Source organism: Echiichthys vipera, assembly GCF_963691815.1.
Source record: "Echiichthys vipera genome assembly, chromosome: 13".
Classification (NCBI taxonomy): Eukaryota; Metazoa; Chordata; class Actinopteri; order Perciformes; family Trachinidae; genus Echiichthys; species Echiichthys vipera.
In genome coordinates this window covers 16843933-16898954 of record NC_139838.1, presented here as the reverse complement: position 1 = coordinate 16898954, position 55022 = coordinate 16843933, and the positions used below count along the sequence as shown (strand labels likewise).

The window sequence follows — 55022 nt, the reverse complement described above, 5'->3', positions numbered from 1 at the left end:
AAAAAAACAGAAAAAACAAAGATTTAAGAAGAGATAAATAAGATCTTTGTTAAATAGACTTACTTTTAATTTATTTCCAACTGATTGGAGGAGAAGGGAAACTAATACATGGGGTTACATATATGATGCAATGTCTTTTTAGCCAACAATTACAGTTATCTGTCAGTATAATAAGATAAAAGTCCCCATATAATGTTGCAACGTATAATGGCTACGTAGTGATATTGCGTTTGTCTCTGCATCACCTCACGCATCTTTGACCGACTAGATGGAAAACGAAAGTTATGTTAAGTTTCGTTTTCCAGAGTACCAGCTGCTGGCGCACAATAAATACAGAGACTCTGCAAACACGAGTCAGACGTTTCATCGCATCTTACGGAAGCTTTCCGATCAACAAACAACAACATGAGCAGATCTACAGGTAATATGTGTGTAATATGTTAATGTGCTGTTTAATTCTTTGTTATGCAATATTTGTCATCTGTTTGTTTTCATACATTTGACGTCATTGATGCAGAGTCAATATTTAGTTTTACTAATAGGCCGTTTAAGGCATGTTTACACTTTCGTGTTGTGTAAATTCTTTTTTAATCAATACAGACGATTAATACAGGAAGAAGGGTGTGACCCGATGTTTTTCTTTTATTGTCTTCTACCTCGTACAGCCCGTAGCCTTCTGCATGCTATGGTCATGCAGGCCTACCCCTGAAGTGCTTTTTAAAAATATTTTATATTGTAAAAAAAAAAAACTTTTCTCCTCTTTTGTGAAGACTGGGTCCCTTCCTTGTGGAGGGACACCTTTGCGGAACTGCTGGACGAAGACAGTGAGCTGGACTATGGAGACCAGTGGAATCTCAACTTCAGCTACAACCAGACGGACAAAGTCACCAAGGAGGAGAGAAAGAGAGGCTGGAAGATCTACAGCCACTGTGCCTATGGACAGTATGTAGACTTTTACATTCACGAGTGTCCAGAGATATAACTCTTAACCATATAACTATTTCCACCAATAGACATTCAGGTCAAGGAAGATAAAACATTTGAAAACTGTTGACAGAGTTTCTATTGTTCTAACAATAGCAGAAAAACAGGCTTGGTTCAGACTGCTTTGTTGCTACCATGCCAGGTCATATGATGATGGGGTTATAAGGAGCTCATGTGCAGTAAGAACAGTGTCATTCTGTGGAAAAACCTGGTACTGCACACTGGGTAAAGACTGCAGAAGTTATCTGTAGACTGTGTAGGAAGTTATCCTGCTTTATGGTGACGCAAAAGAACACAGGATATGATTTAACCAACGCAGTTATGGGAAGATTGATCCTTTTCCATTTAAATGTTAGTTTAACAATAAAAATCATTCATAACATACAAAACATATGTTGCTGATTCTGAGAATACCTCAGGTAGAATCTCAGTATCCCTAAGACTCATTTATCCTCTTATTTCCGCACAGTTTCAAGTGTGCATCCTGCAACAAGATCTGGCCTTCAGCACGGGTGGTGGTGTTATTCCGTTACCGGCTGCGGGGGGACCGGGGGACGGTGACCATGAGGCCCTTTGGACAGGCCTGTCGCAGTTGCCAAAACGATGAGTTTATGCTCCCTGGTTTTTCCAGTGAAGAGGTGGAGGCAGCCTTGCTCCGACTGTGTTCCAAAATCCGCAAGAATTGCTACGGAGATGAGGACGACAGCGATGGGGGCTCACCATCGGCCAAGGTGTGGACCAAACCACACGAGGCGAGCCTGTGTCAGGCCTGCATTATGGGCATCTGCTGTCAGGATGATGGATAGAAGTGTGTGTGTGTGTGTGTGTGTGTGTGTGTGTGTGTGTGTGTGTGTGTGTGTGTGTGTGTGTGTGTGTGTGTGTGTGTGTGTGTGTGTGTGTGTGTGTGTGTGTGTGTGTGTGTGTGTATGTGTGTGTGTGTGCTGGTCCTTTTCCCTAAGAGTTGCACAGTTTTGTTAGTTTTAATGCTTTGTTATGCCATTTACTATCAGGACCAATCATTTGTTTGTATTTTTGTCAATACTAATAAAGTCTCAAGTCTGACCACATTTTGTTTTCAGGGTACTGATTATTTCATGGATTTATAATGTATATGAGTATTGAAGAATATAATTTAGTGCATTTACTCAACTACTGTACTTCCATTTTGCACTACTTATAATTTCTCGACAATTGAAGTACAAATGTTTTACTTTTTACTCCGCAACATTTTATTGATAGCTGTGGTGACTAGTTACTTTGCGGATTAAGAATTTTACATGGAAAACATGATCATCTTATTAATTATGTGGGTGTATTATGTTATATAATACATGCAGAGAGGGTAAGAAAACAAAATAATATTAAATATAATAATTGTATGCACAATAACACTTTTACTTTGAATACATTTTGATGAAATAAAGTGGAATTGTGTCTTTTGCTTAAAGTGAAATGTGAAATCAGGACTTTTAGGCCTACTTGTATTTATGTATTTTTGAAATTGTGGAATAATAGCATCCTACCACCGGGGATGACACAAATTAACTACTTTTGTTTTAACGGAAGTAGCTTTATGGTTATTTCAGTTACCGTAACCCACATTGTCTGACAGTAGTTTTTGACAACTCAGTGTCTGGCTGCTGCTGCTTGTTAAGAGTTAAAAGTCATAAACAAATGTATACGTTTTCTGTTTTACCTTGCTAGTTATTAATTCCCCGATAATTTAGTTTATTTTAATATATAGACTGTATAAATATTAAATCACCTGTAATAGCAGCTATATAATTCAATTTTACAAAAATTAATCGAAATATGTCAATGTGAATGGAGGACTAAACATGACTTATGGTAAGTCTCAATAAATAAATAAATGCATAACTAAATTTATAAATAAATACGTACAGAAATAAATAAATAAATGCATCAATAATTAATGAATAAATAAATGCATGAATAATTAAATGATTTACATTTATTTCTACATTTGTTCATTTACATTTCTTTCTTTCTGTATATCTGTGTTCGTATGTTGATGAGGTGAGAGGTCCCATTTATTTATTATTTATTAATTTAAATATTTATTTATTTGATCCTGTATTTCTTAATTTATACATTAATTTATGCATTTATTTATTTTGTATGTATTTATGCATTTATTTATTTATTCCTGTATTTCTATATTAATACATTAATTTATGCATTTATTTATTTTGTATGTATTTATGCATTTATTTATTTATTCCTGTATTTCTATATTAATACATTAATTTATGCATTTGTTTATTCATTCATTTATTTATTTCTGCATTTATTTATTTATTCCTGGATTTTTTTATTTAAACATTAATCTACGCATTTATATATTTATTCTTTAAATTTCTTTATTTAAACATTAATTTACGCATTTATTTATTAATTTATTTACGTATTTATGTATTTATTTCTGCATTTATTTATTGAGTCCTGGATTTCTTTATTTATACATTAATTCATGCATTTATTTATTCATTCATTCATTTATTTCTGCATTTATTTATTTGTTCATGTATTTCTTTATTTCCGTATTTATTTCTGCATTTATTTATTTATTCACTAATTTATTTAATCCTGTATGTATTTATTTATTTATACATTTATATATGTATTCATTAATTTAATTTATATTTTTTCTGTATTTATTTCTGCATTTATTTATTTATTCACTAATTTATTTAATCCTGTATGTATTTATTTATTTATACATTTATATATGTATTCATTAATTTAATTTATATTTTTTCTGTATTTATTTCTGCATTTATTTATTTATTCCTGTATTTATACTTTCATTTATTTATGTATTTCTTTTTTGGAGACTTACGTCATGTTTAGTCCTCCGTAAATGTGCACGCGCCTTTTAATTTTTACAAAAGGTTACAATAAAGAAACACAGTACAGTCAAACGAGCCGAGGCAACCGACCAATCAGGAGAGAGCTCCCCGGATGACAGTTGGTCCCGAGCATGCGCAGTACGCTTTTCTCTTTGGCAGCCACAACAACATACTGAAGCAGATACAGTCAGTTCGCCCCTCCGCTCCCAGCAGCATCATCGTCCCCGCCGGGTCCGGTGGCAGCACAGAGAGGAGGATGGTTCAGCGGAGAAGCTGCCGGGGATGCGAATGACAGTGATCGGATAATGGCCCTCGATTTACGCAAGTTCCCGAATGTGCGACTAGCGACCAAGTGAAACGACCGTGTAAGTAAAAAACGACGGAGATTTGATGTTGTCCTGGTAACGTTAGTTGAGAGGCTAACGAGAGCTAGCTTCGGTAACGGCAGGAAGGTAAAGGCTGCTTTTGGGTGTTAACGTTTTTTTCCCACGGCTGTGAAGGCGCAGTGGGGAAGACGTTAACACCCAACGTTTGTCTTTTTTATCGGCAGTATTTCGGACAACACACACGTATATTACTCGCCTTTCTGTTGTGTTGGTAATTCACACACAGAGACTGTCAGTGTGTTAAACAAAGGAGCTTTAACCAGAGGGGCCGCGTGGACAGAAAACATGCAGAGAGAAGTCGGCTGCTGTTTGTTTTGTGCTCCATTTCATGCTGACACACTTCTTCAGGGATAACCACACGAGGTCTGACCTGGATATGTAGCTGATTGACGGTGACCTAGCTAATTTTTGGTGAAGTGTTATTAAAGTAACTTGCACTGCATCTCACTGTGCAGTTCTTGATCCTCCATACAAGTTTGATTTCTCCTTTGACAACCTGGTTTCGGCTGTTTATACAGAAACATGATCCACCCATACTTTAACTGAGGTGTCAGACTTCATCATGTGAGACAGCACGTTTTAATAAAGGCACTACAGTGGGTGGTATTTTTTTAAAGGCATGTAGTGACAGTAGCACAGTAGTAACTGTAGATGTGACAGTTGAGGTACTGGCAGGCAGTGGTGGAAAGTACATTCACTCAAATGCTGTACTTAAGTACAGTTTTGAGCTACTTTACTTGAGTTATTCCATTTTATGCTACGTTTCAGAGGACATATTGTGTGTTTTACTCCGGTACATTTATCCCGTAACTTCAGTTATTAGTTACTTCATAGATGCAGATTATATATGATAAAAAATCAACTAATTAAATAACATATATTTGTGAAGATTAAGCTACACCGGAGTATATACAGTAAATAGTTAGCCACACATTTTATCAGCTGTAACATTAAAGTGATATTTACATTAATCTATCAATAATTATAATCTCTTATTCTGAAATGGGCCATTCTGCATAATAAGTACGTTTACTTTTTCTACATTAAGTACATTTTGATGCTAATACTTTTGTATTTTTACTTGAGTATCATTTTGAATGTAGGACACATACTTGTTTTTTCTACAGTGTGGTATTACTACTTTTACTCAAGTCAAAGTTCTGAGTACTTCTTCAACCACTGCTGGTAGTTATGGCTGAAATGCACCATGTACTCCAATAACGTCTCAGTCATAGCTGCTTATCGGGACTGTTAAAACATATCATAGATACATATCAGTGTCATTTATTAATGTCTTGATATTTAGCAGACAGCACCCCTGGTAGGACTGCAACAAATCATTTTCTTCGTTAGATGTGAAAGTTGGAAGAAAGTTCACTGGCAACAATTTTTTTGTAATGAATCAATCATTTAAGTAATTTAGCAAGCAAATCTGCCAAACAATTGCTTTTTTATCTAGTCTGTTAAATATCAAGAACAATAATAAATTCTTGGAGAACAAGGTGAAATATTAAAATGTCTCGTTTTATACAACTAGCAGTCCAAAACATAAATATAATCAATTTAAAATTATAAAAATAAAAGGCAATCTTCACACTTTAAGGTTGTCAACGATAATTATCGGTGGTTTTGCTTGGGAAGTTATTTAATAGTTGCAGATTGATTTACCGTATTTACTAACCATTTAAACTTGAACAACTTGTGTGTGAAAAGTACCCAGACAGTCACACCCAGTGATGTTTCATTGTGTCTGAATGTGGCTGAGTTTTCCAGAAACCAACAGTGTCATGGCTTGAGTTCTTGTCAGATTTCCAGACAGCATACATGTGTTTGGGAATCTTTTGCTCATGAGTCATTAAGTCTTGATTATCACGGTTCCTAAAATGGGAATACCATATCTACGACAGGCCCATTCAGTGTAGATACAAGTGTAACTTAAATTTTGAAATAATCCATAAGCATACCTTTTGTTCCTGGCTGGATATACGGCTAAAAGGACTAAAAATGTCTAGTCAACAAGGAGGGAAACACTTCCTCAGCCTCACTCCCGTCGACCACAGACTGACTGAATGCTCAAAGAGCTTTCGTAATAGAAAACAAATCCACTGTCGCTGCCAAGTGCAAACCTTGCGTTCCCTGGAATTCCAAAGTTCCATCATGTCCAGACTTCCTGTCCTTATTTAGTATGAGACACAGAGAGAGACTGTCGGAGATACACACAGGAGGGAAGTGAACTGGAAGTAAACCAGTGTGCACAAAACAGAGAACCAAGCAGACAGACTGACCTATTAACGACAGCAGCCCCCCTGACAATCACCACCACACACATGGTCCGGTCTCCAGCATGCATCACAGGAGCAGAACTCAAAAGATGTTGGCTATTATTCACCAGTGATTGCAGCTTCTGCTTAGCCTGTATGCCTCCGTCTGTCACTGTGCGTTTTCCCTGTCTGTCACTGCATAGAAATGGGAGGCAGAGGAGGGGAGGCAGCCAGCCACGTTATTCAAAGGTTCCAGAGCCCGGCCAGCCAGCGGCCAACTGTAGCCGGGCTAAAAGAGGCTCTTTGTGAGGGCCAGACAGATGGCCATAGAATGAAGACTGTAATGATACCCTCAACGGCCCAATACACACACACAGCCACATGCACTCACATACAGACTCCAATCATGGCGATGCAATGGTGTGTTTGTGTGTTTGTTTGTGTGTGTCCGTGTGTGTGTGTGGGTCTTATTTCACCACACTGTAATTACTCTTGTTTTTTTTTGTGATGGTAAAAATTCTTGTCACGCCAGTAAAGTAAATTTAGAACCGATAAAGGACAATAATGAATAGATCCTGATGACCCACGGATGTACAGGAGGATTATTAGCTGTTGCTGGGAGAGTAAACTCAGCTGTAGCAGCCATATCTGTGATTCTTTGATTTTTGTGCCCGAGAGTCAAAATTGAACTGGTTTTGGCCCAAGGCATTAGTGCTGCACGATTTAACACACTCAGACTCTAATATCTCCTGTAGCAGACAAGCATGTAAACAGCCTGTTGTATGCAAACTCTTCACACACACAAGCTAACTGGACTCACAGTGACCAGCTGTGGTAATATTGACCATGCCTTTCATCAACCGACTTACAAATCGATAGCTTGGATATCATTAACCTTCCCCTCCTGCATGTCCTCTTTATAATTATCTATCTGTCTTTCTAGCTTCTTTCTTCTGTCCCTCCGCTCTTACCTCTATTTCCGGTAAGATAACATCCTCGCCGCGGCACATGAGTTAATCGATAGATGGACTGATTGATTGAAACAGCTTTCACTCCCTTTCCACCTGTCTCCTCAATTCACATTCTGACTTCTGTCTTGTTTTCCCTCTCCTTTTTCTTCCCTTCACCAGACTTTTTCCCCCCATTCATTCTATTTCTTTCCTCTCCTTATGTTCCTCTTTCCACCATCCCTTTCCTTTTAATCGATCTTCCCCTTTCTCTCTTTTACTTACAGGGCAGGGAAGCACTGAACCATGTTGCTCTAAGGTGTGACCTGTGGTGAACGGGGGAGGAGGAAGAGGAGGAGGAGGGAGGCGCAGACGGGCATCTGCCGCAGCTCCCTTTGTGAGGCCTTTCGCAAGCTTGAAGCCATGGGCAACACAGCCACCAAGTTCCGCAAGGCCCTGGTGGGTGGTGATGAGGCCCTGGCCTGGCAGCTGTATGAGGGCAACCCTCAGTTCAGAGATGGCCTGGACCCGAATGCATCATACGGAGAACCGTACCAGCACAACACGCCCCTTCACTACGTCTGCCGCCACGCCATGACACGCCTGCTCAGGTAAAAGTTTTTTTTTGCTTTGGATTTGCTTCAGAATGTCAGACGTATTGATTGAACTCAACAGTAATTTTCGAGGCTGGGGCTTATAATGCTGTTAAGCAGTTATCCAATACAGTTACAGAGGCAGTTATGCAAGTGAGTTATATTAAACTGAATTACAATTAGCGGGATGTCGGCTTCATTTCTGGGAGTCACCATTTCCATAATTGTGTTTTTAAGGGAAGAAGTAAGACTTTTTGTTCAGAAGGGAGCAGTCACATCACATATACTTGTTGACATATGCCAGACACAGCCATAGGGTTTTAGCTTTAAGCACACAGGCAATCAGACACAATTAGACCCACACAGATACTGATTAATAAAACTGCAAACTACAGTCTCGAAAAGAAGCAATTACTAGAATGTCCAATAGTGAGAGTCTCAACCAAAAGCAAACAGGAATGGGCCACTTCTGTAGGAAGTTTTCTAAAGTCCTAATGATGTCTTCAGGGTTATCGCTTAATTTAGACTTATATGAGAAAACATGGCTGTGTAAACTCTAGGCACTAAAGGTCAGGATGTCTCTGCCACTGCTGTGTAGATTTTGAGCACCTCTTTCTTTCAACTTAATGAAAATGCAATTGTAAATCGCTGCACTGCCACTTTAAGAGTGTTAAATTTACTGCATTTTTATTGTTGCTGTAAGGAGTTTCTTTCATTGCATGCACGCATGCTTGAACCCGGTGTACACACACACACACACACACACACACAGATGGTATCAAAGGGAGGGGGCCTTTGATACCATCTTCTGTCTTAAGAGAAACTATAAAAGGGAGTTACTGAGGCTAACGCGACCCAAAAGAAAGGGGTCAAACTAAAAAACATACAGAGAGCAAGACACAAGTGTTTCTTTTTACCCCCTGCAGGGATAATCACGCTGGCCGTGACCGAGGCAGCTGATTCAGTGACTCAATAGCTGTCCTCTCCTTCTCCTCCTCTCTTGCCCTTTCTTTCCATGATTACAGGGGGGTCAGAGGAAGCTGTTTAAAAAGGCCTGTCAATTATCTGTGCATCTGCATGTGTGCGTGTGTGTTTTTGAGGAGGAGAAACCGTGACTCCACAACTGCTTAATGGGTCCAAGTCTGCGAATATAACACAGTGAACCAATCGGCGTGCTATTTGTGTCCCTTCCTACTAACCTATAATGGGCCAGAGAGACGTGCTGAATACAGCGCTCTTCTGCTCCTGATAAGTATCAGACGGAAATGCTTCTTTGTTCCAACAGCTCGATTGGACAGAGGCAAGCAGATAGATGACCGAGAAACCTCAGTCAAAATAAAGACTCAGAGGACAAGTGGGGGCCGGTAGATGCAGTCCGTTTTTCAGATTATTTTTAACATATATCTACTTCCCGGATATTCGCGCTCTTCTAGTTCTTAACTCCGTCGGTCGGATTGGACAGTAATCCCATGAGATGTGCAAACTGGGAACTCAAAAGTAAACTATTACTGGAAAAATGGGCGTAGTTCAGGAAGCGTAACCCTTCCTCCACAACAACTAAGAACCCACAGTCTCAGAAATATGTAAATAATAACAGTGACGTGGTTGCTCATTGTGAACAATTGATTTCCTGTTTCCTGAAGGCTGAGACATAGAGCAGATGTATTTGTTAACATACAGCAACTTCCCTTCTTATTTTCAGCGTGTCTTCAAACTATAGGACAGGTTTGGATCCTTTTTGGTCACGCACTGCAAACACATTCAGGATTCTCCCTTGAGGTTATCCACCCTCGTTAAATGAAGTACTCCCTGAACAGCCTTGGTGCTCGACAATTACTGCAAAGCATGTAACGTCCCCCAGCTTGTTGTTTCTAGTAGACTGATATTAGGAGCATCCATCCTGAACATGGGGCTTTGTGCGTGTATGTGTGTGTACAGGTGGAGGGGGCGATGGGTTGTAGTTGAGAGGGGAATAATTAGTGATTATTGCTGTGCGGTTGCATTGGCAGTGCTGTGTCATTAGGGGGAGGATTCAGGGGCTTGTAGCTGACAGGATTAGAAGGTCAAAAGTGGAATAAAAGGCTGAAAGGCTGCACAATAAGGAAACGTTCAAACACTAATTCAATAGTGGCTACTGCAGAGGGAGCACAGAAGGAGAGGTTTTACAACAATCCTTTGATGTATTCAACCAGTGGAAATCCAATGACATCCTATTATTTTCTTCTTTTTTTGGGTGAACATGCATTAGTGAGAAGATATATCCATGTTATACCAATGATGGAAAAAGAAGCAGGGTTTTGCCTACAGTTTAATATGTACTGGGATACTGCAGAAAAAGATTGCCAGTGGAAGAAAGGTACAAGACTAGGAAAGTAAATTTTAGAGGTGGATAAAAAAAAAGCAGAATAGAAAAGGAAAGATGGAAATGGAAATGTAGAAAGAACCTTGAAAAGGAAAGAACAGAATAAAGGTGGAGACAAATAAAAAAAATGGAAAGCTAATCAGTAAATGGAGGTTTTGACAGACAAAGAGCAGAGAAAAGTATTTACTAAACAGAACTGCAACCACGGCCTGACTTTCACATTCATCACTGTGTGTGAGTGTGTACCCGCCAGCCAGCATGTCCATTATCTCAGAGATGTAATACAGAAATCGTCAATATTCTGCCAATTTTCTTCTCCTCCCTCTTTCTCCTGTTCTTCTTACCCACCAACAATCACCTCACATCTCACTACCATACTTCATCAACATGCCACATCTGCCGATCTCTCCACATACCCCTTTCCTCCAGCCTGTCTTTCGTAATTATGCTTCACTTTTTCCTTCCACCTTCCCTTTCACCCTCTGAACTCGCTTCTGAACTCTTCTGTTTTGTCCTTATTCTGTTCTCTTTTATTTCTTCTTGCTTACCTGCATCAAATAGGTCCTTCCTGTTCAGTAAAGAGGGTAACCCCAACAAGCGTAACGTGCACAACGAGACGTGCCTCCACGTGCTGTGCCAAGGCCCGCAGATCCTGCTGCTGCCAGAGGGAGCGCTGTCGCCAAGACTGGCCCGGCCCCAGAGGGACGAGCAGCGTCGCGCCGACTGCCTGCAGGTCTGAGCACTCAAAAACACACACGGGCAAACTTACTTGTTGGTGGGAAAAAGGTTTATTGATAAAGTTGACATACAAATAATGTGCGTATTTGTGGGTTCCCCCTGCTGCCAGATGATCCTGAGCTGGACCGGGGCCAGGCTGGAGGGAGGCCAGTATGAGAAGGCCAATGTCAACGCCACCGACAATCACCACAGCACCTGTCTGCACTATGCTGCCGCTGCAGGCATGAAGAGCTGTGTGGAGGTGAGAGAAAGTGTGCGGAGCGCTCTGGAAGCTCAGACTGTCATTGGGAGGAGCTTTGTTTCTCCATGGCAGATCTGTCTCTGCTCTGTGTGATTGGATTGGATTTTTTTCAGCCAGTTATCTGTAGACAGTATCAGGAGCATCTGCTCTGTGTTTCATTGCTGTCAGGTCCTACTAGTGCTTCTCCCTTTGGTTTTTGAGATTTTATAGCATTTGTAGCAGGAAGAAAATCCACGCCCTGGATTGAAAGAAAATTGAGCTCAGTGTAACCCAGATATTATCCTTTTAAGATAAAAAGTGTGAACATATTTCCCTCCTTTCCCTCTCCTCTTTTACTCACCTCTTTCATAAACTGTCTTCCCACACCTCAATCTCTCTTCATTGCGCTAAACTTCCTTTTGACTCTTGCCGTTCTCATTTCCTTTTCTTTACATGTCACTGTCTACTTCCCTTTCTGCCGTCACCTCTTTCTGTCTTTTCCTCTTTCCCCCTGATTTTTCTTTGTTTTCTCCACCTTCTCTCGCCGCTCGCTTCCTTCGTTCTCTTTTGCTGCAATTCCTTCAATTTCTTGTTCCTCCGTTTTCCATTTATCTGGGTTTTTTTTCTCCCATTCCTTTTGTTCTCTTCCCCCCGCCCTTCCCTCACTGTAGCTGCTAATCCAGAGCGAGGCGGACCTTTTTGTGGAGGATGAGGACAAGTTGACGCCATGTGACCATGCCGAGCGGCATCACCACACCGAGCTGGCCCTCAGCCTGGAGTCACAGATGGTTTTTTCATCCTCTTCAGCTCAGCAGTCAAACACAGACGCACATGGTGAAACCAACCTGCTGCAATACAAGGAGGTGAGACCACTGTTACCAGATCCGGGGGTTTCCTGCTGGCTGGACTTTTAAAATATATGTGTTATTTTTATGCCTTTTTACAATTGTGGATCATAGTAAGTCAGTGTTGCCATTTTTAAACATTCGCCTCACAGGGAATGTCTTTACACTCAGTCCTGTGTTTTCCTGTTAATGTGATTTTAATAGTTTTTTTGCAGTTTGATGTGGAAGGATTTTTCTATGATAATTTAGATCTTTATCATACTGATTTGCTGGTTATATAATACGTAATCTCCATTTCAGAGAAGTAAAGTTGGCTATCGACCAAATAAAACATCTCTGAAAAAACTTGTGTCAAGCCCCGACGTGTACCATGCATCAGCTTGCACTTACAGGAGGAAATATGATATAGGCACAGCAAAGTATCTTCTTTTCTCTCTTCAGGTCACAACTTGGATAGTTTTTTGTATAGTGGTACCACAGTAGTAACACAGATATACATATGCACATGCATGCATGTAATCTCATGCTTTTCAGGATCCTAGTTCAACAGAGGGCACCAGCACAGTCTTCCAATAGTGGCTGCTGCAGTTTGATCTTCCTTCCTGCAGCCAAATCTATGCTAATACTTAATCTCTCTTTCCCACCACCACCAAACCCCACTCCTGCTGCCCCACATCCATGTCCTTTTCATTTTTCTTGCATTATTTTTTTAATGTAAATAAATTTCTCCATTTTCTGCCTTAATATTTCTTGCCCTCACCTTCTCTTTCTCCCCCATCGCTCCCTCTCTCTCTCTCTCTTACATTTCCCCCTCCTCCTTTATTATGTCCCTTAACATTTCAGCCTTATGAGGGACTGAAGCTCCAGGACCTGCGCCGGCTGAAGGACATGCTGATCGTAGAGACCGCAGACATGCTGCAAGCCCCCCTCTTCACTGCTGAGGCCCTGCTCCGAGCACACGGTGTGTGGAAGTTGATTTGAGACCTTCACAAACACACGTCACAACAAAGAATCACATACATATTCCCTGCCTCTAAGAGTGTGTGTGTGTGTGTGTGTGTGTATATAACCTCTCCTCTTCAGATTGGGACAGAGAAAAGCTTCTGGAAGCCTGGATGTCAGACGCTGAGGCCTGCTGCCAGCGCTCAGGTGTGACCATGCCCACCCCACCACCCAGCGGGTACAATGCCTGGGACACCCTACCCTCACCCCGCACCCCCAGGACCCCGCGCTCACCCGTCACACTAACCCTCACCTCCCCGACCGACAGCTGCCTCACACCCGGAGAGGAGGGCCTGTCTTCGGTGAGACTCCCTGTGATGACTTTAAACGTTGAAAGCCTTAAAGATGCAGCCAATGTGTGGATTTTTAAAATATAAAACCTGCCATGAGTGAGTGAATGTTTGCTGTGGTAAGATTGAAACATTATCCTTCAAAGGAGGTCATAGGCCATTCTTCTTTCTACTGTTTGTAGTTGCACAGAAGCATCAGCCTCTTGTCCACTGTTGCTGTTGAGACGGGTGTAATTATACATCCAATACTTGTCTGCTTACAAATCTTTAAATTGCAGACTATCACAGTGTTGAGACCTGAAGTTGTTAGGGTACAGTTCAGGCATGGGATTTAATTTTCTTTGTAAAGCATGATCGAGCTGTGTGGGCTTTTGGAAAAATGTGGATATCACATCTGATGGCTATAGTATCACAACCTGTCGGCCGCAATAAAATCGAATACAATCTTAACAAAGGTTAAAGGTTTATTGCACATCAGTTGTATTGCTTTGTTTTGCATCATATTTTATAGAAGGTGCTGTTATTTCGACCATTTCCTTTTGTATGAAGACAACAGAGTAAAAAGTATTCAATCTCAAGTTAATGGAATATATAGTCATTTGTGAGCTATCGCTGTGATAGTGTGTGTGAAGTATCAGACAACATCATGTTTTTATTTTCTGTGCCCCTGCAGTGTGGAATCTGTCTTTGCTCTATCTCAGTGTTTGAGGATCCAGTGGACATGTCCTGTGGCCACGAGTTCTGCAGAGCATGCTGGGAAGGGTAGGACCGTGTGTGTGTGTGTGTGTGTGTGTGTGTGTGTGTGTTTGTGCTTCAATGTGTTTGAGCATTTATGCATTAATCTTTCTATGTGTGTATTTGCGTGGTGTCTCTCAGGTTCCTCAATGTAAAGATCCAGGAGGGTGACGCACACAATATCTTCTGCCCGGCTTATGAGTGCTACCAGTTGGTGCCGGTGCATGTGATAGAAAGTGTAGTTTCCAGAGAGATGGACCAGCGATACCTACAGTTTGACATCAAGGTAAACAAAAAACAGACAGATATTGATGGTTATTGTTCTTATTAAGGCTAACCACAGCTAAAGGAATGCTTTTTCATCCGCCTGTACATTTATTGTGTGTGTCTTTTTCCCTTGTGTTTTTTCTTGCAGCATATTCATATGAAATTGTTGTTTCTGTTCGTTTCTTCCTTTTTTTTAAGCATTTCCCACTTACTTCTGTTTACAATCCCTCCTGTCTGTCTGTGTCATGTTCTTCTTCTGTCTGTCTATCTCACCACCCCCTCCCTCTTTTCCTTTTGCAGGCATTTGTGGAGAACAATCCTGCCATCCGATGGTGTCCTGCGGCACGTTGTGAGCGGGCAGTGCGGCTCACTCGTCCAGGCCCCGGGGACAGTGACCCGCACAGTTTCCCCCTGCTGCCCTCCCCAGCTGTCGATTGTGGCAAGGGTCACCTCTTCTGCTGGTACACCTTGTGAATTATTGGCTGTATAAACATACTTGCATACTCAACACAGCTGGAAAAAGAGGCCACTGTGTTGTTGATCTAAAAACTGTTTTTTAGTTTTTTTTTTGACAGGCCATTTTATAAGAAACCTCTTTTGCAGGTTTTTCCTTATCTTATCTTTTGGGATATATTAGTGACAAGTTGTCATGCTGCTTTTGTCTCACTTTATTACACCTGTCTGCAGGGAGTGCCTTGGCGAGGCCCATGAGCCATGTGACTGTCACATGTGGAGGAACTGGCTCCAGAAAGTCACAGAGATGAAGCCTGAGGAGCGTAAGTCTGTTCCTGTGTTGATGTTTTTTGTTTTTTTTTACTGTTGAGTTACAGGGGATCATTTTTAGATGCACCACAGAAAGATGGCACCACAACGAGGCAGTAAACGGCAGCTGTCAGGACAGCTGACCCGGATGTGTCTAATATATTTTTATAACAACATAGTGGCAGGTGTTGAGGTCATTGATATTTGTGTGTGTTCTGCAGGGCTGGACTATTGAGATGTTGCTAGAATATATATATATATGTGTGTGTGTGTGATTGCTTGCTTTACACAGTGGCAGGTGTGGGTGAGGCCTATGAGGATGCTGCTAACTGCCTGTGGCTGTTGACCAACTCCAAACCGTGTGCCAACTGCAAGTCGCCCATTCAGAAGAATGAGGGCTGCAATCATATGCAGTGTGCCAAGGTATAAATAATAATCTGTCTGTCAGCTGTGTCAACATTCATATAGATGCTGAGTTCTGGTCACAGACTGTTAATTATTTACTATATTTACGTAGGTTATAATTATGAAATTGTCTCTCTCTGTAGTGTAAGTATGACTTCTGTTGGATATGTCTGGAGGAGTGGAAGAAGCACAGCTCATCGACAGGTGGCTACTATCGCTGTACTCGCTACGAGGTCATCCAACAGCTAGAGGAGCAGTCCAAGGAGATGACCGTGGAGGTATCAACACGCACATTCTCACTGATATAAACATGCACACGAAATATATTCACACAAACACAAATTTACCTGCTCACATTTCCACCCCCAAGAGCTACCCTCGTCACCCATCAGACGATACCTTATTGAAGCTTGTGTTCATTTGCCCTACAGCATTAAGCGTACTCGCATACACCAAACACACACCAAACACACACACACACACACACACACACACACACACACACACACACACACACACACAAACAGGATGGCATGTGATTGAAATGGAGTTGCTTTTTGTTACAGGCAGAAAAGAAGCACAAAAGTTTTCAAGAGCTGGATCGTTTCATGCACTATTATACTCGCTTCAAGAACCATGAACACAGTTATAAGGTAATACTTTCTCCACACATACACACACATTTAGAACAGAAGATCTTCATTGTCATTGTACAACAAGATTAAGATTGTAACCTCCATATCAGTGCTATACAAATAAAATAAAAAACAAATAATATACATTTTTATTTGTATTGCACGTTACATTCAACATTACATTCTTATCATTCAACAAAAAAAAACAGTATTGGACAGTATTCTATTAAAGTACAGAAAATAGAAATAAAGTCTGTAAATGGAAAAGTGGCAGTAACCATATAACATTTATAGTAACGAACAGTAACCAGCAGTATTGTAATAGTGCAAATAGCTGAATAACAGCACATTATCACAATCTGATTATCACGTATTGGATCTGTATTCTCTCCTCTTGGCTGTTAGTTGGAGCAGAAACTACTAAAAACAGCTAAAGAGAAGATGGAGCAGCTGTGCAGAGCCTTCATTTGTCGTAAGTCTCTCTTATATGATATAAACTGTGTAGAGCATTTTGTTTTAACCATGACACATGAATCAATCTGCATTGTAACACTGGCTCGTTTTCATGCAGGTGAAGGCACTCCTCCAGACACGCGGTTCATTGAGGACGGCGTGTGTGAGCTGCTGAAGACGCGACGAGTCCTCAAGTGCTCTTACCCATATGGCTTCTTCCTGCAGCAAGGCAGCACCCAGAAAGAGATATTTGAGCTCATGCAGGTAATCTAATGCATATCTGTGACATGAACGATACTCACTTGACTCGTTAAAGCCGCTCCGCTGACCATCAGGTTTTGTTTTTCTAATGCACGGATTTGTATTGGCCCGATGGTGAATCTAAACAAAATCACATCATCCGATGACTATGAATATCCACACAAATACTCACAGAAATTCTCACTATTGTTCTGAGTTTACGTATTCATTTACTGTATATGATCCATATTCTTCAGACATTTTTCACAAAGCTCTCCTCCTCAACATATCACATTTAATATTGTTGGGCCGCTTATGATCTACTGACTGTCTTGCAGAAACTGTGAGATTGTGTTTCTGTTAGTCCTACAGAATTTTGAGATTGCAATCTTGATGTTAAGCAGAGCAAAGGGCCTTTTCAAAAATAATTTCAAACACTTACAGGCTTAAAAGAAAAGAAATCTCCTGTGAGATAAAGAATACTGAAACTTAATGCATCTCCTCTATAGTAGAGGTTAAATAGGAATGGCAAATCCTTTTCTTAAAATTAGAATTTCCAGTCTCTGAGCCCACGTAGGTGAACATGTTGTCTTTGTCTCTTCTCAGACGGACCTGGAGATGGTTGTGGAGGATTTGGCCCAGAAGGTTAATCGGCCGTACCTGAGGACTCCCTGCCACAAGATAATCAGCGCTGCACGTCTGGTGCAGCAGAAGAGGCAGGAATTCCTGGCATCAGTGGCCCGAGGCGTTGCTCCAAACGATTCTCCTGATCCTCCCCGCAGGAAGTAATGACAAACACACTCACACACACACACATACTCAAACAGTGCATGGTTTTGTTTGCTTCTTCATCTTTTCACTGGCAGGCATAAAGAAGACAAAGTAAAAGTTTAAATATTTGATCACAAACTACAAGTCTGACCTGTATGGGAATTGTGAGACCGATACCGTTTTTAGACCTTTCCTATGTGGATTGTGCACCAATTTTGCACTGATATGACTCTGCAAAGGTAAAGATAACTTTTAACACTATCATACATTATATTTATTTGTTTTATTTTGGGCATGTCAGTTAGATCAATCATCATCACACATTGTCTTAGCTAAATCATACAATTCATATGTCCGAAAGGGAAAGCCAGCGACGCAAAAGCTTATCTAGTCCCGCCCCCGTTACCCACAGAATACATCATCTTCATCATGCTATTTTCTTATGACATTGACATAACATGTTTCAACAGCAGGTAGTAATCAGAGCTGCAGTCTAGCTTTAGACAGTCAAACAGACTACGAGTGGGTCTGCACAAGTGTCCATATTAGTCCATCATGAGTGAACCACAGTCTCGTCTGGTTGCCTGTGGTCCAATCAACAGAGATCATTTCAGTGATTTGATTATTAGCTTGTGTGGTATTGAATAAATGGCTCATTAACATCATGTTCAGTATCAGTCAATTGCTGACAATTCAAATACAGATTAAATAAAAAATAAAAAAATGACACAATTTCTAAATCATCCCAAGCATCATTTTCTGCACTGTATTCTCTTTGAAAAAGGTTTTAATATATTCGCGCATATTGAAAAACATATACCCCAATACCAATACATTTGTTTGTGATGCATTGTTTTGGCTCTACAGACTGCACCAAAACTGAAATGAGTCACTGTGAGCAAACACTCTTGTGTGTGTTTCAGTTACCCTGGAGGATCATGGGACTGGGAATACCTTGGCTTTGCCTCTCCTGAGGTAAACTGTCACACCATACACTTAAACTAACTCTTGTTCTGCTAAATATTTGGTTCATGCCCAGCTAATGCTATTTCCTACACCTGCGCTTAGTGACCTACTTCAGTATGAGGTCATTAAATGCATGACCACGGCTGCAGCTGACTTAATTTGCTTATGTGTGTTAAGATGGGGAGTCGCCACTCTGTACTGGGAGCAGGAGATCAAAGAGAGAGACAGTCACAGGTAATGCACCATAGCACATGGCGTTTTGTGCATATGCATGGGCAGAATTGTGTTTCCTGTGCTGAAGATTGTGAACCTGCTTGATGCTAAACCTACAACCCAGCAGTTTGTTTTGTAGTAACCCAGCTTGAATCACTCTTTGCAGGATTATGCTGACATCCAGTACCGTCGCAGACACAGACCACGGCGCAGAGGAGACATGCTGAGTCTGCACAACCTTAGAAGCAGCAGCAACACACCAGAGACCAGCAGGAGGAGTGACAGCACAGGTTTGGCAAGATTTTTACTATATACTGGCCTCATAAAGCACTTTATAACAAAAAGGAGTTTAAGATAAGATAAGATATTCCCACAAAGGGAAAATTTCCTTATTACAGCAGCAAAGTGGATAGCAAACATAGAAGAAGCATCAATACATTGTAGAACAATTTAAACAATATAAACACAGGGAAATTTAGCTAAAAAGGTGTATATACATTTTGTTGCATTTTGTAAACGAAGACAGTGTTGCACTGTAAAGGTACCATTGTCATTTATGCACTGAGCACAGACTCTGAATCCTAATGCAGCTCCATCCTTTGCCTCCATCTATACATTTTGACTTGTCACCACACCGCACAACCAGCTAATGGGATTTTAAGTTATTGCTCCATGAATCTGGCATTCATCACTGGGATCAATTTGTTATCAAGCTTCACAAAGCAGTCCCTGCTTTAATGTGATGTTTTGTTCAGACTCAGACCTGACCTTTCAGCCACACAAACAAAAAAGTTTTTCAGTCCTGCTTCCTCCAAATTAGAACAATCTCTAGAATCAAACCAATGCTTTCACACACTGGAAAAAGTAATTTGTGCCTTTTATTTTCTCCAGATTTTCAGTGATCACTTTCAAAGCACGTTTGTGTCTTTCTTCAAGCTACATAGCGGAGATGTTAACCCAAAATGAGCCGCATTTCTTTTATCTCTTCTGAAAAACCCATTTTTATAGACTTGCTTTTATGTCGTCTCTCTTTTTATCCTTCTTTCTTTCTTTTCTTGCTTTTATTTATTTATTTTATTTCATTCATTGATGTTGTTTGTTGTTTTTATTGCATTTATTTATGTTACTCTTACTTTACTATTATTCTACTATATTTGCATCTTTTATCTTTTTGTTTTTATTTCCCAAATGCTGCTTTTGTTTGGTCCTACTGTTTAGTTCTCTGTTATATTGATGTCTGGGTACCTGTCAAAGCGCTTTGTAAACTCTGTTTTTAAAGGTGCTGTATTAATTAAGTTAATGTTTTATTATTTTATTATTCTTTTGAATTTCAGAAGGTCCAGAGAGAAGTGAGGGCCGCAGAAGAGCGCTGGGCTCGCTTGATGAAGATGATCCAAACATCCTGCTGGCCATACAACTGTCTCTTCAGGACTCCCGCAGAGAACGGGGCCTGGAGGGAGGGATGGAGGGGAGAGTGGAGCTGGATCGTGGACAGGGCAGAGGACAGGAGAGGAGGTCGGGTCCCCCAGGAGACCTGGGCGATGTTGCTTTGCACTCTCTCAACACAGATGGTCGTCCAGGGGCCAGAGGCTCCTCCTTCCCCACTTCTCTCCTGGATCCTCCTCGCCCCCCTAACAGGACAGACTCCACCACCCAGCCTCCCGCATCAAACTCCCTCCCCCTCCCTCCCCCGCCTCCCTCTCTCAGTGCAGAGCTACTGGAGCTGGGAGACAGCCTTATGAAACTGGGGAACATAACCACTCCTTATGACCTGGACGCACACACACAGGAGCAGCTCTGCTCTCACCACACATACAGCCACAGCACACTCGCTGCTCCGTACACCCTTGAACCTGCTTACAGCGACTGCAGCCATAGACCAGACCAGAATGCAATGACCACTCCATATGTGCTTGACCATATCACCATCACAGATCCCAGTTTCTGCCACTCCAGTGGTTATTTGGCCGAGGCTGAGCGCACTGCCTCCTGCGCTCTTGAACGCGCCCAGAACCCTGCCCATCCTAGTTCATGTAACCGGGAACACGCAGCCACGTATGACAGCACCCCAAAACCAGACAGCTATTACAACCCCTGCCCCGAACACAGTAGCGCTTACACTCAGGAGCGTCCTGCCACCTACGCTCTCGAACGCCCACCAAAATCAGACCCCCAGCCCCCTGCCCAGTTGTGCCTCCCGTCTCCAGAGCTTGAGCCGGAGCTGCTTTCACCTGTGATCCCGCCGGGGGGCCCTTTCACCCCCAGCGACCCTCAGAGTCTGGAGCCCCTGGACCCCACAGCCAGTGCCCAGCTGCTGGACAACATCATGGCCTGGTTTAACAACAACATCAACCCCCAGAACAACCCCCAGAGCCTGGCCCTCATCCCCTCCCCGCCCACCACAGAAACTGACTCCTCCCCCGACACACACACTGAGACTGAGTCCGAGAGCCAGACCTCCAGGGACATTACCCCTGCCCCTATCTGGCAGCCCCTGGAGGGCGAGCCAGAAGCAGACAGAGGGTCGGCCAGTCCCTGGCTAGCTTCAGAGGGTGCGGAGGGCCTGAAGACGTCGAGGCCCAGCACTCTGGAGCTGGAAAACAGAGAGGCTGGCGATGAGGGTGTGGACGCAGGGTGTGTGGCTGACCTGTCGCTGGACGAAGCACACACACACCCGTGCTCACACTCCCAACGTGGAAACAGCTCTGCACACACTGCCACGGCCACAGAGAGAGACTTAGACCTCATCCTTCAGTTAGAGGGGGAGCATTCACCTGAGGAGTGGGAGGAACAAGTACACCTGGTCTGACAGCAGCAGAACAATGTGGAGAGGGTTGAAGTACAGAGAGAGAGAGAGAGAAAGAGAAAGATATGAAAGTGAAAGAGAAAGAAAATCAAAGACTGGGAAAACTAGAGAGCAGAAAAATAAAACGGTGGCGCCTCAATGAAAGTTGTAGGTCTTCTGGAGTGTTTACTGTATGTATTATACTGTATCTAGAGAGGACATAAAACCCTGCGGACTTTGTCCAGTAAAGATGATGTCATACACAGTTTTGTTTCTTTTTTTAAGTGCTTTTTGTCTGGTCTAAAATCAGACAAGCTTTTATTTGAAACAAGTGTTTAGAGCAAAGTACATCAATGGAAAGCTACTGATATCACGACATAAAACGCTGCACATGTTTTGCGTTTTCTTATTTTATTTATTTCCTGTATTTGTCTTCTCGGTTTGTTCAGGGTGAAGTTTTGGTGCTGATCGCTGAAATCCAAACTTGCCTTGTATACTCACACTTTTATTAACACACCGACCCAACCACGAGCCTCCTGGAGCCAAATATGATGATAACCGTAACCTTGGAGCTTGTTTAGCGTACTGTACAATCAGAGGGCCTAATTCTGACTTTGGGACCTTCATGCACACAGTGCCTGCTTCGTTAGAGAGCCAACACATTACTGATGTTTCCCTTTGGTAGGCTGCAAAGAATGACGATACACTTGTCTACTCAGTAGACGTCGCGCTTGTACAACTAGCTTTTCTGGATTTTACATCAGTAAGAGATATCGTCTTGTCCCTCTGCCCTCAGTCTCAGCTAAGAGTCGAGGAATACAGAGTCTTGCCAAAGGCACTTCAGCATAATGGGTGCTTGTTGTTAGTGCAGGGGATTTGAACCCTCTGTATGTTCCCTGCTCACTGCACCACCCAGCTACCGATTCCATGATATTCTGTCTTTCAATCAAGCGTCATCCATATTCCTGTTGTTTTGTTTTTTTCACATCTGCTGCGGCTCAGTTTTCAGTGACAATGTGCGAAAACTCTTTAACACAAACTCTATAATTATAATGATAATATAATAATAAAAATTCTGGCCTCAAAAATTGACATGTACTACATTATGATAACATCTTTATCAAATTAGGTATCACAGCATCATAATATTGTGTGTATCTGAATTGTTGTATTTAAAATAAAATGACTCGTATCAGTAAAGTATTCAGTCGATTAAACTAGATTCAGCCATGTATGAGGGAATAAATCAGATGTGCTGTGTTAATGTAAATATAGATTTTAAAAAGTCTAGAGTCTAACTTTACACTTCAATAACTCTTATAATCATTCACATTTACCTTTTCATGTTATTGGTAAGATTTCCTCAAGTCATTTTGTCACTTTGTTCACTGAAACGTTTGTGAAAACTGAGCCGAAGCACCAAGAATTAATACTGTACAAGGGAACAATCATTGGGTTTGTTTTTATCATATCGACTCCACTGCTGGTGGCTAGTGCAGGGTGCTGTTGGTAGAGTGGGAGATGTTTAGTGTTTACTGTAATTTATCCTTTTAAAAAAAAAAAAAATGTATTCCTTTTTATAGAGATGCAATTGTTTTCCAGTTGAGACCAGAGTTGTTGGGTCTGTGTGCCTTTTTTGTTTCAATCATATTTGTTGGTATTTATTAGTGTCATTGCTTTTTAAACACGCTAAACAAAGTTTCTGATGAAAGATAACGGAGAACACACCACTTTGGCTGTTGCCATACACTGAGGTTATTGATGCACATTAGTATCGTTTGTCCTCAAATTTTTTTATTCTACCTTTATCCCCGGAGAAAAACCGCTTTGAATCAGAGAAATTAAGAGATCCACTATAAATAACCTTTCTTTATCTTAAAGTCTTTCAAATGTAGCTGGCCTTTGATTTTTCTTGTGATGTAGCACTCCGAGTCCTGGGCTGTCACTCAGCCTTTTATCTTTAAACTTTATTGCCCAACTGTAATGTTTACAAGAGAATTCAACACTGCCTGCTGTGGTGAGATATGATCTGGTGCTTTTGGGACTGAAATGATAATTGAGTGTTTCTAATCATACCTTCATGGTCAAACACATGTAAAGATATTCTGATTTTGTTGAAATCTCTCCCTCTGCTTTGCAAAAGGTGCCAGTTATGAAGAATTTGGTATGCAATCAAAAATGCATCTCTTATAATCGGTAGTTGCTTGTTCAAAGTGTGAGGTCTGGAGTGATTAAAAAACCCTAAATGTACACATTTTCCTCTCAATGTTGCACACGAGACTGTGAAGGTGCTGGACAGGTTGTAAGTGCTGATGAAGACATTTCCTAAAGCCTGCTGAGATGTGTGTCGCCCATAAGATTTCAGATATTGTTTCCTGGTTTGATTCACATTCATTTTAGGTTGCAACAGGAAGGAAGAGTCTGGGGTCTTTTAATTTGCACAAGCATGCTGTAAATGTGTCGCACTCATGCAGTGCTGTGAGGTAAGATGCGGAGAACTGATTGTGTGCAGTTTTTTATTATTTTTATTATTATTATTATTTACTTTTTTAATTTCTTGATTTAGAATTTGATTTATGGTGTCAAAGGAATGGTCCTGTGCCATTTTGTGCTCCATATATAATGTTTATATTATAACGATCCCTAAAAAAACACTTCAGAATTTAAAAATATTAAATTGCACTTTCATAGATTATACTTGATACATTCCCAGTTGGTCCATGAGAGAGATTTGATGTGTGGCCAAAACTGTAAATGAAAGTGTCAGTGCAAAGTTTACTCTCAATAAAAGAAACTGAAAGTGTGTCGCTATGAGAATTTTTTTTTTCTGTGGCAGTGCTTTAAAACCATCTAAACAAAAATATGTAACAAAAAGAAAACAAAAGCGATGTAAAGTAAACATTAAGGACTCCTGTGAGAGCTGTTCGGCTCCTCTACGGTCAGTTTCCACTTGTCAAACATGCCAAACACGACTGAGTAAACGAACACATGAATATTGTGCAGAAGTTTGATTTCTTTAAATATTCAACATTATTGAACAGTTGAACACAAATACTGTCTTCAAGCTAAGCTAAAACGTATACCAGTGAACAAGGTACTGTACCAATCAACACCACAGGTTAAAAACACAAACCAAATCATTCTTGCACCATCTAGTGGCAGCAGTGGAAACCACAGCAACACTGACAAACTTCTGTTGTCCTCCAACTCAAACACACCTTGTATTGTGCTTCCCCTCACACACACATTTATCTGAACTCATATTGAAGAGGTGAGAGTGCTTGGTGATGCATTTCATTCCTGAACAAACAAACTGTAAGAAAAGCACGTGTAGATACAAAACACGTGAATACAACATCATTAATGTTATTGGTATTATTATTATTTTCTTGCATGTTCCAGAGTTATACACAATAGTAGAAACAATAGTGATATAAATAAATGTGCAAAGACAGTAAATCATAAAAAAGGAATGAAGAATAACAAAAACAAACATCTGTGGTGAGCTGCTAAACTAAGGGAGTACATTTGAAATGCCTAAACAATCTAATGTTTTTTGCAAATGTATTATGTTTGGGTTTTAACTTTATTCAAAGTGGTTAAATATGATTAAAAATCTGAACCTTAAAAAAGATAAAATGAGGGTTTTTTGTTAAACCAAATCGTTTTATGGATATAGTATTTTGAAAATATAATGATCCACTTAATGATGTAAGTTTCATCTGCCGAATATACGGATTGTTAAGAATCAATAATAAAATAAATAATAAATCTTCTTTTTTATTTTTGTTTATTTTTGTTTTTTATTTATTTATTTCAATAATAAATCCTCTTTTCTTCTTATCATGTTATTATTATTATTATTTTATTTATTTATTTTAATAACAAATCTTATTTTTAATTATTATTATATTTTATTTATTTATTTTAATAACATATCTTTTTATCATTATTATTTTATTTATTTATTTAATTTTATAATACCTCTTATTATTATTTTATTATTCATTTATTTATTTTAATAACAAATCTTCTTTTTATTATTATTTTTTTATTTATTTATTTATTTTAATAATAACTCTTATCATTATTGTATTATTGATTTATTTATTTTAATAATAAATCTTTATTACTCCACCGTTAGGAGGCGATGTCGTCAAATCGATCGGTTCCTCTTTGCTGTCGCTCATTTGATGACGTCGAATCGGCGCGTCACAAACGTAAAGCGTACAACAGCGGCCTGTGTTTTCACTCGAGCCCTGTAATTTTTAGTCTTCGGTGGAGGATTTCTCTCTGCAGTCCGTCACCATCATGAAACTAGTCCGGTAAGTAGATGTGAGAAGTGACTTTGTATCGAGTGATGTGATGTGCAGTGGTGAAAACAGCGCGATGAAGAAGGATGGAGTGAGATAATAAACTGAGAGGATGAGGCGGGAACGGAATGAATGGAGGCTGTCCGGTGTTACAACGGCCCGGCTCCAGGCTTTCAAATAACCCTGCACATATGTGCTAACTTCTGACCTGTGGTTTAGCTGTATACTACCGCAGGATTAATCTTATTTAGCTGGAAATGTTTCCAAACTATCTTTCTCAAACATCCCGACATGAATGCTAACGTTAGCCTGTTAACTCTCCGGCCCTGTGTAAGTTCAGTTAACGATACGCTAAAAACTGAACGCTAGTGTGGTGCTTTCAAGGTTTAAAAGGGGCTTGAATTTTAACCAAAGTACTTGGAACAGCTTGAAAAGTATGTTTATATGAGATGGCATACGTTATATACAATATATTTTTTATACAAGGTGTGTATATATACACAATAGAGAAAGGAGTTACCATGAACTGAGCATTCAAAAGAAAATACATATAATACAGAGAAAAGATCTCCACATTTGAGACTGAAAACAGCATTTCTGACATATTTGCATGAAAAATGAATTTGGACCATTAACAGATGGTTCGAAATAGTTGATTTATATATCTGTTGGTCTATTAGTTGATTAATCGTTGCCTCACCAATGACAAATCCATTTACAAACGTTGAAACGCTGGTGTTCTGTAATTCGTCGCCCCTCTGTAGAAAGCTGTCTGGAAACATAATTTTGGTTGTTTATAGCACAATGACATCTAAATGATCAGCATTGATGATTACACCTTGAAATGCTTGGAAATTGCTTGAATGTGACTTTGGAAAAGGTGTAGGGACCCTGCATGTATCTTTCATTCCTAATCACAATTCAAACGCGCCGGGGTTTGTAATGTTGAAATGTTTTTGTATAATTGGGGAAATGTTGGAGTTCAACGACTGATATGTTCACACTGTAATCTTTCAGATTTTTGATGAAACTCAGCCATGAGACGGTCACCATTGAACTGAAGAATGGCACCCAGGTCCACGGCACCATCACAGGTAAGAGCCAGCTGGTGCTTTGTTTAAATAAGTTGAACTTAACCCCCTGTACATGTGTAAACTTCAGTGAAGTTATATTCTTCAAAGTTCACATCATGACTCCAGTTTTCGATTTCACTTGATCACCAAGTGCACCTAGGGGTGACGTTCTAAATATACACCCAGGAGACAGTTTATTAGGTTCACCTGGCTACAGCTAATGCATGTCAATACAATGCTCTCATCAAGGTTAAACTCTATAACAGTTCGAACAGTAGCCTGACGATTGATTTAAGGGTTATTTCGTGGGCAGCAGCCTGGTGCTGCTGGACGCTGTGCACGTCCCTGTCAAAATACTTTCATTCACTGATTTCAGGCAGTTGTTTCTCTCTCAGATCCATACTTTAGTGGATGTTTGCTTGTTCAAGTTTTTCCATCCCGTTTCCTTTCTTTTCCCATTTAGGTGTCGATGTGAGCATGAACACCCACCTGAAGGCGGTGAAAATGACCCTCAAAAACAGGGAGCCCACTCAGCTGGAATCGCTGAGTATCCGTGGCAACAACATTCGCTACTTTATCCTTCCTGACAGTCTCCCCCTGGACACTTTGCTGGTTGACATCGAGCCAAAGATCAAGTCCAAGAAGAGAGAAGCAGGTGAGAAATATCAAGGTGTTCAGCGCAGAGATAACAGTAACCATCTTGTGTTTGAAAGTATGTGTATATTTTTTGTGTCCGAGTGTTTTGGAAGTTTAAGACGCAGTGTATTAATGTACTGTCTTTGTACTCACGCGAGGCCCTGTAGACCGACAGTGGCGACACATTTACAAATTTAAATCTACCAACCCGACAAAGGCAGAGACTGTTGAGTCGTCGCAAAGACTGCGGCCAACTAGCACATGGAGTAATTTATATTCGTCATTCAAAAAGGGGAAACTGGAAGAAGACCCATCAGAGATGCTAGTTAGCCAATTAGCACATTAACAACACAGGGATGTTGAAAGAACAAAGGCTTTATGAAGTGCACAACAACATACAATGAACAGTTTCTGCTTAAGAGCTTGACGGGCTCTTACAGAAGAGGCGAGTGTCCTAAACCGCACACTGCTGATCTTAGGATGTTGATTAAAACTAGACCCTTTTTTAAGGCAACGGTCTTAAAATCTTCAAGGATGAATCCTGTCATTTTAGCAGCGGTGAAAGCAAAAGGTGCTGCCCTGTGACAGAAATATATACACCTCACTTTGTTGTTGCTACTAAAGGGAGAATTCAAGCCCCTATTTTTCTGGCTTTGCTCAAAATTATGTCAAACTATGGATGTTGCTACAATACATAGCAACCCCCTAAATTTGAACTTGAACCATGTTTAGAAGGTAATGGCTGGTGAATTATAATCTGACTGCAAATGATTTACAGTCATCAAATTGTGTTTCGGAAAAGTTAGTTTTTATACTGTAACTTCTTCAGCAGCTGTTTTTGTCTTGTTAATAGTGTCGGTGTCTCAGTTAGTTGTCCAGTCTCCTTCCTACAATATGACTACTTTTGGGGGGGAAATGATTAACTTGCAAATGCGGGATAGTTGTTAATCGCACGCTGAGCTGACTTTGTTAATTAGACAGGTGGTTGGTCATACAATTTAAAATGGTAAGACCAGTAACATTATTTTTGTAAGTGGCTGTTTAAATTCTCTCTACAGGACAAAAACTGCCTCTTAACCTTTTTTAAAGACCAACCCACGGCTTGTTTTTGTTTAAGAAAGTGACTTGGTATTCAGTGGTGGATGGTCTGTTCTAAATGTTGAGTAACCCACGCAATGATGCTGCAATACCCACCGTGAATGTTTGACAAGTGTCGACTGTCACTTCTGTCTTCTCAGTGGCTGGACGGGGACGAGGCAGAGGACGAGGGCGTGGCAGGGGAAGGGGACGAGGCCGCGGCGGCCCCAGGAGATGATCACCAGGCTGTCTATTTGCTGCTCACCTCCTCACTGTTTGTACAGGATTTTTTTTTCTTTTCTCAGAGGAAACATTTTGTGAATTTCCACGTGTTTTTTTGTTGAGTTATGTTTTTTCCTTTTTTTGTACATTAAAATCCTTGAGAGGATAAATGTGACTCTGTGTATTATTGCACCAGTGGTAACAGGATTGTTTTTGTTTTTCACTTTGTTTCCCTTTTTGTTTTCATTACATATCTGAATAAAATACCTTTGCGTGGAAATGAATATCCCCCAAGTGCTCATTAGAAAGAAATCCAGATCGACATAATAATGCATTTGTAGTTTTTCTTTGTGAATAAATGAGTTTTTCTAGGGACACTTGGCAAACTGAACAATTATTTCCAAATGTCTATTTGAAACCTGGTATATGGAGGTCAAATTACATCCAGCACAGTCTGGTAAACAATAAAATCTTAATACATTTCTCCAGATTACATGGAAAACATTTAGGGATGGAGTATTATTTAAGTATTTGAAATTGTGCGTTCTTACAGATAGAAAAGAAACATGGATACTTAGTTGATAAGCAGGATTCATACGGGTGCTGGAAATCCGTTAACACTTGAATTTTAATGTTTTCAAGGTTGTTGTTTTTAAGTGTGTTTATTAATTTTCATAGTAATCACTACAACAGGATAAAATACAGGTGCAGAACAAAACTATCACAACAAGGATCATCTTAAACGAGAAACTTCAAACGGCAGAAGCATGTGTTATTTTGCATGGTCCAAAATCTTAATAATCCGACACCTCCCTCCAAGTAAAAAGTAAAACAAACGCGTATAATAAATACATTGCATTTACGTTTGTTGATGGTTTACATACAGGGGCATGAGCCCCCCTCCCCAAAGACTCCTAAGAACACCATAAAAGATCTGCACATACTCTCAAAAGTGAGATGTTTTCCAGCCAGTGAATCTGATATTTCTGCAGACAGACACTAACACTTGGTCTAGTAGTGGATTTCCATGATTTGGCTATAGTGGATTTGGCTTGTAGCATGCAAAAAATAATCATAGATTTATTTGCCTTGCTAAAGTTATGGTTTATCGGAAAAATACCACGGATTCACAGTTTGGAGTCAAACCAGCGGTCGATGGTGTAGTGTGCCCTCTCCACCACACCTGCAGCACGTGTCGGGGTTATTGGGGTTGAATTTATTTAGCTGAGTTGGTGTTGCATAGATTCTCATTATCCACTTGTGTTGAAGTAGTTTCAAATGTTTTTTTTGTGATTTTAAGCATTCCTCGGTGTAAATTACTGAATTTAAATCCTCACACCATGTGAAACTTTTCCTTTGATCCTTGAAGTAGGTCCCCTCTTAGGATTTTGATTTGTTGCCATTTCTTCCACAGGCCCAAGTGCAGGTAGAGATAAAGACTTCTGTAACTTACATATAAAGCTTCTTATCTGCAGGTATTTAAAAAATGCTTTGGTTGGATGTCATATTTTTGTTTCAGATCGACAAACGACAAGAGAGTGTTGTCAAATATATCAGCAATTTTACTTTGTTTGCCCAAATTTTGAATCCCACATCTTTTTTTGCCAGGTTTAAAATCACTGTTTCACCAGATTGGTGTAAAATGAGATAACACAGGTATCTCGCCTTTATGTTTATGAACCTCATACCATACCAGAATTGTGTTTTTAACAAAGGGATTATGTGTTAACGCCTTTAATTCTTTTAATTTAGCTGAGTAAAGATGTGAATTGAGTGGTAGAGGGGGTGGACATACTTCTTTCCATACTCATCCAGGACTGTGGCGTTTCCTCTGAGCGCCAATGATCTCAAGGTTTGAAAAGTGTTTGCATTTTGCATAAAGTGCTTGAAATGTATGTTCTATTAGATGGCACATTTGATATAACACAGAGAAAAGGAGATCTCCATGTTTAAGAGACATTTTTGCAGGAAAAATTAGTTAGATGATCAAAAAAGTAGATTTTATTTCTGTCATATGTTTGTGGAGTTTAGCTGTCTAAAAAACATGTTGGTTGTTTATAGAAAAATACCATCTAATTGAATGTGATGAACAAGTGCAATAATAAATAAACTGAATACTGAGTACTGTACAGCATACAAATGTGTAGTTTACCACAGCTGTGAGGTGCTGGAAAAGCATGAAAATGCACCTTGAAATGGTTGAAAAGTGCTTAAATGAGACCGTAGGAACCCTGGATTAGATGGTGTTGACTGGGATCTGAATAATGCGATTAAAATGCTCCACCCAGAGAACATTTGAAAGGCTGTGTGGATGTAAACACACCTCCCATGGTCCTAAAGTCTGCACCACAGGAGGCTGCATCTCACCCGGAAGTAAAAAAAATAAATAACATTGCAGAGTCAGAGAATAATTTCTAGTCTTCAAGAAAGAAGTGACAACCACGTGTATTCCTCCGCCCGTGTTCATTATATTTATTATATATATATTATATTATATTATATTATGCTCTGCAGGGTAATGAACACCTCTCATTAGTGTCCGGTCGTGATGCTTTCAAACTAAAAGTCGCAGCCGCTCACTCACGAGTCATTCATTGAATGCTGTCCGGCCAGTCTGCCTCCACGGCAGCCAGACGAAGACGCGTCCTCCGGGACTTATTTGTAGAGTACACCGGCCTCAGTGCTCCACCTTCCGCTAAACACCGACGCTGTGATATTGACTGATATCAAAAGATGTCCAACGGCCGCTTCATGTATTTCGCTTTTGGCAGCAACCTGTTGAAAGAAAGACTGCAACTGGCAAATCCCTCTGCGATATTCTGCTGCACAGGCCGACTCCAGGTAAACACACACACCAGCGTGTTACTGAAGACATGTCTTTGGTTTTGTCTTCACTGTGACTGTTTACATGGCGTGCATGTACGCGGGGAATTACAAAACACTCGACGAGCTGCTGTTGTGTGTTATACCCGGAGAAATGTCGGTGTCTGTAAAGCAGGTTTGACACACGGAGAATTATTACGTCATTAGTATGTTTAATGAGGCTGCACGCGCCTGTTATAAACGCTTCCAGGTCGAGATTATAGACGATAACGTTATATGGTCGGTACTTAATGCATCAATAAATAAACACAGAAATAAATCAATCAACTAAATGCTAAAATAAATAAATACAGAAATAAATTATGCATAATGCATAAAGAAATAAAAATAAATGAATCGACTAAATGCTGAAATAAATATATAAATACAGGAACAAATTACTAAATGCAGAAATAAATTAATAAAATAATGCATGGATACATGTATAAATAAATGCAGAAATAAATAATTGAAATAAATGCTGAAATAAATAAATACTGAATTAAACAAATGAATGCATAAATAAATACATTTAGGTGAACAAAAATGTAGAAATTAATGTAAAGCATTTATTTATTGCTACATTTATTTATGTATTCACGTATTTATTCCTGTATTTATTTATTTATGCATTAATTTATTTATTCCTGTATCGCATCAGTCGACATTAATGATGAGCATCTGTAACTGCAGCTGCAACAACAGGACAGAGTTCCTGCTGTGATGACACAAACCCCTGTGTGTGTGTGTGTGTGTGTGTGTGTGTGTGTAGGATTATGAGCTGAACTTTGGCCTGTGGGAGAAACATGTGGAAAACATTTGGCACGGTGGAGTGGCCACCATTGAGTCCTGTCCAGGGGCAGAAGTGTGGGGGGTGATCTGGACTTTGAGCAATGAAAACCTCCTGAGCCTTGACGAGTGAGATTGAGACACACACACACACACACACACACACAGCTGTTTATCAGTTAATGTTTGTCACTTTTAACAAACCGCAGCATGGTTCTTCACTGTCGTGTCCTTAGCCAAGAAGGGGTGAGCCTGGGAAAGTACTCTCCACTGGAGGTTTCAGTGGAGACGGACCAAGGCCTGGTGCTCTGCAGGGCTTACCAGATGAACAACTTCCACGCCTGCCCTCCCTCTCCTCAGTACAAACAGGTGTGTGCATGTCAACACAACGCTATGCTATGCAATATACCACACATTACAATTTACTTTGTCTAAATCAACGTGCTCATTTGAATGTCTCTGTGTGTTTCATATAAGGTGGTGTGTCTGGGTGCAGAGCAGAATGGACTCCCGGTTGATTACCTGAAGAGGCTGCAGACCATTCAAACCAACAACTACAACGGCCCGTCAGTCCTTGATCAAATCAAAACAGCCCCAAAGTAGATTATTGGAAGTTCACACCCTTGGCTTTGGACAACCTCACCAAAAAGGTCCATTTAGTCAGAGAAAATAGAACAGAAAACAAAATAAAGAGTCGCTATTAAGTTCATGAATTAACTTCAGAGTTTCTGGAGCTTTCAAACGCATTTTAGTCTCCATTATTACCTTAATGACGTAATTAATATAAGTATAGTGATACTGATTAAATGCGTATAATGTAATAGTGATGAAGACTTTGAGGTTTGGTTAACAGACCGTGGAGAAGGTTAGTCACTGAACCCGGAGTGAAGTTTTTCTAAGGTCAAAAATAAGACTCTGTTATGAAGTTGGATTGGCACCGTGTGGCCAGAAATTGGTAATGCATGTATTTAATGAGACTTTGTTCGGGGCTAACACATACCTTATCTTTTATTTTTCAAGCTGCTGTGAAAAAGTGTGTTATATGTGAGAGCCATCAGTGGAAGACTGAAGTGTTTGTGCCAGGCAGAAAAGTGTTTAATTTCAGTATTTCTCAGGGGAATATTAAACACTGACAAAACACCTGCATGACTTCACTTGGCAGCATTTATTTTGACTTTAACCAACGTGTTCTATTCCTGCTGATGAAGAAATAAAAAGTTGTTGTTTTGAACGAGATTTCAGGTCATTAAGTAACACACAAACATACCTAGGGGGGCTTAAACAGTAATGTAAAATGATTGGTTTTGTTATAAAGTGAACAATTTACATAAAAGGAAACCACTTTATTTGTTACAACACAGTGGCATTGAACAGAATGATAATTTGTACCTCTCCCAACGTTTTTTTTAATCATCTAGGAATTATAGAAAATACAAGTGTAGTACAAAAACAGCTGTCAGGAGAACAGAATATATATATATGGTGAAACACCCAATACCTTTTTATATGTTGTTGAATCTCTAGGTACATTTCCACAAGTCTATGCAAATATGTAGACTTCACAATGGCACAAATTATAATTTTATCTGACAGTAAAACAAAAGGTTCATGCAACATGGTCAGAGATGGAGAAGAGCTATGAGTTAATTCACCAAGAATGAGTTTGGCTTCAAAACTTAAAGATGAACATTTACCTTCTGCAAGAGTTGATGAGCAAGATACATTTCCCCTTAATATGTTTAAAGGTAGAGGGGGGTGAGCAATCTTAAGGATTAGAAAACTGAGAAAAACAGGTCCAAACACGTAAAAAAAAAATCATTTATAAAAAGGAAAGCATAATATGATAAACCCAGCCTATGATGAAGTGTGCACTTAAGTTTTGATATTCACCGACTAGCAATGATGTAGGAATCACAATTTTTCACAAATGGATTTAAATAAAAGGATGCAAAAAAAAAAGCAGCTACCAGGGGCAGATCAGTGCTTGAGTTGAAGTCAGTAGCCATTGGTTAAAGAGAGATTACAGTTGCAGCTCAACAGTCTGACACCATTGTATCTCACAGACAAATACATCTGTATCTTTTGTGTTAGCGTGAGAAGTAGGATACAGGCCACTGACAACATACTGAAGTCAAACAAAGCATTATTAATGTGGGCCACATTAAGAGCCTGTTCTCACACGTAACTCGTCAGGTAACACATGGTATGCACTGCATGATAAACTTCTTGTGACTGTCAACATAAAAGGCCATCATTAAAGTATCTGGGTTGTATTCCATTTTTAATTAGAAACGTCTGCATTTGCATTATTTGCTTCTTGTCACAGATTTATTTAACTTATTCCATCTGCTCCACCTGTTCCCCATCTGTAACTTTCTCATTTCCACTTTCATCCATCGGTTCTGGTCCATCGTCACTGTTTTCCATCTGCTCCGTTGAGCCAATAGGTGGCTGCTCTGCGGTATCGGCAGGTAGCTGGTCTGTTATATCTGCGACCTGCTGCTCTGTGGTATCTGCGGGCTGCTCTGTGCTATCTGCGGGCTGCTCTGTGCTATCCGCGGGCTGCTCTGTGCTATCCGCGGGCTGCTGTTCGGGGATTTCGAGCATGTGCTTGACTTTGTTCAGTTCTGTCATGTTGAAGCCGAGGAGAATGGCAGTTGTGTTCCTCTTGAGACTCTTCATGCACTTGCTGCGCTTCTTGCTGAAGAGGGCTGCCAGCTCGGCTTTGGTGAGGGACAGCCTCCTGCACAGCTCTTCGGTCTCAGCTTTGGCTGCGTAAGGGTTCAGGTTGAAGTACTTGGATATGAAGTCTCTGCGCTCCTCGCTGCAGCGGCGCTCGACCGGGTTGGGCTCCAACACCAGCTTCACCTTGGGATCGATCTGAATCACAGGCTCTGGTGGGGGCAGCAACTTTTCCTGCTCCCGCTTCTTGCGCATGGCCGCCTTTTGTTCTCGCTCTCGTTTGTTGGACTCCAACACCTGCCTCCACGCGGCCTCCAGCCTCTTTTGAGACTGCCGTTCTGCTTCACTCTCTGGACGCACTGGAGTGGGTGCAGCTGGAATCACACGAGGTGGCGCTGGAGCTATAGCTTGCTTCATAGTCAGCCCTTGTGGCATTTGGAGGAAGTAGAGCTGCTGACTGAGCTGCTGAGCTGGTCTTGGTGGCTGCGGTGGTGGTGGTGCTGCTGCAGGTTTGGGTGGCGGTGGAGGTTTTGGTGAACACCGACATCGCTGAATGTGGAGCATCACCGCCTGCTGAGTGACCTTTCCAGTGTACACACCATTGCAGTAAATGCACTTGAAAGCCTCGGTCTTGAGGATAGCATGAATGGTGGGTGCCACTAAATGTTTTTCCTTCAGGTGCTGAAGGTGTTTGGATTCATTCTCAAACTTCTCGTCACAGAAGGGACAATACGCACTGTTGATTTTCGCAGGCGCCACGCAGATCTCTGGCTGGCTGCTGGGCTGCAACTTAAAGAAGATCAGGTCGAGGGAACTTGTGACCAGGGCAAGGTTGACCTCAGTGTCTCCTAGGATCTCTTTTGGTGCGGTGGTGTGGACATCAAAGTAAGGGAACAGGATTCCTCCAATACCTTTAGAGTAGACCCTGTACTTCTGCCTCAGGAAATCACAGTATGCCTTGCTTGTGGGATTGTGCTGCTTTACGTGTTCAGCGAGCTGTTTAATTGAAAAGAACATAGCTGAACAGTACAAACAATTCAGGCCGTGCAGCAGGTGTTGGAAGACGCTTTTTTCTGATAGCAGAATTTTGCATGTCAGACATTTGACAGTTTTGTCTGGCATTTTCTTCAAGAACGCTGCTCGCGCCGCCACACTTTCTGTCTTGGAGGAGTTGGATTTTGTCTGATGAGCAACCTCTGTATGCACGTCGAAGACATTGGAAGGGAAAAGTTCATTGCAGAGGGGACAGGTAATCCATTTCTTAGTTTGTGGTGTGGAATTCCTTGGTTGCTCGAGGGGCTTGAGAGGGGTGCTTGTGCTCTGAGAAACAGGCACCGTTACTTGCAGTGGAGCAAAAGTGTACGTGGGCATGCCGTTCATCTTGTTGCCGGTCGGGATCAGGTGACTCAGCAGGGACTGTGAAGTCAGCATGGTACCTTGGAGGGCGATTTGGTTCGTTGATGCATTTTGTGCACCCAAAGCTGACTTAGATACAGCTCCAGTTCCAGCTGCCATGTTGGCCTGCAGTCCTGACGGGAAAAGGATCTGCTGTGCTTGTGGAGTCCGTTGTTGTTGGGCAGAAGCAGGAGCTAGAGCCATAGGTGCCGGTTTCAGAGACATGTTTGTGGGAAGCTGGACCATAGACGATCCTTGGGGCAAAGCACTTCGGAGGGCTATCGTGGCACCAGGATGGAGCAAACCTTTAGCCTCAGCACTAGCTAACTGCACTAGCGCCGAAGCTTGGGGGGGCAGAAAAGCTTGGTTGGTTCCAGGGGCACAGATCAAAGTAGCACTGTTTGTAGTTCCTTGTATTTGCTGTAATGCCAGCACAGTCCCAGCAGGTTGGCCGTTACTTGGTAAAACCAAGGACTTACTGTTGTACATTTGAGGTTGCTGTGGTTTAGGAGCAATGTTTGGGAATGTCACAAACACACCATTCCCATTAGGGGTGGCTTTAATGGTGTAGTTCTTGTTCTCATAAATCATACTCTGCACCTGTGTGCTGACCGAATAGTGCGACGGCTCAACCAGCATGTGATGCAACATTTGGTCTAAGCTTCCGGCATTCACCTTGCACACCTTGCAGCAGTACACCCTTATCGATGTAGTCCCATGAGGGTGTAATCTGAAACCGATATACTGTTCTGCCAACCTGTTTAGGTGCTTGAGAATGATGTGCTTCTTCATCCCAAAGATAGAGGAGTTTGGAAATCCGCATTTTCGACACTGATACCGCTCATTCCCACGATGGGTGGGTTGAGGCCCGTCGGTCTGCGCATTTATCTGGTTGGCATGGAAGAACAACATGTGCTTCTTGACATACTTGGGGTGTGCGATGAAGACGCACTGCGTACAGGTCGCCAGTGCACAGAATGCCTGCATAGCTCCATGGCAGCGGGAGACGTGGCTCCTGAAGTTGTAGATGTTTCGTGAAGAGTACTTGCACAGGCTACAGCACAGAGACCGAGACCGATAAGGCCACTGAATAGGAAGAAAAATGAACAGTTAAAATTTGCACAGTGTGTACTCGGTATATAACATTCATACCAAGCTACACGTCTTAAGCTATATGGAATGACTACTCTCCTCTTTAACAAGACATTGTAACCCACAAGACAGATACAAACCAGCATATAATCATCCAAATGTGTCATTTTCACCTTTTTCTGTAGTCTGACATTGTACCCTTCTGTGATATCAACCCAATCAGTTTCCTTAAAGGCCTCTTCTTCATCCACGTTTTTCTCAGATTTTTCATTGAGGTCCTGCACAGTAAACAAACACACAAACAAACAAATCTTAAGTATACAAGTAACACTACAACAATTTAAAGCATGTCCATTTTAAAGTTGGAAGGAAAAGTAGTTTCTAAGTTAATAAGGCCATTCTACCGAGGTCATCCCAATGTTCCCCTTAGGGCTGTAGGATTTATCGATTCTGCGATATAAATCGATATTTATTATCAATATTTTGTTTCCACAGAAAGTATAGATTTTTTGGCCACAAGGACGAATATATTAAGTCCCATTCACATCCCCCTGGCACTCTGCTCGCTGCCCATTTCCCCCTGTTCGCTTTGCAGGAAAAGCTATTAAGTCCACCAGCCGTTCGGGTCGCTGTCGAGCATTTCTAGCTGCCTGTCCAGCAGAGATGGGGACTCGAGATTTGAGACGCGTGCATAATCTTTTTATTTTTGTACTTTTTGGAGCATTAAGATCAGGAGCAGAAAGTCATTCTCTCCCACAGAGATGCACAGGCGGCCACACTTCGCACATGACACGGAGAGCATGTCACCTGCTGCTGCTGCTGCTAGGGTTTCATTAGCGTTTGTTATATTGTTTGGCTTTAATAACTTCAAACACAGCCGCAACAAAAGAATCACAGAATGCAACGTCTGTTTTAAGCTCAGCTGCCTAAACTATCAACGCAAGCTTGTTACTAATGTTAGCTTTGTGAGATGTTAACTTTTAAACTTGAGTTCATTAAATTACATATCTTTGAAAAGTGTTTTCTCGCCGGTTCTGCCTCCATCTGCTGGCCAACGCCATTAAACCGGAATTATATGTTAATTATTAAGGTCAGCTAAGGGCAAGTTAACATTACAGGTTCATTGTTGACCACATATCGTTAATGTTACTGGGTTATTAGCTTTAACCATCACACTGCGTTTGAGAGGCCGGAGGATTTTTAATTTATTTCACAGAAAGAGCTTGCTGACATTAAACATCTCTTTTTTCAGAGTGTCCTGAGACAGATGGCAGCACGACTGACAACGTTTCTGACAAACATAATGAGCAGCCAATACAAAATACATGACTATAATACAATAAAAATATATCAAATAAGAAAAAACAGCAAATATACACCAAAACCGAGCATTATGTCATGCAGAATATCTACAGCCGGATGTGTCTGCCTCCAAGTTATTATCAAATGTCATAAAATGTGGTGAGTCTGTAATTAGTTGAGGTTAAGGGAGCAGCAGATTTTCTTTATTTACACTAGATTATAAAGGTGACATTAGTTGGGACTTTGTGTAATCATACAATACGGTTGCACTTCAACTCTATTTTATTATTAATTAAAACCATAAGAGACTTGATTAGGACTTGCTGCTTCCCTCGGAGACTCGAGACTTCACTTAGACTTGCAAAAAGTGACTTGTTACCATCTCTGCTGTCCAGTCAGAGCCATATATTGGGTAATTGATTTCTTTCAGTTGTTATTAATTTAATCCGAGTCAATGGAACATTCACAAGATGTCACCAAAATCACACTGTCCCTTTAAAATCTTTCAGAAAATATGTATTTTATCAAAATCGTATCGTTGGCTGTATATCTTGATATATATCGTATCGTGAGCTGAATATCGTGTATCGTATCGTGAGACTAGTTTATCACTACAGTCCTAGTTCCCCGGTCACATACAAAGCAGGGAACATAAGACCCGCAGAACATAGGCACGCTCCCATTCTACTCGTTTAAACACCATACAGCATAAATTCATCATATATAGAATTGCCAGTTTATAATGTGCACCTAGCTAAAACTGATGCAGTAGAATTAAAGTCTTTATGAAGGTTATAATTAGTTTGATGTAATTTGTTGTTATTTGTTCAGTTTTCATCAATACAAGTACAGAAAAATTAATAGCACTTCTGTAACGCAGCACCAGAGACTACTGTCCAGCATCCAAAATGACATTTAAGTTGAATCAACACCTCTTTAAAACAGCTTCAACAAAATCTTCATGAAGGTAGAATTTGTTTCATTAGACTGTGAAATACGCCATTTTCAGTTTGTTAGGTAGATTCACCTAAAACTAACATGTATAATTTTAATATGAAAAGTTACTGGCAGTCATCCAATAAATATGGTGAGAGTGAAAACTAAAGTGTGTCCGTCTGAGATGTAAAAGTAAAAATCACAGAAAATGGGGAACAAAAACGAGTACCAGCAGCTCAACACAGTACGTCGTAAGTGGTCATAGATGCAGTGTAATTGAGAAAAGTTATGTATGTATATCCGCCGTGTCATCCTTCAATATTTGAGCTTTGATGCCATGAGCTACCAGAGCCAAGTGTAAAATCCTGTGAAATTCAACATTTCCATAAAGCTGTCGAGCACATTATCTCAATACCACCGACAATCTGACACTAGACACAACATGTCGCCAAACTCCACTTGTTTCCATAACAACGAAAGACCAAAAACCATCTGAATGGCGCGGCATTAATGAAACCATCATCATCAAATTTAGATCTGATTTTATTAGGTTTAAAAATCGGTTTGAAATGTTTATACCACAACTTTAAAAAACAATATTCACCATAAACTAGTCTGACTAACAGGATACAAAGCTGTGCTTATAAAGCCTGTCATTGGACGCATACTTATACATACACGTTATTCTCGTCCCCTTACAACATCTGTAAATCCTGGGCTTAGCGCAGCCCAAGATGACTGGGATTGGTCTAAAGCAGGGGCAGCCAACACACCTGACTCTAATGTTATCAAACCTGTGACGAGCTTCACCTGCTTTATAACGAGCACATCATTAGAATCAGTTTTTCCCCCCAATAGTGCAGAATCAGGATGATAAGACATTCTTTATAATTTTCCCATTTTTTTGTGACATCAATGAAACCACTGGGGGAAACTAACAATTGCTCAGTGATACATTAACATGAGTAATTTGTACCAACACGATTTTAACAAAGATCGAGCTAGCTAGCTTCTAGCAAGCAGCTCCACAGCACAGTTTAAAAGGAAGGCTTCGTAATCTGGACATACTACAAATCTCGGGTACGGCTACCCTCTTTGTCGTGGTCGAGGTAGCAATGCACACTTCAAAGTTCGACTAAATATTACATTATTGGCATCGTTGGAAGTTTAATTGCTTAAGATCAAGTTGGTACAAAACCATTAGTCTGCCCCACTTGTTTCATCAAAGTCACAAATAATGATAAAATGATTTAAGAATTTCACAAAAAGTGAGTTAAATCATGCAACCGAATGCATAGCCAATGAATGCTGGCACAGGGCTAAAACTAAAGTGTGAGACTACTATAATCAATTATATCTTTTTTTTTCAACATAGGATATTGTTAATTGCATTAATAGCTAACCTTAGAAATCAGTCATGTTTCACCACTGTGTTGATGTATAATTCTTGACCCATGCTTTTCTGCTAGTGATCGTAACTTTTAGACAAAACACAGATGTACAGGAATCATCACCAAAGAAATAAGCATAGTGTTTGCAACTTTCTGAGTCATTATAAAAAGCAAGGTTTGTACACCTTTTCCGAGGTCAAATTCAAGCACTTTAAAGATCCAATTTTAATCTTTTCCAGCACTTTACAGCTGCGGCAAATTACATAGTCCTACGAATACGTATAGATATTGAAAATTATTATTTAACCATTACTTTTTCCATTAAAATCACATTAGTATTGTTTCATAAACACCAGAAAATGTTTCGTAGTAGCAGAAGGATAATAAATTAAATTATTTTTCTATTCTATAGCTATTTGTTGTGAAAGAAAGATACAAATTCAAGCACTTTTCAAACCATGAAAACACAATATCAAAATTCAAGCATATTCAAGGATTTCAAGCACCTGTACAAACCATGAAGAAGCCAACCCATCTTATATTAAGTGTTAATGGCACTTATATACTAGATCTTAGATGGCATCTTCAATCTGTATTTTCCCAGAATAAAACATACCTTTAACCACTTTTGACAGTCTTCCAGGCCGATCTCTCCCAGGATGTTTTTCACCGCCTTGCGAGCCTTTCGGATCTTCTCAATATTTCCAACTGGAACCTGATACATTGTTCCCGACGAGCCTTGTAGAAGGAAAAAATGTTTAATGTTGCAGAGCATAACAATTATTATTCTAAAGATATGAGAAACATCACTTAACTAAATATTTTATGTACTTAAAGCTGGGTCATGACCGAAAGAACGAGCTTGCGGGTACAAGCGGCCGAAATGTGAGGGTGGCTGGAGTCTCCCTTAGATAGAGGGTGAGAAGTTCAGCCATCCGTGAGGAACTCAGAGTAGAGCCGCTGCTCCTTTGCGTTGAAAGGAGCCAGTTGAGGTGGTTCGGGCATCTAGTAAGGATGCCCCCTGGGCGCCTCCCTAGGGAGGTGTTCCAGGCACGTCCAGCTGGGAGGAGGCCTCGGGGAAGACCCAGGACTAGGTGGAGAGATTATATCTCCACACTGGCCTGGGAACGCCTCGGGATCCCCCAGTTAGAGCTGGTTAATGTGGCCCGGGAAAGGGAAGTTTGGGGTTTCCTGCTAAAGCTGCTGCCCCCGCGACCCGACCCCGGATAAGCGGATGAAGATGAGATGAGATGAGACTTAAACTTCATTAAAGGTCACAACGTTTTCAAGTAAAGGCCTAGAAAGTAGCAACTATATCCACTTTTTACTGCAGCGCCATAAACAGTTGGTTGAGTGGAGACTGTATAAATAGAAAATGGCACATACTGGGGAGAACAAAGGATAAAGCATAAGACGACAATGCAAGTAGCAGTGGTCAGTTAATAAATACACCGTATTACCCATAAAGTTGGAATAAAATATATATTTTTTACCTCTTCTCATGAAATTATTGTGACAAAGAGACTTATTCATGATAGATAAAGTGTTTATATTCTCAAAACGTTAGTAATCAATCTCTTCCAAACATATATCAGTGGAAATTAAACCATATATAAATGAAATAAAAAGAGGAATGTGCCTGAAAACAAAAGTATCCCAACTTTATGGGCAACACTATCTAATGATATATTAAAAAAAAATTAAGTTATTAAACGCCTAAGGTGTGCCATTCTATTTGTATTAACAAAAATAAACTATATACAGCAGTGAGAATGGTAAAATAGTAACTGCATCATCAACATAATTTTCTATCAAACACAACAGAATGAAAACAACAGCATAAGCATTAACACACATCACACAGTCACACTGTGACTCTGTGAATGATACATGGTTACCAACCATGTACTGACGGGGAGGACAAACTTATTGTAGCGAGTTAAAGTGTGTGATTTTTTAGATAACCTACAAAGTAAAAGCTTGTCACCCAGGCTAACCCTGCAGAGTGTGTGCAGCCCACTCAGGCAGTGCAGAGCCCCTGGCAGCAGCACGCTGACAGCAGTAACCCGGCCACGCCGCTCCTTCCTCCCCGAGGATGCCCTCAGCCTCCCCGCACATATTTACCTCGTCCAATATTGGGTGTAGGTTCACGTTAGTTGTCGCTGTGCCGCCTCCGACAGGGCGGACGGTTTCCACTTCCACCGGCCCTCAACTGTGTTTGTGTGTGTGTGTCGGTGAGCTGCGTGACTGCGTCTGCTACCAGCGCTGCACACACACACACTCATCCGAGCAGCACCCTCTGTCCACACACACACACACACACACACACACCCCGCTGTGTGAAGACTGTAGTCAGATACGACAGGTGATGCCTGCGAACCTCCTCCAGAGATAAGTTATTTTTGGTTCTGCTTTTGTCCCTTTCTTCCCCCTTATTACAGAAAAAAATGGCGCTCAAGTTCAGGATCTGACGTAGGGGTCCTCATTTGCATACTGCAGAAACTGACCAATGGGAGACTCCCCAGCATAAAAACTAAATAACCTGTTATTATTTTACCGAAGCTGACTGCCATTGTTCCAGAGTGTCCAATTGATACATTTCATATTGCTAATTTTAAATTTCATGTAATAACTGACTTGTTAAATGGACCTTTCTGTTCTACAACAGATAGCTATATCGGGGGGCGTGGCTACAGCGCCCCCCCACCGACATCACGTGGTACATGACTAAGGCTAACCAATGGTCCGTCGAGAAAACGAGCTAAATGGGCGGTTCTTACCTCGTGACGTCATATCATGCTACTTTTTTTAGCCAATTAAATTGGACCTCCATTTTGATAGGAGAGGAAGTGAATTTGATGGGTTAGTTGAGTGTTGGCTAGCATAGCACAACATTTTAGGACTTTTTAATATGTTTAACGATTACAAAAAAACAAAATGGCTAGCTACCTACGCCTATTAAATTAACACCAGTGGCGAAACTACGTTACTAACTGGTTAGTTACCTACTTGTAAAAGTCGATTCAAATGTCTTTCACAATCTTATGTTCGGCCACCTTCCAATTTACGAACATGATAGCTTTCGCACCGGTTGAGAAAAAAACCCATGTCTGATTTGAGGCCTAACAATTTTGTTTAAGATCAGCCTGCTTAGAGAAAGTTTTGGCTACATCGTGGGGGACTTGTGACAGTTTCTTGCGTTATACCACACCATTTTTGACTACAGAATAATTTTATTAGCTATTTCACGATATCGCAACCTCAAAAGTAAATACAGTCTTTTATCCACACTAATATATGCTGTTATTGGTCACCGCATACGTCAACTCAACTTCCATCATTCATCTTCAACCGCTTGTCCTTATCGGGGACACGGGGGGCTGGAGCCGATCCCAGCTGACATCGGGCGTGAGGCGGGGTACACCCTGGACAGGATGCCAGTCTATCACAGGGCACATAGAGACAAGCAGAGACAGACAAACTGGCAATTTAGGTTCATCAATTAACCTAACACATGCATGTTTTTGGACTGTGGGAGGAAGCCAGAGAACCCGGAGAAAACCCACACAGACACAGGGAGAACATGCAAACCCCAGACAGAAGGGCCCCAACCGGGATTCGAACCAGGAACCATTTTCAAACTTCTGTGGCATGAAGCTGTTTGGTGTTAAAGTGATTTAAAATTTGACTGATTAGGTGACATGTACCATTGTGCCCTCTAGCTACACAATGCAAACTAGGATGATTCAATTTCTGGGCAAACAGAGAAACAACATTAGAGTAGCCGATTGCACTGCAGCGTTTCGCAAGTGTAAAACTGCTGAAGGACAGCCGAGTTAAACGATCATCTCTAAACTCAAGCAAGAGACGAAAGGGTAAAGCCTTTCACTTTCAGATTCCTTCTTGTCAAACCAATACAAGGTTAAGCCCACCAATCAGAATCAATGACTCAAGAGTCCATTCATGCTCGCTCAGTCATAGTAAACAGGCTGTTTTATGAAAGTGTCCCTTGTGTGCACTTGGTTCTTGGTGCACTAAAATGTTATTTACTTTAATGACTAACCACTATCAAATGAACCATTGCCGTTTCTTCAAAATACACTCTGGGATGCTTACTTGCCATGGTGACATGCAGGGAGTTGTAAAGCATGTGAACTCTCCACTGTATTAATCTTATTTGTAATCTAATTAACATGTAGGAATTCCCTCCAATACCGTGAGACACTTGGAGGTCCGATGGCTCCTGCTTAGAGCAATGATTGAGCAGAGATCCTCTCACATAAATCAACAAGGAAAAGTTTCAGTGGCTGTATTTCATCTCGAAGCAGCATCAGTCTTTGATATTTTAATGATGTTGAGGCTCAGAGTGAGCAATGGCTAAAGTAAGCCACTTCAGTACACGGCAATGGTAATTTACTGTATATGTATGTAATGAAATTTCCATGCAGTAATGGAAATTAGCCAAATTTGGCAGCTGTGATTGAGGTGCTTTGCATTTATTGTATTTGTCATCAAAGCCTGTGCTGGTTCTTTACAACAAAAGCAGATTTCACAGATTAACTGCTCTTTCCTGTAGTGCTCTGCTCTCTTGCAATATATATCTAAACGGATTTACATATCTAGTCATCTTTGGGACAATTATACTATCATCACAACACATAAACATACTCTGCCAGTGTACTAGTAGGATGAATTGGACATAAGGGAGAGCTCTAAAAAAAATAAAAAATAAAAAGATGCCAAAGCAGCATTAAATCTGGATTGGATTTTTTGAGAAAACTCAACTACTATTCAGTTAAAACACAAACCTGATCCATAATCAGAAACACACAGTTTTAAATAATGTCAGCCAACAGTGGAATCTACCACCGTTGCACCACCCTTCCCCACAGATCACACAAACACCAGATAAATGATTTCAGTCAGAAATGTATTAAATTAATCACTTTCATTACTTTAACAAGCACAATTTACAGTCAAAAACAGGCTATGGTCCATTAGTGCCTTAGACAAGCAAGTAATTAATACATTAGTCATTTCTAACACACAAGGGCAGGATTCTTTAAAAACTGCAGTTAAGTCACCTTTTAATGTTGTCAGACATGAGACATATAGCTGTACGAGAGACTGTTCAGATGTATGTCCCTCATAACTTTGGAGAGGCATGAGGAAAAGCCTGGCATGTTATTTGTCATTTGCATCGCCTCAGAGAGGTCTGTGTACAGCTAGCATGTGTTTCATGTAAGAGATATAGACATGCAAGTCCACATCTGCCACAAACAAAGAGCATTTATGTTTGAGCACTCTTCAGAGATAGCTCTTTTGCTGGTTTTTCCAGATCTTGAAAGAAAAAGGACCAATCACCTGGCAAGAGACACTAATGGGCAGATCTGAAAAATTCAGTCTGCGTTAATGTCACAGTACTTATTTAACCTACAAAAGTTTGTGTGCATTTTATACCAGATTAACCTCTCTCTACTAGAGGCAATGAGTGCATTAAGGTCGAAGCAGCTTCTCTGTATTCAAGCCATCGCTCAGCATAGAGAGAAATCTGCCACAGCAATTCCTTCATGCCTTTCGAGTAAAGGGAAACCACTGAGGTCACAATCACAGCACACTTAATCCATGTAGCGTTAAAAAACACATCAATATCTTATCAGGAAAACACTGTTAGATGGGCCACAGCAAAATACCTGGGCAAAACACACTTAAAGATGGAGCTTTTAAATTTGCCCCAGTAATATCTGATGAATCCAATAAATAAAAATGCATTGAGGTGAGCTGCAATAAAGAAATAGGTTACATCATTGTCATAATTTCATTCAGAACTATGCAAAGTGGGGGTACAGAATCCACACGAGGCATTGATTCTTTTAAACACTTCAAAAATCATCTACAGACAAAATGTATAGGCGTTGAACAGACACAGGATTTACACGACTGTCAACAGGTAATCAATAGAGGACATGATTTAAATTAATTGTACATTTTGTAAACTGGATTTGATTTAGGAAACAAAACCACCCCAAACGTGTTGGAGGGGGTCCCATCTCCAAAGAGTCGTCCATTTTGTTGCATAATGTCATTTGAGCTGGAGTTCTTCTAGCTGACAGATTTTTTGGAGTCCATCAGAGGGAGGAGCGAGAATGAAAAGATCATCTTCCAGATCAAATTTTAGACAATTTAGGTATCAAATAACCAATTGTTTCCCATTTTGAGATGTAAAAAAAGTCAAATTACTGGAAGAAATAATAGGACACTGCATTTTCTAAAGGTGGCTGGAATGTTGACCACATTTAGCCCCATGTCCCAAATACCCCACTGACCCCTCTTCTGCATGATGATGGCAGACGCTAAAGAGGATCTGTGCAATATAATACGGGACGGGGACAGAGGGTAGTTACGCACTGTACTGGACCATGGAGAAATTCTTAGCGGCATTGTCCAGTGCCACACCAGCCTCCTGCATTTCATACCTGTGGGCAACACCAAGCATCAGAATCAGCTCTCTGGAAATGCATCTTATTCTTACTACGTCTACTACGAATTAGTGGTGAACCTTTACGAGCTAACTCGCTCCATACTCACCAGTCACAGGTGGAGACAGTGTAGTAGACAGGCAGCTGGGGGGAGCTGGGGAGGCAGCTGAACTCCTCCAGGCCACATACTCCCATGTTGGAGAAGCAGAGCCAGTCTCCCACACTGAGCTCAGGCAGCAGGCAGCGCTCCACCACCTGGTCCAGCTGGTCCAGTGACGGGCCCCACAGGCTGCTGGGAAACACTCCCTCCCCGGCACACAGCACATGCTGGAAAGAAGTAAACATTGTCATCAAAATAGGCAACAATCACAACTGCCAACGATTGCGCTTCCCTAGCTGCACACCTGACATTATACTCTGCATGTGAAATGCAGTCTATAAATGACTTTATTACCAATAAAAAAAAAAAACAAACCGATGCAACCTCATTTGCAAACTGTATTGCCATGGTAGCTAAAAGATGTTATTCTTGGTACCCAAGCCATTGTTTATTAGCAAGCAAGCAACCGAAAAATAGGCAGCCATTGTCAAGTAGCTAATAAAATGGACTACAACTGCTCGCACCAGGGGCCTGGGGTGTATGAAGTAAATTAAAACTGACCTGAAGCAGCAGAACACAATTTCTACATCAAATGCCTTATTTAGGGCCCTATATACAGATTTAAAGTCCTCGCCGCTGAGACCTAGGCCCCCCCTCCTTTCCTATCAACCATCAGAAGTACTGTCAGATAAAGGCATAAAAAGCAAAGTATACATATATATACACACCTTTTTTAAAAGTCTTCTTTATTTTACCCTACATTATTAGTTAACTACAGCTACACTTTTATGTTGTGTCACTTCGTTATTTCACAATTGTGCTGTACACAGAGCGTAGACGGGGAAAGACACCATTAACTGCCATTGACATTTCTGACTTTGAGAGAACACCGTGTGTTTAAAATCCTCTGTATGAAAACTCAAGAACCAATGTAGGGTCTTTATATAGGTCAACACTTTTCCCCATTCAACTAGAGCTGCTATCAGATTCTTCATTCACTCCTTAAATGGGGCTGGCTCTCTTGGGTGGAGGCCTACTAACCTTGTGCAATGACGGGGCAGCGATGGAGTTTCCCAGCAGCTTGCGGCTGAATGGGCCATAAACACCCTCATTCATGTAGTACAGGAACTCGGTATCTTCATTGTTCACATCTGTGTAAATACAGTGGGTGACCATGTCAGAAATATAGAACCGGGGTTTTGCACGGCTTTGAGGAGTAAAATTCAAGAACTTTCAAGGTACATAAACCAAATATTACATACAATATTACCTGATACCTTTGATAGTATGTTTTGTCTGGTTCGAGACACCAGGAGACAACAAACAAATAGTTTTGGTTTACATGATTGATTGTGGAGGTGAAACATCGAATTACATTGAAAAGAAAAATACATAACGGATCAAATTAAGCATTTCCCAAACTTTAAAGGCTTTGGACAAACCTTGTAGAACATAGTGTATTATCTACAAACTGAGGACTTGACCTCTGATGGTCGTGTTCTGATTATGCAACACCAATGTGTGCAGATACACGTGCATTACAGTCAGATTTAACTGGGCTACACAGGACAGAGAAAACCGTCAAGTAGGAACTTACCTTGAACGAGGCTGTCCCAGTGGTGGGTCAACACCTTTTTGCCGATCACGTTGACAGCCAGGCTGAAAGCAGAGGCAACGTAGAAGCTGCCTGGCTGGGCCAACACTTGCACACCGGACAGTGGGGGGAAGTATGCATCCAGCAGAGGCCTGATTGCAGACTCAACCTACACACACAGTTACAGCAAATATGTATTCAGTGGGGGTTTACAGATAAAAACAATAAGTGCAATAACTTTAGTTTCAGACATTAAAGGCTGAAATCCATTTATATATGCTGTTGGTGAGAGGTATCTGATGTTTGAGCAAAAAAAGGATGGCAGAGCATCGAGAGTTGAACTTATACTGGCATCTTACATCACTGCTGTGTGTAAACGACTAATTAGATGAATGAAAATGTCCTTGCGTAAATAATAAGTAATTAATATAATAGCAATAATAAGTAATATATGGCCAAAGCAAATAAAGTAGCATGGGATGGTGTATATTTTGCAATACGAAAGTAATTATTTGTTTATAACAGATTATTAAGGATTTTAAGGATGTTCTTTGCAGAACATATACATGTTTGTGTTTGACAATCTGATTAAAGCATTCCCAAAAATATCACAGCTGTTTACAATTTACCTGTTTAAGCTGAAACTCTGAGCCAGTAAATCCCCCACCGATGTCCAGGATGTTCATGTTGAAGCCCAGATCCACCTGAACAGAAACAACAGTCAGTTGTTACCCCTAATGAAAAGGAAATTACCAGGAATAAAAAAGGCATCTAAGATACAGAAAGGAAATCTTGGTTTGACTCATATCTACTAAATTCCTTCAGCTTAACCATATAATAATAGACAATACTCACCCCCATATCAAACACACAGCGGGCATCTGACAGTGCATGGGTGTAGGCTTGTTGCAGGTCTTGGCAGGTGGTGGGGACGTGGAAGGTGACCCCCACTACCTGGACTCCAAGTTCCTTGGCTGCTTCCAGCAGGTGCCTGCAGCTCTTCAGAGAGAAGCCGAAGGCCATACTGGTCTCTGCTGCGTGGGCCTCGGTGGTCAACTGCAGAAGCAACCTATAAGAAACAAAGAAAACATAAATGAAACACCTTTCTAAGCAAGACACATATGTTTAAGTCTTTCTCAATCCCAGGCAATTTAAACTTACTTTGCATTGGGGTGCAGGCGGGAAATCTTGGACAACTCTGCTTCATTTTCACACACAAGATACTGAATGTTGTTCTTGGCAGCGTGCTTGATGTGTGCCAGCTGCTTGCAAATGCCAGACAGAATTATGTTTTCTGGTGACACGCCGTGCTCCAGCACCAAGCTTACTTCAGTCTAAAGGAGAGACAAACACGTTGATTTCACAGAGAAATTAACACAACAAAGTCTAAAAGCCCCATTAAAACAATCAAAACTGTGTTGCATAAGGTAAAAGGATAACAGTCATCAGCTGACTAGTAATCAATTGAGCGCTTGAAATGTCAAGTGCTTCATAAGAGGCTGTGCGAAAAGAATAATTTGATTCTGTGCATGTTAAAGCTTACCTTGTTGGCACAAATGAAGCCCAGGCCCAAGGAGGCCAGCACCTCGATGACTGCAGGGCTGCTGTTGCACTTGACAGGATAGTAGGGCTGAAGCCGTGGAACTACGCTCTGCCAGCAGACATGCTGCCGCATCACGGCACCGAGGTCACCCACCACAAATGCACTCTTCTCCACCTGGGAACACAAGTGGGGGTGAAGTATGCACTGAGTACAAACAGCAACTGGTCAAAATATTAAAATCAAGTACCAGCAACAACAAAAAGCATTCTAATGCCACTGTCATGAAAGCTATTTTAAGCATTTGGGGAATTTCTTCCGCTGCAACCCTGAAGCCATTAAAAAGTGAACTTACCAGAGCCTGCTCACAGATGTGTCCATCGATGACATCTTCAAGGGTCACTCCTCCCTCCAGGAGTTCAATGATGTAACTGGGTTTGTCAGCGAGTCCTTTCATCTCAACCGTATTCCGCTATGCCGACAATCATAAAGAACAGATAAGCAAGTCAAGGGGTCACGACTGAGCCAATGGGGTCCTACCGGTATGCAACAAACTGGAAGAGAGGGAGAAAAAAAGTCAGTATTAATATCACAACAATTTTTAAATCATTTAATAGCAAATTAACCAGGCGAATACAATACAAATGACTGATGAACTTCTATCTAGATGCATTTCCACGGTTTAAACTTAACAGCTACACATATAAGACTGTACTCCCTTTGGACACACATGTCCTATTATCTGTGTTTTATGAACCACACAGTGTTTTTTGTATAAACATTAAATGTGTTAAATCCACACACCTCATTGAGCTTTTATCTAAATCTATTGACTTCCTACAAATGCACTTCATACCCAATACAAACATGTTTACTCCCAGCATTGTTTGTATGCCAAATCCCACCCACCACAACCCACTGCTCCTGGACTTTGCTACAGGTACTATGTGTGTGTAAGCGAGCATGCGTCTTCGGTGTGTACAAGAGACACTGAGTCACTCACATGGACAAGTCAGGAGATGGACCTGTCCCGCTATCAGCTAGGATCCCAAGGTGGCTCAGCGTTGAAGTCAAAGTGCTCCCGGTAAAGAGCCTTCCCTAGGCCCTCTGGGTAGCGCTCATACACCTGTGCAGGGACAGGGGAGCCCTGAGGGACAAACATATAGTATATTAGTTCAGATCTTTATTGTGCCTTGAAATTTGAAGAGCAGTCGAAAGTAAAAACACAAAACACAACATACAAGAAGCCATGGGACATTGAATATAGATAGATATGAACACATAAAGACAAACAAAGACATGTGCTGATAGACAGATACATCGGCCGATATTTTGGTTGTGTATCGTGTTGGTCGCTGCGGGCTGCCGCATTCGCCAATAGTTTTTTCCCAGCATTATTTTCAAAAAGGCACCCACGGGCAGCTCCGTGTTGCTGGAGACGCCTGTTTGAAGTTCAATAATGGTTCCTTTTTAAAAATTGAATCTTGTAACGTTTGTTATCATCATTGTGATATTTTTATGACGTAAATTAAGGGAGCAAAAGTAGAAGCGGACTGGCTAAGTCTGAGGAAAAAAAATAAATCTGCATTGGCCCTAAAAAAATCCAGATCGGTCGATCCCTAGTGCTTATCACATGAAATGCAATATCAGCGCCTCAACTCATCAGTCATTTAGTGATTACAAACTTTACTGCTATTGTCTATGATTCACATTTAAATTAAATTCAATTGTATTTATACTGCCAAATCACAAAAGTTATCTCAAGAGTAGGTCAAGACCACACTCTGACTTATTTATAAGTTACAAAGACTCAACAATTCCTCCATGCGCAGCAGCAAGTCGCACAATCCATAATAATAATATCTATATACAGTATTTATCCAGCAATCGAGCATTTGTTGTCACATTTGTTGTCATTGTGGTGAGGCAACTCTCGCGCCGGTTTACGTGGCTTTATTTTTAACCCGATAAACACCATGTATATTCGTCCAGTCTGAATCATTTATCTATGCCACTCTTTAGCCCACATTATGCGATAGTTGTCTATAAATAAATTTAAAAAAAACATGCGCGCGTGTTGTGATAGCGCCAGTACTCGCGCAAATAATGTCACAACTTGACAAATGAGATGTTATTGTTGTAAGGCCTCACTTTAACAAATCATGAAACCCTTTAAATCACACACGCGGCGTTAACATTAATATCTAACTCGTGAAAGTGCGTCTGTATTTACCATAGGAAACAGCAGCGGGAGGGAGACGCGCTGCTCCGAGGTATTCTTGGCAGCGACAGAGAGCTAACGCTGAGCTGCTGCACGTCGAAGGAAGACGCTTACGTTAACACTGTATTCTGTTAATAACCCCAACAAACCCTGACACAACACAGGCATAAACACCACCCTGAGGTGCTAAGGCCGCTCCGTGATATACTAACACCTTTAAATGTAACCATAAGACACCCTGGAGAACATTAAATGAAGTGAGTCGGTGTGTCATGTGTGTGGAGAGAAGGCAGAAAGACCAGCCCGCCATGTTACGTCCGCCTGCTGAATCCAAGGAAACTCAAACCCGAAGTATTTCGCTTTACTTACGTGAGATAACGGCCAGGATGTTTTGGAAAATCGTCTTCTCTTTTTCGGCGGAATTTTTAAAGAGTAGTGGGCACAACGATGTAAGAAAGAAAGAGGGCGGTTTGTGCCATATGGTTCAGAGGAGGGGACGAGCGGCGGTTGAGTCGGTTCTTCTCAGTCTGTGGACGGGCGGAGGACGACTGAAGCGGAGCGGAGGAAGAGGAAAAGGTAATCAACTGCCGTGGGCGGGGCCTAACGTTCAGTTTCACCAATGAGCGTTCAGAGTGTTTGAGCACGCACCAAATATGCGTTTCCGTATATCTCACAGGCTGCCGTAGTTCTGTGATGATGCTTCAGCACAGTTACATAACCATAAACTTTCCGTAGATGGCCACTCTTATCAGTCAGTCAGTCCGAAACGTCTGCTTCTCTTGTTTTCACGGGACATTTTTGTATTCATTTATTTATTTTGAAATGTTAAATTCAACAAAAAACAAAAAACAAAAGCCTATGTTAAAAAACATATCCGAAAATATAGAAAGAATCCAATTTAATTCAAATCAATTTTATTTACAGTGCCAATTCATAACAAAAGTTATCTCAGGACACTTTACACAAGGAGTAGGTATAGACCACACTCTATGACTTATTTATGATTTACATAAATAACAACACTTCCCCCTTGAGTACACAGTGTCAATGAAAACCTTCCCTATAACAGGCAGGAACAAACAGACCCAGCGCTATGGAGGACGGACATCTGTCTGCACCTGTTGGGAAAGAAGAAATGGAGAGAGAAAGAGAGAAGAGACAGACATATGGACAGAGAGAGACAAAGACAGACACAAAGAAAGATGGAGAGACACTTCCAGAGATGCAAGCAACCCCAAAAGTAACAGTAACTGTAATAATAGCTATAGTAATTTGAATATGACTTATATGTTATGACAGTTAATATAGTAGAATAGTAGAAACAAGCACCGCTAAGGTGATAGAATATGACAATGATAATAACTATGGTGGTAATTATGATCAATGGTGAGTAGTGGTAATAACAGCTGTGATACAATGGGAAATATTACTGATGATGTTTTTATGGCTACAAAGTTTATAATTATAAAACTAATGATAGTTTATATGAGTGAAAGTGATAATAGCAGCAGGAAGCGTCATGCAGAACCACGGCAGCAGGCACCACCACGATCAGCAGAGACCTGTGAGACGAAAAAGCGCAAACAAC

At 40.9% G+C, this 55022-nt stretch overlaps 6 protein-coding genes across 7 annotated transcripts; 4 read left to right on the top strand and 2 right to left on the bottom strand.

The window, feature by feature from the left end:
* The first annotated feature begins 309 nt into the window (after positions 1-309).
* Positions 310-2020, top strand: LOC310955470 (receptor-transporting protein 4-like). Its single transcript, XM_083925287.1, has 3 exons — positions 310-421; positions 771-942; positions 1454-2020. The coding sequence occupies exons 1-3, from the start codon at positions 406-408 to the stop codon at positions 1788-1790; spliced, it is 525 nt and encodes a 174-aa protein (XP_083781413.1). The 5' UTR covers positions 310-405; the 3' UTR covers positions 1791-2020.
* A 2048-nt stretch (positions 2021-4068) lies between these two features.
* LOC310955524 (ankyrin repeat and IBR domain-containing protein 1-like) lies at positions 4069-24442 on the top strand. Of its 2 annotated transcripts, none has more exons than XM_083925366.1 (21): positions 4069-4189; positions 7736-8059; positions 10965-11136; positions 11251-11382; positions 12033-12224; positions 13050-13167; positions 13290-13510; positions 14172-14260; positions 14375-14519; positions 14801-14961; positions 15188-15276; positions 15555-15685; positions 15811-15945; positions 16234-16320; positions 16708-16774; positions 16874-17019; positions 17602-17780; positions 18690-18741; positions 18910-18966; positions 19112-19235; positions 20280-24442. In XM_083925366.1, exons 2-21 carry the CDS (start codon positions 7872-7874, stop codon positions 21752-21754), a joined length of 3960 nt encoding a protein of 1319 aa, XP_083781492.1. In that variant the 5' UTR covers positions 4069-4189; positions 7736-7871; the 3' UTR covers positions 21755-24442. The 2 variants fall into 2 exon arrangements, with proteins under 2 accessions (XP_083781492.1, XP_083781491.1); XM_083925365.1 differs by having other exon boundaries at positions 4089-4219.
* A 1508-nt stretch (positions 24443-25950) lies between these two features.
* Positions 25951-29310, top strand: snrpd1 (small nuclear ribonucleoprotein D1 polypeptide). The gene is made up of 4 exons (XM_083925762.1): positions 25951-26055; positions 27061-27137; positions 27580-27771; positions 28991-29310. The coding sequence occupies exons 1-4, from the start codon at positions 26042-26044 to the stop codon at positions 29065-29067; spliced, it is 360 nt and encodes a 119-aa protein (XP_083781888.1). The 5' UTR covers positions 25951-26041; the 3' UTR covers positions 29068-29310.
* Positions 29311-31713: 2403 nt separating this feature from the next.
* On the top strand, positions 31714-33814 carry ggcta (gamma-glutamylcyclotransferase a). Its single transcript, XM_083925163.1, has 4 exons — positions 31714-31892; positions 32686-32831; positions 32939-33071; positions 33180-33814. The coding sequence occupies exons 1-4, from the start codon at positions 31785-31787 to the stop codon at positions 33303-33305; spliced, it is 513 nt and encodes a 170-aa protein (XP_083781289.1). The 5' UTR covers positions 31714-31784; the 3' UTR covers positions 33306-33814.
* Positions 33815-34404: 590 nt separating this feature from the next.
* On the bottom strand, positions 34405-43915 carry adnp2b (ADNP homeobox 2b). The gene is made up of 4 exons (XM_083926280.1): positions 43625-43915; positions 42117-42238; positions 38045-38149; positions 34405-37865 (listed from the first exon to the last, which is right to left on the bottom strand). Exons 2-4 carry the CDS (start codon positions 42222-42224, stop codon positions 35040-35042), a joined length of 3039 nt encoding a protein of 1012 aa, XP_083782406.1. The 5' UTR covers positions 42225-42238; positions 43625-43915; the 3' UTR covers positions 34405-35039.
* A 2496-nt stretch (positions 43916-46411) lies between these two features.
* On the bottom strand, positions 46412-53964 carry azin1b (antizyme inhibitor 1b). Its single transcript, XM_083925135.1, has 11 exons — positions 53804-53964; positions 52217-52360; positions 51569-51767; positions 51217-51390; positions 50835-51007; positions 50529-50742; positions 50303-50377; positions 49677-49842; positions 49121-49230; positions 48089-48306; positions 46412-47976 (listed from the first exon to the last, which is right to left on the bottom strand). The coding sequence occupies exons 3-11, from the start codon at positions 51668-51670 to the stop codon at positions 47901-47903; spliced, it is 1308 nt and encodes a 435-aa protein (XP_083781261.1). The 5' UTR covers positions 51671-51767; positions 52217-52360; positions 53804-53964; the 3' UTR covers positions 46412-47900.
* Positions 53965-55022: the final 1058 nt, after the last annotated feature.

Coding starts and splice junctions, on each gene's coding strand:
- LOC310955470 (XM_083925287.1), top strand. Junction 943..1,453: donor AGCCACTGTGCCTATGGACA/GTATGTAGACTT, acceptor ATTTCCGCACAG/TTTCAAGTGTGCATCCTGCA.
- LOC310955524 (XM_083925366.1), top strand. CDS start 7,872: ATGGGCAACACAGCCACCAAGTTCCGCAAGGCCCTGGTGGGTGGTGAT. Junction 13,168..13,289: donor GGCCCTGCTCCGAGCACACG/GTGTGTGGAAGT, acceptor TCTCCTCTTCAG/ATTGGGACAGAGAAAAGCTT. Junction 16,321..16,707: donor ACCATGAACACAGTTATAAG/GTAATACTTTCT, acceptor CTTGGCTGTTAG/TTGGAGCAGAAACTACTAAA.
- adnp2b (XM_083926280.1), bottom strand. CDS start 42,224: ATGTATCAGGTTCCAGTTGGAAATATTGAGAAGATCCGAAAGGCTCGC. Junction 38,150..42,116: donor ACTGTCAAAAGTGGTTAAAG/GTATGTTTTATT, acceptor TTTACTGTGCAG/GACCTCAATGAAAAATCTGA. Junction 37,866..38,044: donor ATGTCAGACTACAGAAAAAG/GTGAAAATGACA, acceptor CTTCCTATTCAG/TGGCCTTATCGGTCTCGGTC.
- snrpd1 (XM_083925762.1), top strand. Junction 27,138..27,579: donor GGTCCACGGCACCATCACAG/GTAAGAGCCAGC, acceptor TTTCCCATTTAG/GTGTCGATGTGAGCATGAAC. Junction 27,772..28,990: donor GTCCAAGAAGAGAGAAGCAG/GTGAGAAATATC, acceptor CTGTCTTCTCAG/TGGCTGGACGGGGACGAGGC.
- ggcta (XM_083925163.1), top strand. CDS start 31,785: ATGTCCAACGGCCGCTTCATGTATTTCGCTTTTGGCAGCAACCTGTTG. Junction 31,893..32,685: donor GCTGCACAGGCCGACTCCAG/GTAAACACACAC, acceptor GTGTGTGTGTAG/GATTATGAGCTGAACTTTGG. Junction 33,072..33,179: donor CCTCTCCTCAGTACAAACAG/GTGTGTGCATGT, acceptor GTTTCATATAAG/GTGGTGTGTCTGGGTGCAGA.
- azin1b (XM_083925135.1), bottom strand. CDS start 51,670: ATGAAAGGACTCGCTGACAAACCCAGTTACATCATTGAACTCCTGGAG. Junction 50,743..50,834: donor CGCCTGCACCCCAATGCAAA/GTAAGTTTAAAT, acceptor TGTTTCTTATAG/GTTGCTTCTGCAGTTGACCA. Junction 50,378..50,528: donor GCTGTGTGTTTGATATGGGG/GTGAGTATTGTC, acceptor GTTTCTGTTCAG/GTGGATCTGGGCTTCAACAT.